This window comes from Colius striatus, chromosome 2, assembly GCF_028858725.1.
Source record: "Colius striatus isolate bColStr4 chromosome 2, bColStr4.1.hap1, whole genome shotgun sequence".
Lineage (NCBI taxonomy): Eukaryota > Metazoa > Chordata > Aves > Coliiformes > Coliidae > Colius > Colius striatus.
Genome location: NC_084760.1, coordinates 67,071,242 through 67,143,330, shown reverse-complemented (window position 1 = coordinate 67,143,330; position 72,089 = coordinate 67,071,242). Strand labels below are relative to the sequence as shown.

The window sequence follows — 72,089 nt, the reverse complement described above, 5'->3', positions numbered from 1 at the left end:
AATAATAATCTGGAAAGCCTGAAGAAAAATGAATAGTCTTACAGAAATTAATGTCTATTTTTCCAGCTGTCTTTGCTTTAAAAGGATTGTTTAGGGTAACGTGGCAATTTCCAGAACAATGAATTTTAAATTTCCATAACAGTGAAATTTTTTTAAAAGGGAAATTGTGATTATATTCATTAACAGACTTAAAAAGCATATGAAATGCAGAATTACATGGGAAAAAGAAGCCAACACTGAAAAATTCCAGGTAGTAAGGTCTGGAAACTGTTTTGTTCTGTCCCTTTATATAAACAGGTCAGAGTGGAAAGGGGCAGTTTCTTCCAAACACAAGCAAACACCACACTGTTATCCAGAAACGATGCAGAATTATAGCAGGTTTCCTCAGGGTTTGGAGAGTATCTGACTTGTCCCACTACTTCCCTAGAGGTCTCGCACAGAGATAATGAATGGCCCTTGTAGTCCTTTGGTGGTGTCCCCTGGGCAATACAGACAGAAAATCTACTTTGAAAAGGAGAAACTATTGTGCCTTGCTGGCATTTCTCTCTCTTTCCCTCTGGTGAGAACAGCAAAGACAACATGAAGCATATTGTCCTTCAGAATTGAGAAATACTGGCACTGCAGCATTGTAGCAGCCCACGTGGCTAGCTGGGGCTGGGAGTTTCTCCTCAGGCTTCAGCAGAGCTCCACTTAGGACAGGGGGACTGGGCTGCTCTGCCAGTGCTGAGCCCACGCAATCCACCCAAAAACAAATGTTGAGTACAGGCTAAAGCATTTAGCAAGCCATGATGTCTCTACTTCCCCTTCAGAATACCTGTCACCATGGCAGAGGAAGCCAATATATATACATACCCACACACCTATGCTGGATGAGTCTGATCTGGAAAACATGATAGCCTCCACGTCTAACTGATGGCATAGACAAAGTTTTTTGACATCTTGGAGTACTAGTTGCATACACACTGTTATGAATGGCAGTGAAACATCAGAGAAAATCTGCCTCTATCTCCTGCAGTGCCTTGGGCCAGAGGGCCAGACTCTGTCTGTGTCAGAACAAGAACCTGCTGTCGTTTACAGAAAGTCCACTACACAAGCAAAGACTCTAGAGAAATTATGAAGTCTCTTGGGCCTTCACAAATTGGAGTGCATTAAAAAAAAGCACCAGGGAAAGTCTAAAGTTCAAGGCTTTCTTTTCCTCAAGACAGCTCTGTTTCCACTTCACTTGTTATTGGAATCATTCTTTGACTACTTTTAAAATTACCTCTCACATAGCCACCTTTTCTCATATTCTGATTTCAGTCATCCTCTAAGGCAACTAAAAGCTAGTGGCTGCTGGTTCAGGAACTTACAACCCTAATTGCTGTCCCCAATAGACAGGAATTTGCCTTTTTTTTTGCACATGGAAGCACTCGGAAGTCACAGAACACTTACATAAAACAGTTATTATCTCCAAAAGAGTAGATCTCTCAAGAAGTCATGTCAAAGACTTAATCAGTGTAAGAAATCACATCGTCTGAAATTGCTCTCCAGAGTGGCAAAAGTCTCTTCAAGACCAACCCAGGAAAAAAAAAATCATCAAATCAGACAAGAATTCCATTAATTTTATTTGGCACACTGACAGCTCTGAGTTCACGTAAGGAATTTAATAGCTATTTACTTCACAGATCCAAAAGGTATGGGCCAAATGATCTCCAATGTTAGTCCACTGAAGTGAATGGAATTAAACCAGAGTGCGTCATCTGTGACAGTTTAACAGAATTCATTAATTTAAAATATTTTAATTGTGCATTTTGTTGCAATGATAAAGATACTGTGGCCAACCTTTTTGGATTTTAGAGGACGCGATGAAGTCTGGAGAAACTTTGGGCAGTGATTCCAGGTGATGGTGGAAAAATGAACACAAATGTTTCTGGCCTCTGCGTCAGGAGTCTTTTTAGGCTTATTTAGCTGAATAAAAAGATTGAAGGAGCACCAAAGCATGGTGAGAATTATAATCTGGGCAATGTAAGGCAGAGTTATAGAAGCAGTTTGGCCTGGGATTATAACTGCTAGCCAATAGGTCCCTGAGATTACAAACGCTAACTCAGGTTTCTCATCTGGTACAAATTCTGGAGAATGGGTACCAAGGGCTCCTGAGAATCTCTATATTTTGCACCAGCACAGCAATGCTGGCAGCCAGCTACCCAACAGCAATGCTGAAAGGGCAAGGTTTGGAACTCAAAGGAAGTGCTTCAGACTCTTTTTCTAGATGTCTGAGTGCTCAGAGACAGGATTCAAGCAGAGAGACAGCTACATAATGCAGGACTTTTCCTTCCTTGACCAATTAAGACAACTTAGTTCCCTTGTTGTCTTTCTAAAGACAACTATGCTGTCTTTAGTCCAAAACAGAACCGCTCCCAGAGATTTTATATGTCCTATCCTAAGGGAAAAGCATATTCTCCTTGCACTTTGTAACGAATTGTAAGAGTTTAAAGCCCTACATGTGACTACTTCACTATCTACCCCTTGTTTCCACTTCCAACTGTCAGAAATAGCCGTAAATAAGTTCAGAATACCAGAAGGAGACTCCTGCAAGAGCTGGGTCACATTATTAGCACTCAGAATATCTGCCTCTATTTCTTTGTATGACTTCTTTGCTCTGTCCCCACTCTTTCTTGTCCCTTTCAGGGTCATCCCATGCCCTTCCTCCTTAGCTGTTGGTAGAAATGCAGAGCAGGCAGACAGGAGCTGCATGAGGAGTGCATGAAGGGAGACAAGGCTTAGTCCCTTGGGCTTGTTATCTGTGCTGACAAGCTGAGTTATTTTTCAGATATAGAGACACACAGGCAAGAAGTGGTGGCTCAGGAGAGTGATTTTACTTGACAACTCTTTCTATTGCCCTAGATATTATTAGGGCTCAGGAAAAGGGCTCCCCTCCTTTCATGTAAGACATTGGTAAACAGTCTTGGCTTGTACAGGGTAGAGGAAGGGGACAGAGGGAAGGACACATGCGATGTTAGGTCTCTGCTTGCTCCCTCCCAGCCAGAGTAGCATACACTCCTCTATTGTACACTTTGGTCTACATGGCTGTAGGGCTTCCCTGCTCCCCAGAAAGCAGCCTGCCAAAACGCTCCCCTGCCTCAGCCAAGCACATGAGTGCCCTAGAGACCCCCAGCTCACCTGAATGTACCCTGTCCCTTCTGCTGTTTTGAAGAGGATATACTGAGAGCCAATCAGACAGTAATTAACACTTGGCTGAAACACCCTGGTCCTGAGCAGCCACCCTGCTCTCAATGAGCAAAATTATACCAGTCATGCAGTATATGACTGCAGGAGTGGGGATGTCTTTCATCACCCCACAGTTCATTTCTTCTTGGTCACAAGTCCCCTCACCTTGCCTTGCCTTGCCACTCGAGATGAAGCTGCAGCCAGCCATGTAGCCATATTTTGGCTACCATGGAATAAGAGCAGCAACTCAGCAACCTACTTGAGATTCATACCACAGATCCAGCGACTCCTATGCAGGTTCCAGCGCTCCATTTAGCCCATCTCAGGTACATGATGCTCACCAACATCATCCAGTTTTATGTAGCCCTTCTCTGTCTCAGCAGAGACCAGAGTCCTGCAACACCATGTGATATGCCACTGGGCACAATAAGGATTGCTCTCATCCTGGCAAGCATTACCATGAAAAGTGGGTTGAGTGGTGGTGCTCGTGTCCTGTGGAGCATGCTGCTCATGGCTCTGAGCTCCCCATGCACACTCCCTCCTCATTGCAGTTCCAAATGATGGTGCACAGTATGAGAGGCAAGTACAAGAGATAATTATGACCTTCTGAGAATATTCTGCCAATCCCTGTGGATCTGCTTCCCCAAGCACACCAGTGTCCTATATATGTATATACATATACAAAAAACTGCCTAATCCAAGTTCTCCATCAGTATTGTGGTGGAATTGGTGACACTCAGATCACCTTGGTCCCACAGATGCAGCGCATCCAGCCTTCTCAACAGAGCAAAGGTTTAGCTGCAAAATGCATATGGCGTGTCCATTTCTCTTCCTTTTTCACACATCTCTTAACAGCAGTTTGGTTGGAGACTTTCAAAACATGCAGGATGCACCATTGTTTCTCTGCAGAAGAAGGAGGGAAGACCTCTGCTCTACGTTTATTTTATTAGGAGTAAGAAGGTTCTCATAGATCGAAACATTCCAGATGCTGTCCTGGGAAGGCACCACTCCGGCTGGATCCACAGAGCCGCAAGAGCACCAGGCATACAACATACCATTACTTTCAGTATTCATTTGTTTGCATGGTGAAAACTAAACTCTCAATTGTCAACAGTGAGCAGAGTGTTATTTTAAAATGCCTACTGGAGACACAGCTAGTCGAAAAAATATCTATGCACTTATTTCCTTTAAAAGCATGATTTTCCTCCTAAAAATTTGACACCAGTTTCTTTCACATGTTCATAGAGAACAGTCACAAAGAGTTTGGTTTCACCTTGTCTTGGTAATTTCATTCAGGTTGCATTGTTTTCACTCACCTAATTTTGACTCATTGAAATATATACCAAGTGACATAGAATGTTGTGTTTATCAGTTCATGTACTAAATATATTTATATTTTATAATGTTTCAACACTTTATTGAAGCACCTCAGTAGAATCAGAATAAAATGTTAACATTTAAATTCATTTACGTCCTGGATTTCTTTTTAAAATTATTTTAATTAAACTTCCTTTTGATAAAAAATACGAGCTCTGTTCATAACTTTGTGTTACCTGCCAAAAGAAACTGAAGTTCTGGATAGTTTTTATCATGCATTCTTTCTGTGGATGTTGGGAACTTTCTGAAAAACTGCTTCCTCTGAATGTAGTTTTTACATTTAGGACCCTCATCTGCTGAGGCTCCTCTGCCTGTGGCAAGAGAGAACACTTTTAGAATGAAGTTACATATATAATGAAAGTTGTTAACATTTCTGTTTAATTTGTTGATTACTGATCTCTTTGCCTTGCACGCCTGACATTTTGGAGTCTGGGCTCAGACACATCAAATAATGAAATGAAGTATAATCCCATGCACCTACAGCTATCTCTCTCCCTCTCCAAAAGTTATCATACACTACACAAGAAAATACCAGATTTCCAGTCCCTGGACCCCCTAAACCTTTGAAGTCACTCCGCATGTCTGCTTCTGTTCAATTTCAGACATGACTACAACTAGAACTTTTCTTTCCTCTTCTTTTCTATGCCTATAACTGAAAATTGGAACTTCTCACTCCTTTGCCCAATTCAAAGCATGAATACTGAAGTCTGAAAGAATGGAAACTGAACTGCAAAGAAATTTCTGTATACAGCCACCTTATTTGACAGGGACTCAGCTTTGTAACAGTCCATCGTGTGATTAGAGAATTGAAGAACAAGGAAAATCTGAAAAAGGAAACAAAAATGATAGAGACCAATTACCAAAATGAAACAGACTAATGCACTCCAACACGAAAGACGCTTACTTAAAAATGATATTTTATTGAATCAGGCATAACTTGACCTATATAGGAAACAGAAGGAATTACAGTGATTATGCTGGGATAATGCCAGAAAGCAGCTTGGCTGTTATTAAGCTTGAATGAATCAGCTTCCACTATCAAATGCATCACTAAACAGACAAGGACAGTAACAAATTAGAGAAAGGAAATTGAGGGAGTCGAGAGGCCATTTTGTCACTGTGTTGTCAGCGTGCAGGGATCTATCATCCATCTTGCTGATAATAGTCCAGGGAGGTGGGAGAATACTTGTCCTCTCATGAAACCACATCAAGCCTTGGCATGAGGCAACTGATCATACTGACATCCAGGTAGCAGCTCACCAATCAACAAGTTTAACAGGATCCTGGGGCTTAGATCAAGTTCCTTCAGGAAGAGGTGGGTCTTTTTCACCCGCAGGGACAGTCTTGTGTTGGATCTGTTTGCCATCCTGCTGTTTCTAACAAGGCATTGTTAAAGATGATGAGAATACATATGTACACATAGAACACAAAATATAGCAGCATAGGGTGCCAGGGTGAGAAGGGTAATCACAAATGGAGGTTAATTCAGCCCTGGTTAAGCTTTCCTTACTTCTGTGATGCTAATAGACTTGCCTGTCATATATATGTGTGTGTGTGTGTGTGTGTGTGTTTTCATGCTGGTGTTCTCAGGACCAAGAGATGCTAAATCAATAAACAAGAATAGAAACACACACTCCAGGCCGCATTTTGATTCTAGAAGACAGATGCAAACTATAATAACTAGTTCTTGGAGGGTTTCATGTGCCAATGTGCATGAAGGGGTAGAAGTGACTTGATGCTACCTTGGAACAAAAGGTGGTTGAATGCCACAAATTCCTCTTCTAATAACCAAGATGAGGATGCATGTCAATATAAAAAACAATCTGTTAGTAACGGGTCATGTTCCAACCCTAGCATTCTATGATTCTATGATTCTATGTTTAGTTTATGAGAGGTCTTTCGGAAGTACTATATAGTACGACCATTAATATGTTAGTATTTAGTAGCAGAACTTTGAGGTTTTTTTTGAAGATTTCAGCCACACACATTTCCATGGAGCTAATTTTTCTTGGAGGGTTGAGAACAGACTAGGCTGGAATTTTTAGACCTTCATTGTGTTTTTATAAGCTACAAGATCCTTTCCCTTCTGTTAGAGAGTCTCTCATGGGCTTGATTCACCATCTGTAATTTCCGTATGGTGCTGAACTTTAAGACATTGGTTTCACAACTAAATCTGACTCTTCTAGGGGAAAAAAACCAAATTAATATATTAGTCAGTGCTTTGAAACTGTTGTTTCTGGCTAGATGTAGATGTATTCACTCACACTTTTTTTTAAGAAAAACCTAAGCAAATAAAAAATTTCACTTTTTTATAGACTAAGAGGTGATGGATGGTTTTTTTTATTCTAAGTAAATTAAGAAAGGAACTTCATATTTGTATCATTTTTTTGTTTCCAAAACTTTGAAATACTTTCACCCAATTTACACAGCTACCACACTCAAACCCTGGATTGTGTTTGAACATAGGAAGCCCTCTAAACACAATGGAAATATGTCAACATTTTTAACATTATTAATTATTAATTTTTATTTTTGTCAATCACTTTTGAAAATTTTTGATGGTAAAAAGATGTCAGAACTGACACTTTCCTCCAAAAATGAATCAGCATTATGCAATATGACAAATAGCTAGCTGAAAATTACCTTAATGGTCCAAAACTTCATTCAAAAGTCCAAATGCATCACAGGTGCCATCCACTGTAGGTCTGATGCAAAAGAGTTGTATCATCTTTGACCAAGAGTAAATTTGGCAAGAGAACTCTTTAGGAGAGTTTACTTCCACTAAGTCCCTTTCCTAAATGCATGAATTTTGACTGATTAAAAGCTCTCTAATAAACAACATCATTTATAGAAAAATGTGTTTCTCAAGTAAGCAAAATTTTGATCAACTAATTTTGTGGGCTTTGAAACCTGATTTCTCAGTCTCAGCCAAATCTGACTTTTTGTTTTTAAGTTTAAACAGACTATCTTTGGCCATCTGAATCCTTCAGCTACATGTAATCAAGAGAAATCAATTTTGAAATCAGATGTATGAAGTACTCAGCAGTGGATAGAAAAGAACTCGTTTTCTTGTTCTTGATTGACTTGAAATTATCTCTTTTAAGAGCTAAAGCACTACATCTACTTGGAGATTAGATGAGCTTTTCAAAAACACCGGTAGTTTTCAATGGGAACCTTCCTATTCATGGAAAGTTGCTTGTTTATGGTTTTAGGTTGATCTAAATTTGGACTGATCGTGCATACTGCTCCATAAAATGCTAGATGTGAAGGTGATTCCCTCTTATGATGCAAACTACCCCTGCATTCCCAGCAGTATGAAAGAAGAAAAATGGTTTATAACAAGGCCTCTGGAGGAGAGGGTGGCAGTCAGGACTCACAGCCAGAGCTGGTCCTTCCACTGACAAAGGCAAATTCAGGATACCATCCTTGTTTGTAAAACCAGAAAACCAGCATGAGGATTTTTGTTCCTTGGGTAAGTACTGAGGTCAGTTTATGAATGCTTCTTAGAGTTCCTCCTGTAGAGGGAATGTTATAGCTGGATGTTTTCTTAAAACTTCAGATTAAGGTTGCTGCAAGGTAAAATAATCTTCACCAAGGGCAGTATTTAAAGAAAACCAATTCATTAATATTTTTTATCTCCAAATCAACAAGAAAGTTACTTTCATTTAGCACTGCAAGGGATTTAATAAGTAGCATGTCAGATTATGTACCTCAAAGTGGAACATTTCAAATTCAGTAACCAGAACTTTTTGTATACTGACTGTTTTGTTGATCCTCCTGAGAGCTACATATGTTGCATACTATAAAGTATTAAGCCAAAGCCACAGTGGGAAGTGGAAATCTGTGATACTCTTTAGTGCATTGCTCAAGAACGTATAGGAAAGTGTTGGCCATATCCTGTAAGCAAATGGACCAAAGTCGTCCTTGGGTTACCATGAAACTAATTTCATCAGCTGCACATGTGGCCCTCTGTTTTGAATCACATGCTGGTAAAAGAGAGTGAACTCTGCCTTTCTGATTGCTCACCCTTAATATGTCCTCTCTTAACATTTGCTGTGGCGGGCCACTGACTATACCCAGAACACCTGTTGAAGCACCGGATTCATTCAGTGTAGAGCAAGCAATAAAAGATGCCTTTCAGTCATCTTAAGACAAGAAATCTCTCTCCCTTCAAGATGCAACACAGAGGCAAAGCTGGCTTCACCTTGTTTTGATGTTAGGCACATTTGACATCTTTGTCAAGAGCATCTGTCGTATTGCATTACTTTTGACTAAATTTTGCTCCTTCAGCTTCTCCCTTAACTCTGCCTAAGGAGAACATGGAGAAAAAGCTCAGTTTCCCAGGTGAGTTTTTTTTTGCTTCTAAGCTATTTTGAGGACTGTAAATTGGGGAAGGAAACTGGTCATGCTGAGCTGTAGGTCCATGTTTTTTAAATTTGGAGAACCAAGAAAAGATGATTGCATTAGAAGCTTCTTTGAAAAAACACCCCTGCAACCTTGTTTGACATCTGTCTGAAAAGATACTGATAGATGATGAATGGAAGAAAGACATTAGAGCACAAGGTGCAGATCAGGTGCGTTCATATTGCAAAACTTGGAGCTGTTTGTCAACAATTTCCTGCATGACAGAGATAATGCTGGAAAACGTTAGGAGCAGTGTCATGTTGGTCTCCTGCACACACAAGCAAATTAGACATTTCTCCTGCAAGCAAGAATTTGGAGATTACTGTTGCTCTCCATCAGCCTGCTGGCCTATAATGGGTTATGAATGGGATCAGCTCAAGCACCGTGAGAAACCAGCATCCTCTTGTCATGGCCATGCCTGGGCGATACAGCGCACAATCTAACCAAGAGCCCCTCTTGGGGGAGCAGCAGTTTGGGGAATGGCTGACAATATGTGTGTTTGCCAGTGGAGCTGTTAGTCCCGATGTCAGTGGTAACCCCAAAGTCTCCCCTGGCAGGTTTGCTATTGAAAATTGGGCAAGGTACTTTCAAAAGAAATGCTGGTGAGTTGTGTTCCCAGGTGCACAAATAAGGTTGGGTCCAGCAACGAGTTCTGTGTTAGTGGCAGAATGAGCTCCTAAAGAGTCAAAGGCCCTCCCAAAAGTACCCTCTGCCTGACTCGGTGATGGGCATAGACCTATTCAGGGTAGTTGTAGCCCTCAGCCTTTTCCTTCCTCTCTGGTCCACATGAACAAGTCCCAGAGTGTCTGGCAGAGCAGCAGTGTTTTCCTCCCTGGAGTCAGATGATGACAGTTTCTACCCCTCAGCGGCCTCTGTGGGAGTAGTAGCACATCTACATTTTAACAGGTACCAGAAAAATGTATAAGAAATGTTCCATGGGAAGACTTCAGATTTCACTTATTTGTATATAGAGACTGAAATTCTGAATGAGTTATAATTAACAAAATCCAGATGCTTTGTCACCTTTGTTAAGCAGATAACATATGCTTCCGATTCCTTGTACTCTTAGGAGGTGTCACCAAAATAATATTAATATCAAAGGTAAATATTATGTTAAAAATGTTGGACAATATCCCTGAGTGCAACAACTGAGGTGGGGACAAAGTTTCCTTGATGCTGAAGTGGCCATGGGCAAGTCCAGTCCCTCACACAATTCAGAGCAGCTCATGGGCTGCTTTACCTTTCCCCTTCTTTGGATCATCCCAGTTCTCCCATGGGCACCCTTTTTTGGCCAACTGACCCTGGAGAGCCACCCCTAGTTGAGGGCAACCCCTGGCCATCACAAGGGGAATGGTACGGCTTCCCCCGGCCTGACTTCCTCCGTGCAAGGCCTCAGTTGGGCCCTGTGGCCGCAGTGCAAGGCCTCAGCTAGGCTGTGGTGCCTGCAGCCCCTGGGATGCTATTACTGGCCTGTCTCTCATGTTGCTATTAGTGTGACTGAGAGGAATGACTGTAGCCAGGAAAAGGCATTAGCAGAGGTCATTAATGAAAGGTTCTGAGTATTCTTAGAAAATCGCAGCATTAGTGGGATGACTTGAAATATTTATTAACATGGGGAATTATGTCAGTTTGCAGATTTCTCTCATTACCCTACATTTTTTTTAGCTTGTTGCAAGGCTACCAAGTGGGCCTGTGAGGAATCCAGCATGGAAAGTGCTTTTAGAAAACATTATGGTAATGCTCAGCACTAAATGCCATTTCTCTCTGGAAAAAGGAAAAATCACTGTGAAGAAAACAAGAAAGCAGCACAGAGAGAAGAGAGTTCGCTGCAGGAAAAGTGCTTCTTCACTCCATCTGCAAATGTTTTTCAAGTACAAAATCAAGATGTCTTCAGGCAACAGAACTCAGATGGTGAACAGGTCCCAAGATTAAACATAGGTAAAGGTCTAGTCAAATGAGAAGGCAAAATCGTTGTTTTCATCAGATTTCCTTTCGCTTGCCGGCGATGTTTCTAAAGAAGCATGCAAGCGTGGTTAAAGAACAGATATTTGGGGCAAATTTTTACCTAGTTTTAAAAATGCATTCTAATATTCATTTGCAGGTCCTTTGTAGGTGCTGATGAGTGGATTATACAAAATTTGAATTCTCTCTTCAGAGCTAGTTTACTGACTTTCAAATCTCCTTTCTAACTACTTGCTTGTGCATGATTTGATGTCATAACATCCTCTGCAGACACTACTGATGCCTACCTACAACCGTAGGCTGGAATAGTAGAGAAAAGGTGCAGAATCAAGTTAGAGGAGGGTTTCTCATCTATATTATCAAGGCTTGTGTAGAATCTGACTCACACATGAGAACTTAGACCCACTCATATCCACCTGTGCACCAGTGCTCAGTCAAAGTGGATTTGAGCACTAATGGGCAAACATGTTTCTTTATATTGTTGCAGCAATATATAATATATAAATATAATAATATAAAGAGGTTGTTAGAGTTACCTGATGAAAGGGAAGATAATGACAGCCTTCAAATCAGTGAGAAGAATTTAAGTGATTGGCACAAAGAAGCAAAAGAACATTTGTCATTAGTGTATGATGCCAGGCAGAAATTGGTGGGTGGATGTGTAGCTTTTCCTATGTTTGTTCTAGTTGTCGTAGCTTTATACAATTTTTGCAGCCAAGTACCTGAAATGTTAAAGCGAAAGCAATGAAGGAAAAGGCAGGTATCTAAACTTCTCCAGGAATGAAAAAACCCCTTAATCCAGTGTAATATCTGCATGGTTGCAATCTAAAAAGAAACAGGCAGCTAGTTTTGAGCAAAATTTGACTTGCACTGAAAAAATATCAGAATCTAAGAATTTACTATACAATGAGAACAATCAAAGGATTTTGATGTCCTTGTTGTTTTTAGCAATCAATGTAATGATTAATCTTTTGTCTTCCCTGAATCTGAAAAAGCAAGGGTAATGGGGAGTGAAGAGATATCTAAATAATTGTATAATAACAGACTTCAAAAATATTCTGTTAAACCTGCTGCATCCATTCTTCTTATCAATAGGGCAACACCTTGAGGAAGGAAGCACAGTAAATAATAAGAACAGCAATAATCATAATCTTTTTTTTTAAATGGAAATGAACACAGAACCTATAACATAACCTTTAAGGGAACTCTGAGGGGCTCAGAGTCAGAGGAAAATATAGACTCGGCATTACACCATGCAAATCTGATGCTACATGGCAGATTCCCACTAATGCAAGAGAAAGCATTTCATTATTGATAAGCAGAATGCAGTCTATGTTCGCAGCTGGAGTCAACGCAAGGGCAAAATTAACAGACACGTTTAGCATGTGCACTCCAAAATTGAATCAAAATCAATGGAAAGTGACTTTAAAATCTTCATGTAAAATCTTCATTTCAGACATTGTTTACTAATCTGGATATATGACCTATAAATGTCTTGGTCAGCCATCCCCTTCAGTTAGAGAAGGAACAAAGACAGCATTGATAAGATTTCTTCCTAAAGTTATGTGTAATTATCTATGGATATGCAGAAGCTCCACACTATTCCTTCATTCATTTAAGTAGGATTCTTGATGTGACCAAGTGCTCATCATCACAAATAAAGATTAATAAAGCCTGTCTCTGAAAGACTTTCATGCTATTGTCAGAAAGATTTTATTATTGTAAAGTTTATTAAAAATATAAGATACCTGAAATTGGAGCATTGTTGCCAAGATTTAATTAGATATAGATGTAACATGAGAAGTGCATGTCCCTGAGCAGCAAGAATGTAATTTTTGGAACCAAATTTCTTGAGAAATTTTTCTTTTCTATAAACTCAATACATACATCTTCATTTTTGCCATCGTTATTGTTACTACTATTACTCTCATTACTGTTGTTGTTAACAAAAATGCTCTCCAGAAAGTTTATTGCTGAAGAATTCATGCACAAGGAAACTACTTTGATCTCCTTTTTTTTTTTTTTAGTGAAACTTTTGGCACTATTGTCTCACCAATCACCCATTGATGTTTTGTAGCGTATGAGGAACTAAGGAGTTTTTGATGCTAAATAAATTAGCCATATTGTACCTTGCTTTCAGATTAAAAGGTGGGCTGAGAAACAGCACTGTGGCACATGCAGAGTAGAAGCAAGGCTACTTCTTTCAGGGAGCTCTGGAAATGGACTGTTACATCACGTGCAGCTGGAAATGTGAGAGATTTCTCCTTTCTTTGGCTAAAACTTTATTTTTACTCCTATGCTAATGCATTATTTCAGAAGGGCTGCACCTGTTGTCCTTCTGCACAACATCCTGTGGCTTTAGGAAAACCTCTCTTCTGAGTGACCTCTAGGAACAACAGGATACTCAAGTGTCCAATGGAGATCAATTGAAATCCATCTTAAAATGCCCATAACTTTCAGTGAAAAATTATGCCTTCCCCTCAATTTTAAAGTGCTACCAAAACCGCATTGACTCCTCTGAAAAATAGTACATTTCCACCTTAAAGGACTAGACACCAAGAACTAACAATACCCCAAATGAAAAATTTCTGAAGCCCCAGAATGCAGTAGTACCATTTGAGAACCTTTCAGCAGTTATAAGGATGAAGCTGGATCCTGACCAGTTTGGTTTTTATGCTGAGAAACATGTGTGGGTGCAGCTTTCCAGGCATGTCCAGTAAGATGCTGGTGGCATGGCAGGTCATGGTTCCTAGAAATTCAGTAAGGCAAAAGAGACTTACAGCTGTGCTTATGAAATGAGATGAGAGGAAAAGTGCAGTGAGAAATGAGGACAGGTTGTGAGCTCTCAGAAACTAATTGGCAACACAGCCAACGTCATTCACTAGAGCATAGCCATAAAACTAAATTGCTTTCTCATCATGGAAATACTGAGTCTTTTTTAATACTGTTCTTTTAGGCTTTCATTTCCCTTTTGTTATTTTTCCCCTACAGTTTTATTCTTTCCTTCTGTCTGAATATTGATTTTCCTTTCCCCATCTTCTCTTTTAGTTCTGGCATTTTTGCTTTTCTCTGCACTATTTTTTTCCCAAACACTTAAACTCATGTTTATTTTTTTCCCCTTTAAATAATCTCTTGGTTACCTGATTTTTCAAACATCCTTTTTCCATTTGTTAGTTTGTCTCTCAACTTCCACCTACTCCAGTAAAGCACACTCACCCACCTCCCAAACATAAAACTATTATTTTCTTCTTTTTTGCCTGGAAAGTGTGAGTGAATGGGCAACGGGTGAGAGTGAAAGGGTATTCCTTTAGTGGGTGTGTTCAACTTCATCCATCAAGATCCCAGCAAAAAATGATCAGCCAATGTGTTGGGATAAAGACAGAGAAGGTGGCAAGGAGGTTTCTAAAGGTCTTCTAACCTACTAATCAGGAAATTTGGGGACAATGATGTGCTAGATAAAAGTTTTGCTTGGAAATACAGCACCTTCTGCTGAAAGTATGTCTTGTTACAGAAAATCTTTTCTCAGTGAAACTCAGTTTTCAACCAAACTGACCCCACATGGGAAGCAGCTCTATGGGACCAAGGGACAACTTGTTCCCTGAGGGTGATCTATCTGATCTCCAGCCAGTAAGAAAGGCAGTGCCCTGACACACAGTCACGTATCCACAGGCTGCTCCTCCTTTCCATGCCATAACGCTTTAGTTAGAGAGAAGTAATTTATCTTTGGAAGATGCCTGGTTTTGTCTACTCTGCAGTACTGCTGACTGTGGACTGGGGTACCCAGCAGCTGTCTGCATGAGCAACAAATTTGGGGTGATTGGGGTAGATCAGATGAAGCTCAACTGTCTACATAATACCCGAGTCAGAGGCTTTACTTTTAACTACCTTTGCTCAATGTACTCTTGGACTTGATGCTGTCCCAAGGACAAATATCTGTTCAGACCTTTATGTTTCCCAGTTAGGATGTCAAGGCACTTGGTTCACAGCTGGAGCAGAGCTTCCTATTTGGCTTCTTCTGAAGCAAATCCAGTTCCTAGGTATACATGCCACTTGGTGAACCAAACCAACTGGTGATAAGTGGAGTCAATCATGGAATTCTCTTAAAAACCTCACTGCTTGTGTGAATTGAAATGTTAATTTAGATACAGATAGTGAAGACAACTGTTGAGATTCATGGCTCTATGTGGGGTTTTTTTCAGGCTAGTAACCCTCTCCGAGTTGACAATAGTCTGAGAAGACACACATTCACACACACACTGTACTATCTCTGACATGGAAATTGTCCTTTTTCCTTTGTTACCTGAAATTTAAATTAAAGTCATCCAAACTGAAAAGAGATTTTGGCTGTGTGCATGACATGACAAAAATCACCACTAGCACAGCACAGTAATGTATTATAATGAACTCTGTCTTCTCATGCAGAAAAAAACATGCCTTTGGTGATGAACCAGGTGCATTTCTGTGATGAAAAATGAGAAGACTCTACAAAGAAACACCAGCTCTTTCCCCTGTAATTTTGTTAGTCACGTGAGAACAAATATAGAAGGAACTTTCTGATATATGGTAAAAATCCTGTCTCAGTCAACTGAAAGATACAGGTTTTTTTCAAACTCAAGCTTCGTGTCAGCCATTACTTTGCTTCAAATAGATGATGTGGTATTTTGGGTTTTCTGCCTTTTTGAAATATATATTAACACTGCAGAAAGAGTAGTTTGAGTGAATAGAAGTCTGGAGAATAACAATACATTTGATTAAACACCACAATTTTACTACTGAGAACTATGATTTGGCGGCAGCAGGCTCCATGTACCCTTACAAAGATGGGTTGGGCGTGCAGCACATCCAAAAAGCCATGGCTGAGGAATGAAGAGGCAAATCCAAATATTTTCCAAAAGTATTTTGCACTTCTATCTCAAAATGACATTACATGCATAAATCACATGGCATAAAGATAAAACAGAAGAAGTTGGGTGAAAGATCTCAGCAACCAAAAATTGTGGGTCAGTCATCAGTATAAACCCATCAGAAATGGACTTTCTGGTGAGCTGGGAATGAAGTTTTTCCTCCTACCTAGTCGGTGTTTGGCTTCTCTACTGGTACCCTTTATCACTAACAGACTGATAAGAAAACCATCTTTGGATTTTGACTCCTCAATATTCATTGTGGGACAAACTAAGATAATCACCTCCACTATCTCTCTTAAGACCTAATTCCCACTCTGATTTAGTTGCCACACAAAGAGGAACAGTTTCTAGTATATCATTTTCAGACAAAGTGCCACCCATACAAACTAACAGGCTTGGTCATGGGAACTGGCCCAGGGATGGAACAGACATCCAGAGGAGATTCTGTGATGATCTCATTTGGAGCATCTTTCTTATGAGGAAAGGCTGCGGGACCTGGGACTGTTCAGCCTGGAGGAGACGGAGGGGGAATCTCATTAATTTTTACAAATATCTAAATGATGAACGTCAGGAGGTTGGAACATCCCTTTTTTTCTGTTGTATCTGGTGACAGGAGAAGTGCTAATAGACAAAAGCTGGAACACAAAAAGTTCGGTTTAGGCTGCCCGGGGAGACTATAGAAGCTCCTTCTTGAGAGATTTTCATGAACTCTGGGCACATTCCTGTGCCCTCTGATCTAGGTGGACCTGCTTTAGTAGGGAGGTTGGACTAGATGATTTCTAAAGGTCTCTTCCAACCCCTACCCATTCTGCAATTCTGTGAGTGATTAGAGCTCACAAATAGAGATTAATACTGTACTCAGATGAGCTGCAAGATGCTAATCAGTCTTGAGTAACATAGCCCTGATCTGGATTTAAACTGACAGTAAAATAGGAATGAGACATACAGCCTCTCACTCACCTAACCTTTTTTCTGTGACATGATTTTAATACAATACTTTGCATTCGCATAGCATGGCTTAAGCTGAATTAGCTTTCTGAGCAAGACCTGATATGGGCTGATCATTTAGCCTCTCCAACCTATATTCTCTCAGACAGACCTAATTTTAGTCTCCTTAATATTTTCTCCAGCTGTTTTGTCGTGACCTTCAGCAACTTCAGCTTGCTCCAGCTGACCCAGATGCTTTGCTGCTGTAATCTGAATCCTCAGCTCTCAAAGGTCACTTCTGCTCCACAGCTCTCTTCTATGCTTTCAGTAAGCTCCCACAGAAAGCTCCTAAAGGAATATAGTTATCATGACATGGAAAAGAGGGAGCTTTTGTCATTAAAATCTGCTTAGGACACAGGGCAAAGAGGATAGGAACAAGCAGTCACTTTTCATAACAAAGAGAAATTACCACCAAGAATCCCAAAGGTTATGTGCTTTGACTTGTGAAACTGTTGCAGATAACAGGAAAAGGAAGAGCATGTGTACGTGACAAACTTCTCATGGTGACAAAAAAATTTAGGAAAGTTAGTTCTAAAGCTGACTGAAAAAAGTGGCTGAGGAATTTCACAATGCTAAACAGCTGCAAGGTAAAATGGCAGATGAAACGTTAGGTCAAGACCATTGTATCATATATGGGGGGGGAAAAACACTTCTAAGTAGACATAAAAGTGAATGGGTTCTGATTTATCTGTTGATGTTGTGGGGGAAAAAAAGGAGAAAAGAATGGGAATCACAAATAGAAGCCATCATTAATTAGATAAATACTCTGTGTGCCCACATTTTTTAGAGAAAAACAAATTCTTTTTTTTTTTTTTTCAGAGAAGATATAGGCAAAGGAAATAAGTTTGTTCAAAGCTATAGAAAAAGCTTAAAGCCTTTTAACTTGGGAAAGATATGACTGAGGGAAAATATGATTAATGTTTATGAGATGATAATGGTTTGGAAAAGGACAGCAGATCTTCACTGCTTGGCATAGAGAAAGAGTGAAAGAGCACCAAACCAAAATGGCCAGCAGCAAATATAAAAGTGCTTTTTTTGCACAGTAGGTAGTTAAACCATTTAATTTAAACACTTTGCCACAGGTGTTCGGGAGACTAAATCATAAATGGGTTAAAAAACCTGCTAGATGTATGCGTTAATGCAGAAGTCAACCAAGAGTTCTTTAACATACACTCCAATTAAGTCTTCAAAAACCTCCTGGTCCAAAAAACCTCCGACTGTTGATGCTTCAATAGCTGAGGCATCAAGAAATAGGAGAAAGATTGTTCTATATTTGCCCTTTTCCTTATTTTCTTCTTCTAAGTATCTCCTATTGGCCAATATTAGAGACACAGTGCTGAGTTAGAGGAGTCTTTGTTCTGACTCAGTATGGGCATCCTCCTGCAATTAAGGAGAACAGGCTATACAGAAACAGTTGACCAAAAGCACCTTTCTAAATTGAATAAAGTAAATAGAGTGTCCAGCTCAGGTACTTCCAATATGCAATCAATGCAGCCTCCACAGGGACTCATTACACAGATGGAAATGAGACTTTGAAGTGTAGAAAGTGTGTTTCTAGTGCACATCCAACCAAGGAAGATTCTAGCCAAGGAAGAGTCTTGTTTGGGTCTTGTGTTTCCCGGATACTTGGACACAGGGTTAACATAAGCACTGGTGTGAGCCATCCTCCTCAGGGGAATTTTGTGAATCAGATTCCACGAGCAAATACTCTGCTGCATAACACAGGAGTTGATGACGATTTCAAATGAGCTATAAATAAACTGAAGGCCATTAAATAAACAAGTCATATGATGGATGTGATTGAAATTAACTATTGTGAGGAACAGTAACAGCTTATTGTGGAGGCAAAATAGAGCTCACACAATGATTTTGCTAAGAGGTCAGGTTTTGTGTCAGGTGGAGGAAGCAGAAGGAAATATGAGCTACATGTATTTATTGCTGTGGGCATGCTCCGAATGCAACAAGCCAAAGCACCATAACAGACAGGCCAGAGGCTGTTTACATAACTATGGGGGGAAGAAAAAGAAAGCAAGAAATGATCCAAACAGGATGCTGCATTTCAGGACATGAGGTGGGAAGTGTTAACCACAGCACCAGGCATGCACGTCTTTAATCCAAAGAGAGGAACTGCCTGTGTGAAGGCATTGGATCTGCTTTCCAAAGCTAACTGCTACAGTATGTTTTGAAAGGGTAAAATGAAAGACGGTGGAATAAGACTGAATGGTGGGGCACGTCATGTCAGATGGAAAAGTCGATCTTCCCCTTTGCTACTGAATCACAATGAACAATCTCTCTAAAGTACTGCAAAGTCTGGAAAAATCATCAGCTCCTCTCTTATGAAAACAACATTCAGCTCACTGCCATTCACCCAAAGAGATAAGAAGCCACATTTTTTTCTCTGGAAGGAATGTTACCAGAAGTTTGGGAATTGATGAGATTTCTAAGCACCCAATAATTTTTAAAAAAAAAAATCTAGGAAAATGCAAAAGTAGGTCAACGTGGCTTCACCAAGGGGAAATCCTGTTTGACTAACCTGATATCCTTCTATGAGTGCATAACCGGCTGGCTAGATGAGGGGAGAGCAGAGGATGTCATCTACCTTGACTTCAGCAAGGCTTTTGACACTGTCTCCCATAACATCCTCATCAGAAAGCTCAAGCAGTGTGGCTTGAATGAGTAGACAGTGAGGTGGATCGAGAGCTGGCTGAATGACAGAGCCCAGAGGGTGGTGATCAATGGCACAGAATCGAGTTGGAGGCCTGTGGCCAATGGAGTTCCACAGGGACTGGTTCTGGGGCCAGTCTTGTTCAACATCTTCATCAATGACCTGGATGAGGGGACAGAGTGTATCCTCAGCAAGTTGGCTGATGACACCAAACTGGGAGGACTGGCTGATTCCCCAGAAGGCTGTGCTGCCATTCAGCAGGATCTCGACCGGCTTGAGAGTTGGGCAGAGAGGAATCTCATGAGGTTCAACAAGGACAAGTGCAGAGTCCTGCATCTGGGAAGGAACAACCCCATGCACCAGTACAGGCTGGGGGTCGAACTGCTGAAGAGCAGCTCTACAGAGAGAGACCTGGGAGTCCTGGTTGATAATAAGCTAAACATGAGCCAGCAATGTGCCCTCGTGGCCAAGAAGGCCAATGGCATCCTGGGATGCATCAAGAAGAGTGTGGCCAGCAGGTCAAGGGAGATTCTTCTCCCCCTCTACTCTGCCCTGGTGAAGCCTCATCTGGAGTCCTGTGTCCAGTTCTGGGCTCCTCAGCTCAAGAGGGACACGGAAGTGCTGGAGAGAGTCCAGCACAGGGACACCAAGATGATCAGGGGACTGGAACATCTTTCATATGAGGAAAGACTGCAGGAACTGGGGCTGTTTAGTCTGGAGCACAGGAGATTGAGAGGTGATCTTGTTAACATTTATAAATATCTAAAGGGTGGGTGTCAGGAGGTTGGGACAAGTCTTTTTTCTGTACTGTCCAATGACAGGACAAGGGGTAATGGACATAAGCTGGAAAACAAAAAGTTCCACTTAAATATAAGAAAAAACTATTTCACTGTTCAGGTGAGGGAGCCCTGGCACAGGCTGCCCAGAGTGGTTGTGGAGTCTCCTTCCTTGGAGGTCTTCAAGACCCACCTGGACACATTCCTATGCGACCTGATCTAGGGTAACCCTGCTTCTGAAGGGGGGTTGGACTAGATGATCTCTAAAGGTCCCTTCCAACCCCTACCATTCTATGATTCTATGTAAATTCAGATAATCAAAGCAACAGATTGATGGCTTTAAGCCATTTATTTCAAAGCTTTTATGTCCTGAAGTTCAGAATCAAATCCAGATTTGAAGGCAAAAGCTACAAAATTATAAAAAATCTGGCAATTCTTACCACTCCTATCAGTAAGAGAAATTTCAGCTCAGAGTGTATTTACAGACCAGCATACTGAATCCGGATATAGACTTTTGACTGCTTTTCTAGCTTTACATAACTGATTTGGTAGAACTGGCAATAGTATGCATACAAGCAAAGTTTCAACACTGTATGCCATATTAAAAATGTGACTTTGATCAGGATATCAGAACTCAAAAAGGAAACATTTTCTACATCCTACAAGGACAATTCTGATGGTTTTTTTGTCTTTCAGTTGTTGCAGGATTCTTTGAGAATGCAAAAAGAAAGCTCAGCATCTCTTAAGCTTCAGAAGTCATGCTTAGAAAAAGGAGTGCTTTAGCGAGTTCATTTGTGTCATGACTAATTTCCTCAGTTTTTAATAGAACTGAGATGTGAGCATCTCCTCCAAAGGCAGTGTGCTCTTTTATTTATGCTTATATAACCTATAAATACTTCAGAGAAGTGAGGACCAGTCCCTAAGGCCAGTGTGGCTTTATATCTGTGCTGACTGCCTCTGACTGATCCATTGCAACTCTTTGTTGCAGAGCTGAAGTTACCCTTCCAAGGCAGGTCACTAGGCAAGGATTTTTGTTGTTTCCGTTCCACAGAGGAAGCTGAAACTAAGGAGCATGGGCAGCATTTACAGGAGCAGGAATTGGAGCAGGAAGGATCCAGCCTCCACAGTGAAGTCAGAGTGGACATGGATAAACCAAAGGATGAATGTGAACTATGATGAATGTGAGTATACATGAGGGTGACAGCTGAGAAAGGAGCTGGAGAGGCTCAGGCTGGAGGGACAGTCTTTACACAATTCATCCTGCTACATAGGAAAGATGGGATCTGAGCCATCGATGGGTGAAGCCAGAAAGCACTTTTGGTCTTGAAACACAAAGGCCCAGTCACTTTGTAAAGCTGACATTGAAAGATTGTCTGCCTCCTAAACCAAAGATACTCTACTGCATCTGCAGCTCCTAACATTGACTACAGCAGTCTCTTGCAAGTGTGAAAATACATATAGAGGTTTAGTCTCTCCTCTTCATTAGTGGCAACGCTTCTAACCTTGATTTTCTCAGTTTCAGAAATATAGATCTGATATAATGCCCTGCCTTGAGAAACTGAGAAGTTGTCACATCCCATCACAGAAACAGTGGTCTCTTAAAACAGATAAGTCACTAAATGAAGCTGAGGTTTCCAAAGCCAGGGCATTGCCATTTAGGTTAAAGAAACAGGTAGCTTTCCTATTTGCTTATGCCAATAGCCACATATATCACAAACCATTAAGAAGGCCTTTCTGTACAGTTCTAGTTGTTAGGATGCTATTCTAGAATTTACTGTTCCAGATGGTGAATATCAGGAAGCTTCCCCAGGGTTTCTTTTCTGTCACTATTTAGTTGGCATTAAGAAAAAAACTCAAAAATCTATCTGCTGCAGATACCCAGCAAAGCAAGTTTCATCCTAAACAGCTAAAGAGTTATATAATTAGTCAACAGAAAGCAGTCTTATCAGGGAAGTGTCAGGCAGCCTTACTCACAGGCAGTGATAGGAATTCAGTCCCTGCCACAATATGCTGTTTCATGTTTCTTCTCATTTTTATTGTCCCCTCTGTGTAAGTCTGTGCCCTGATTTTACATTTGTTGTGTTAGTCTGGTATTAGGCTTCTGTAAAACCAGTGGAGACACTGAAAAGTAAAATATAGATTAAAAAGAAAAAGAAGGGTTTTGCCAACATAATATTAATGGCTTGTCAAGATTGCTAAGCTTGGCATGTGAAGGCAGCTTTCTTTGGCTATCCAAAATAATTTCTACAGTAATTGGCTTCTTTCTCACATTTTTGAAGGATGTATCCATGGTACTATATAACTGACAATTTATGTTCTTCACCAGAGTAAGAAAACCGCAGGAAAAAGAGTGCCTAAGCCACACCAGGATAGCTACTAGAACTTTCTTAAGCCACTTTATTAAAAATTAAGAGGTGAGGATACTGTAACCAATCACTCAAATCAGCAAAGCCCAGATTTCTCACAAACTGCAAAGTCATTGCAATAGTCAATGAATAAAGAAGTTACTTCCCTGGGCAGTTGTAAAATGACTTACACAAACCAATCTGTAGCTATTGTGCAGGAGTTTTTAGCAACGGTATTGTCCTCAAAGGACATCAAAGAGCTGCAGCTCTGGATTTTGGCATGCCACCCTTTAGATTTGGGTATGCATTGACCTTGAAGATAATGCCCTCTGGCTTTGAGAAGGAGAGGGAAAAGCTGACAACCAGAACCAGGGGTTCAGGTGTTTCTTAGGCTCTTTTTTTCTGGTGGTTTTGTGAGAGATTACTTGCCTAGGCAGGACACAGCATGGCTGGTGTATGTGCCTGTGCAAACAGGCTCTGTCCAGCCAGTTGCTGGTGTCATCTGCAGCCTGAGCACATCTTCACTGCTGAGTCCTGGGCATGGAACATCCATTCAAGGCAGAACTGCAAAAGTGTTGCTCCTGCTCACCTCCCATGCAAGGATAAGATCCTTGTAGGTACTAGGAAACAGAGGAACTTTAAGGAAAATAATCATTCACCTTTCCCTCTCTGTGAAAAATAAAGAAATCCAGGCTATTTTCTAGTCTGGTGGTCAAGGATATTGCCTGTAAGGACTGATAGCTAACGCACAAAATCCATATCATAAATAAGGAGACAAGGTTTTTTCCATCAGCAACACAGTTCATCATACAAAAGAGAACAAAAAAAAAAAATAGAAGCAGCAGTACTGGTTAATGACTTCTTGTAGTAACAAAATTATGCTAATGCAGTAAAAGATATAAGAGTAAGAGAATGTTGTACTAGCAATGAATGGATGAATAATGCCCACAGCTCTGCTTTCAAAAATTCCCTATACAGGTTTTTGTAGAAGCCTTTCTAAGAACATGGAAATTTGTGCTGGGTGAACCTATGGTAGTATGAGAGCTTACAACAGCCGCAAGACTGAAAACACCGAAACAACAGGGCAGTCACACTTCTAATGTCTGTGATGCTCTTCTTGTGCCAACTTTGCTGTTGGCCACCTCTGCTGAACATCTATCTGTGTTTTTGCTGTGCTACTCTGCTCAGAGCTGCAAGTCCTTAAAGTCTTAGCTTAAGGTAAAGAGAGAGTGAAAGGCCAGAGGTGGGCCGTGGCTTTTACCATCCACAGATGAACAGTGCTCTCCATGGAACTGCCTCATGTTGGGAATCCACGTGAAGTCTGTGTTTTTGAGGGACATTGTGAAAGAAGAGCTTGAGAAAGAGGAGAGCAACCCAATAAACCTTTCTAAAGCAAGCAGTGCTTGCTTCATGTTCCCTCACATACGGTGGGACCTCCATTCCCTCTCATTCCTGCAGAAATGGTTGTGACTTGCGTTGAATCTGTAGAGTGGTATCCTCCAATGCTCTGCTTCTGGCAGACTTCTTCAGTGACTTGAGTTCCTCCTAGCTTGTGACTGGCTTCCCCATTTTGCTCTATGCAACTTAATCACATTCTGTCAGGCACTAGTGAGGATGCTAATGACCAAATTAACAATTATTGGTAGCTGAGGTGCCTGGTATTGCAATGTGAGCTGCTCTTTGCAGGGGAGCCACTGCTCCCAGCTTAATTGGAGATTTCCACCAGTTGTTTCTTTCTCTTTGGCAAACTTTGATGGAACAGAAGAATTATGGGAACCAAAGTTGGGAAGAGGTGTATTGCACAGTCCTTCTCACATCATAGATACTGCAGCTATGCATCCACCACTGGGACAGTCAGTGGAAAGGAAGATAAAGCAAGGATCAGCCACCTGACTACAGCTATATGTATCCTATAAATCATCCTAAGAAGCTGGGCTTCATCCCTGTGGTAGCAAGTTTTAGAGGAATTGTGTGTTTTCTCTTGCCTGTTGGGCACAGCACGCATGAGGAATTGAATGCCTGATGCACAGGATATGATAGACTAAATCATTAAGTGTAAAAGAATATCTTCAAAAATAGATTCCAGGTTTTAGGCAAGACATAGCTCGTCCAAGAAAACAAAATATACAGTGGATATTTTCTTCAAGGAAATACTTATACTGTTGTAATAAGATCCATTATGAGAGAGTCTGGGTGTAAAATTAAAAGAGGCCTGGCTAATTCGGAAATGGGGAAACAGGCACATGGTCTACGGTATCACTGTGAAGTTGAAAAACAACATATTTTCCATGTGTGATCTGTGCTTTGGAAGATATACCAAGCTCCAGTTCTTGCTATTCTATTTTTGTCTAAAGCTGAAATGGAGATTTCCCTTGATTAAAACAAATTACTGAATGCTTACTGGCTCAAGATTCACAGGATCCATTGGTATATCTGGGATATTATTCTAGGAATGTTGAAGTGAAGAACTGGAATGGTAGAGAGAAAAGGGGGAGAAAAATGAAAAAGAGACAATTAGGGAATCTCAGAATACGTATGTAGGCAACAGATACACTACACAAGGCAGCATAATGAAAGTAGAGAACATTTCTATTCACCTTTCTGCTTTCTGTTAATGTGAGAGGGACAAGGCATTAGCCCTAGCAGAACTGTCTTATGGTTGTAGAACAGGAGTATGTTGGTGCACTTCAGGGAATACCAAAAAAATGGCTCTCTTTTACGGTTTGAACAACTGATGGTTTGATAAGAAATACTGCACATACCCAGCTATGTATTACTTTTCAGGGCAGGGGAGACATAAAAGTGATGAGTTTTGGTGCAGTTGCTGCATTTTTTCAGTGTCATGCAGTTCTGATCCTAAGACAGGACTGCAATTTGCTTAATATGTGCTCCTGTCTCCTATGTAGCAGTGTCCTATCAATCACCATGGCAGTGTTAGGATTCCTGCCTGCAGGTACAACAATGCCTTGTTACAGGGTTGCCATATGACTTTGAGGAAAGGGCAGTCCCAAAGCAGGGATGTTTTTAAGGAGATTACATGTAACACTCGGGAACTGCTAGCTTGAAATCAACCTTAGTTATGTGCAAAGAAGGGAGCTGAAGAAAATGAAAATCAGAAATAGCATTTTAAACAGTAGATTTCAATGTCACTAAATAAAAATTCATCTTTTCCTCTTTGACTGTTTTTTTTTCTATTATTTTTTTTACTTGGATAAAACAAGAAGGTAGGGAAGTGATAAAGCTGCATGATACTAGGGATGGCTCTACCTCTTTTTCTATGCACAGCCATACACAGATAACGTTACAATTTCTGTGCCTTGGTTTCCCTATGAGGTAAGGAATAGGTATGCCTATTAATAACATCATGATTACTTTACAAGTGTGAGATAAGTCTTAAATACCATGAGGATTTTTCAGATCCACTGATAGGAAACGCTAAAAAAAAATACAATTGGTATTGTTACAGTAACTGGATTTCCACAGAAGACAATAAACAAGCTGAGAGGAAATAGTAATTTTCAGCACTCTTGAATGATTGACCTGAGGTCCCCAGATACAGTTTCTTCCAAATAAGTTGGGATTGGATTTTTTGTTGTTTCCCTTGAGTTAATATTGCTTCTCATCTTTGCTGCTGCTGATGTTATATCCAGACTGTCAGCTGCATAGCCAAAAAGGTGAACGGAGTGTGAGCACCGCTTCATCCCATGTCACACAAGCCAACACATGCCAGTTGATGCTATCTGGGCAGCTGATATCCCGTCATCTGCAATAGTTAGTTTGTGTTTTCTCTCCTTATATTAAAGCTGTGGAGAGGCAGAAATAACTGGGGCAAAGTTCTTCAGGGCAAGATTGCATAGCTTTTATTCCCTCGTTGCATAACACATTATGTGAGTGCTTGAAACACCAAGTTAAGACTTATCTTGAATTTAATGATGCAATTGCCCCATTCCATAGGAAACTGCAGGAATCACTAATTACATCTCTTAGAGGTCAAGCTATTCAGCTTACATCAAAAGAGAGGCTAGAAAAAAAATAATTACTGCTAACAAGTGAACTGAAACTATTAGGTAGACTTTCACAGTGTGCAGAAGCTGCAAGCCATAATCTGAAAGAGGCAGAGGGTAACAAACAGCAACTGTTGTTAAAGCACGTGGAATTTCCTGTGCTCTCTCTTAAAAAAACAATTAAAAATTAAAATGAAAAAAAGATAAAATCTGAGATGTCAATCAAAAAATTACAAGCACAGATTTCTGTCCTAGGGTCATAAATACAAACTGAGATACTGAGGAGATGCTGCTTTCTGCAGAGCCTCTAAGCTGAAGGAACAATTATGAAGGAATTAAATTATGGCCATCAACCAGGCCAGTTGAAGACCAGTTCAAAGTTTCCCTTCCCTTTTCCACTGTCTGTTTCCAGCTGGTCCTGTCAGCTCAAATGTTGTGAAGAAAATTCTCCTCCTTCTCTGGAGAGGAGTGAATGTGTGCTGTAAAGACTGGCTTGAAATAAAACTGGGACACCTGCCAAACTTGGATTCAGGGCTCTGTGTTGTTCTAAAATAATCACATTTACCTTCCTCCCACACAGTGAGAGCCCACTCTGTGGCTGTCTTCATCCTTTCCACCTCTCTCTCCTCTCTGCTCACCTCAAGTGCCTCACCCCATACCATACCCTGCTCCCCAAGCCTCACCAGCACTTTTACAGGGCAGTGGTTGTTCTAACACTAGCTCAGTCTTTGCACAACGTGCTGTAGAAGAGATCTGGGAGCTACAAACCCACCATCTCCCATGAGGATACATCTATTGCTACAGAATCACAGTTATCTTATGCCACAGTGCACCTCGAGCTGTCCTCCCTTCAAAAGGAAAAAGGCCTTCAATTATCTTGAAATAAAGCCTCTACATCAGCAGTTGCTTCAGAGGGTGATTTGACCAGATGCAGGGCTGGGCAAGGTGGCAGACGGCAAGGTCCTTATAAGCACAAGATTATGGAAGTATTTATGGATCTAGCTGTAAGACTAAGTCTGGGTCTTTTGTTTTGCTAAAGAGGACATTGCAGTCACTGTTTGGGATAAGAATAGATATTTTTGAGACCTCAGGTTGTTAACTTGCTTTGAGGCATCTGAGTTCTTTTGAGTATTATCCAGGGAGATGTTTCACTAGAGCATCCTTCATGGATTCAGTAAATACCCTTGTTGGTATGAAACACCATCAAAACAGAATGTGAGGCCAGCTAAGCCATCAATCAGACTTTCTGTAGCAACTGCTATCGTCTTTAAAAGAAAATAACTTAGAAGCTGAATTGGAAACATTTTTCATTTACAGAGGGGACCAGAGAAAACATTTCATGAGAGGGACATTGCAGAATGGGAGAGAGCTGGAACAGTAAAGCAGAACTGAAACCTCACCTGCCATACTTTATGAGACAATGATAGAACATAGCAGTGAGTTATACTGGTAGCAAGGTGACCCAAAGTGCTTTCACAGTTGAACTCACAACTTGCACAAAATTTTCATAGTTTAGGTTCTGTGAGCCAGAAATAAATTTAAACCTTGTATTTTTCACATGGCCAGCAGTATTCCTTTCTTTCTTCTGCATTCTCCTGTCCTTGTCAAGTGTGACACTTAGAGCCTGGGATCTGCAGGACTGTTAAAAGTAGAGAAGCAGGTGTGACAATAGCTCTAGTCTATTTATATCTACTCAAAAATATATCTCAACCTTGAAAATTCTCCCAGGATCTTTTCTCTCTTTTTCAAACAATGTTATTGTTGTGGATGGCAACATACCCAGTTGGGAATCACCACAGCCGTGTGAAATACAGCTTAGGAAACTTCAGACAGATACAAAACCAATCAGGCAATGGAGACAGATCTAGAGGTACCTGGTCAAGTGGAATCAAATGGTGAACTGCACCAGATGACTCTGCAAGGTAACAACTTAGAGGTGGGCTTCAGAAGGGCTTACAGCCTCATTGTTTTCCCAACAAGCCACTGCCATGATTCAGACAGGAGCTATCCTTTCCCTTGAGTTCAATCCACTCTCTCCAACATACCCATATGTCCTATAACTCTTTCAGGTCCACTTCACACAGCACTCTTGGGCATCTTAGCAGCACTTGTACATAGGTTTACTGGGTAAATTCAGACCACTCTAGCCCCTTCACTTTATTTCTTTCCCTCTTTTTGCTACCTTGTTCTCCTTAGCTGAGATGCAAATATGCTAAAGTGCAAAGCAGTGCTCAGTATCATAGAATCATAGAACGGTAGGCTTGGAAGGGACCTTTAGAGATCATCTAGTCCAACCCCCACACAGTATGCTCCTCAGTGCCACAACTTTTCAAAGAGAAGTAACTTGGAGAGAACTCGAAAAACACCTATCAGCCCAACCCTGGCCTGTGCCACATATCTGGGAGATGCGAAGACCTGATCTCAGGTTGAGAAGTGTTCCTAACTTCTCTAATTGCACATCAACTGTGTGTACCTTGTCTCCTGTAAGTGGCCCCAAGGATACACCCAACTACTGAAAAACAGCTGTTGCCTGTTGTACCATTTGGCTGCGGTGAAGAAAAGTGAGATAGGAACTGAAGGAAGCAAATGATGTATTTTGAACTTATTTTGAGAAGTGAGCAGTCTGTTTGGGAACCCTGCAAGCAGCTCCCACACACAGTGCAGGAACTCAGGGGTAGCCAGCTCTGTTGTTTTAGCAGATAGGACCACTGGTAAAGTATGTGCACCCCAGCAACCCGCCCACTGCCTTTACATTTAACATGGACATGGGAAACCCCAACAGAGTCCACCATATATCTAATGCCACCAATGCAACGTTTACAGAAATCTGTCCTCAGTAATGGAAGAAGGTAGGAGGAGGTGGCCTCAAATTGCACCAGGGGAAGTTTAAGTGGGAGACTAGGAAGAACTTTTTCACCAAGACAGTTGTTAAGTACTGGAATGGACAGTCCAGAGCAGTGGTGGAGTCACCATCCCTCAAGATATTTAAAAGCCATGTAAATGAGGTGCTGAGGGACATGGTTTAGTGATGGGCTTGGCAGAGTTAGGTAAATAGTTGGACTTGATGATCTCAAAGATATTTTCCAAATGAAATTATTCTATAATTCTGTATTTGCCCAGGAAGTGGAGAATGGCCAGTAACTGACTGGTAAGGGAGGAATGGGAGAAATTCCTCATATAAATGTTACCTAGCCCTCCCGTTTCTACCCAGCCTCCAGTGCACATCTTTCCCATATCTCACAGGAGATATGGAAGGAACTAGAAGACAGCAGAAAAGATAAAACTACAGGTTTTGCTTTTCAGAAACTGGGTCAGTCTGGGTATTGTCTTCTTGGCACAATGATTTTTTTTTTTTTTAATAACAAATGCTGACTACTTCATCAGGGCAAGTCCTTTTAATCTGTATAAAGAAGTCATATCTTGCCTTCAGTCTTCTCCATGAGAAATTTAAGTATAATTGAGCTATTTGTGTTCTTTATTGCACAGCAATTATCCTGCTGTGAAGGGATGGACTTAATGACCAAACAGGTGATTTCTATCGCTAATTTCTTTCCTTATGTCTCAGGAGGTGCATGCTAAAAATTCTTTTCATAAGAAGAGCTTTCTTAACCTAGCACATATAATTACACTAGTAAAGAACAGATATGTTCTACTTTTTTAATAAATGACCCATGATCTCACCTGCTTTGCTCTTCAGGTGCTGAATGTCATCCATCTTGCAGGAATATGATTCTTAAGAAGCCTCAAAAAGGACTTTCAAATATGCAGTCCCTTCAAAGTGTTATAAACTATCTAAACCAAAAGCACTATCAATCTAGTTGATTGGAAATTTCATCTACAATTATGGTATCTTTCTATTGGAGATAAGATTATCTATCTACTGCAGATGAGTCAGGGGAGACTTTTTTAACAAAGGCACTTGGCTGCACAAGTGTCCTGACAAGAGCCACGCATGGAGTTTAGACAGCAGAGGACAAGCAGAAAACTGGGATCACAGAAAGTATGAGCTCATGTCCGACTATTTATTGCCATGTGTAAATTAAATGGTAGCTTAAGTAAGAATCTGACAAAGACAGTCTAAGGACAAAATGAGGATTCCAAATCATAGCCTTGGACATTTTTTTTTCCAGCCCTAACTGTACAGCATCAGATAATGACAGTGACTCACAGCCTTATGTGTAGTTCAGGGTACCATATGTCTCAAATATACTCTCTTTCCACTCAAAAATCTTGTCTGGGCAGAATGAGAGGATCTTTTCCATTTGCCTATGATTTCTGGGCAGCTAGAATTCTTTCCCACTAGCTCTGACCAGGCTATTGTATGTCTGCAAAGCTGTGGTATTTCCTCAGAGCATCCATGGACCAGATGTACAGTGCTTGACCCACAGGAATAACACGTGAATGTATGGATGGTTTGGTGCACATGCCCATAAACCCTACCCTTCTCAGGAGCATCAGCTGAGCAGCACATCTGTACACACTCAGTACAGTGCCACATATCGTAGAAGCTTTGAATACTCTATATGGCCCATTGCAATTAGCTGAGTCTCCCAACTTACAGAGCGTCACATGTTAATTTAACAAATCCAATACAGAGCCAATAAAATTTCCTGAACAGATTAAAAAGGTTGGTTCCTGGTGACTAATCATGCCAATGCTCACCTACCAGTGCATTGACTGGAAACTGTAGTGTGACAAATATGGAAAAGGCATGACACATACAGTATTTCTATGAGGAGTTCTTGAAACTGTCAGGATGTGCAATTTTTTTCACGAGTATTTGAATAAAGAGTAGAGAGTTCTTTCCCCTGGCAGTGAGTGAAACTCAAGTCCTTTATCTACAAGTGTATTTTTGGGGATTTCAGAGCAAAGATGATATTTCCTTATATAGCTTCATCGGAATGATGCTTTAAACAACTTTTGAAGACTGTTAATTTCTATCTTTTGAGAGTGCATATGAAACTGTGATCTGCACAGCATTTTAATTAACAGCTGCCTGAACCTGGCTGAGACCTCAAGGACATTACCAACAGAGAGTGCACCACATAAAATAATGGAAAAAAAACAGACCATTGTCTTTTAAAATCAACTCATCACGGTGCAGGAGAGCTTTCTATGAAGAGATGCCATGCCCAGTTAATAACAAGCATTTTTTCAGACACTTGTTGTCCTAAACAACATGATTAGACATGCGCTAATCACTGAGCACTCCAGGGGTAGAGGCAGGGAGGAGAAGGCTGATGGCTGGATAGAGAGGCAAAGAGCACCCATGGGGCAACCACTAGTCAGAGAAGGAGTCCTGCAGTGAGAGGACAGGTAGCGGTGGAATGCCTCTCTGGCCCTTTTCCCCATGAGCTCTGCCAGAGGCAGGTAGCTTTAATTCACCTCTCAACTGGCCTATATTCCTTCCCCCTTGATACTATTTACTTTTGGGTCTGGCTCCCAGCACCTAGCAGCCATCAGAGGTTTCCATGTTTTGTAATGCTGTTCCCACTCCGTCAGAAGGAGCAGGGAGGAGGAGAGAGGTGGGTGAGGAGCAGAGCTCAGCCTCTTTGGCATGAAGCAGTAAAACTGCGGACCTGGCAGCGATGGGAAGGATCTTGCCAGGAGGGGAGTAAGAAAGATTTTTCATTTCTCATTTCCACTTTGTTTTTGATCCCTTGCTCTGTTACAGACTGAAGTGCCAGTGTGTACTTCAGCACAGAAAATGGGAGGCTGAGACAGAGCCTGATCTCACTCGTTGCTAAGAGAGTAACCTAATTTGCAGCAGATGGTGTTTATTGTTACTTCCCATCTGCATGAGGATTAAGAATTCCTCTCAGAAGAAAACGATGTAGCCTGACAGCATCCTGGTAGGAAGGGGCAAAATTAATTCCAATCAAATATAACTTTTCTTATAAAAGACAGGTTTTTCTGAACCACTGAGTAAGCTCAGCTTAGAGTTTAAGATTTTTTTTTTTTTTTAGTATTACTCTAAGTTTCTAACTTTGCAGAGTCATTTTAAAAAAAAACTTATTGGAATGGAGTCAAGCAAAGGTTAAGGACACTGCCTCTGATCAAAATGTCAGAGCTCAGATTAAAGGTCTTAGACCAGGATGCAGTCCCATAAAGGAACTGATAGCACATCTTGTGTTTGTTCTTGGCCCAAGCACTGACAAAAGAGAGCTATAGGTGTGCTGTCTATGAATGATCAGTGCCTTAAAACCACAAATGTCTCTCTTACATTTGGCTCCCATTGACTGATATTGCCTCATGGCTCAGCATGTCTTTTTTTGCACATATTAAGAAACGAAATTCTTGTTCTGTTGGTATAATCCATCTAAAGTCATGAAAATCATACCAAGGTGATCAGCACACTGAGCTTCATTATAGTCTGCCTGGGATTTTTTGGTATCCCAACCATAGAATTCACACCACCCCCACCATCCCTTCCAGTTGTGGGATCCCAGTTGTGGCCATAATGAGCACACAAATGGTAATATGACTGCAACTTAGAAACAGGAATGAAACTTTAAAATGGAAACAAAAGGAACCGACAGTGGACAAAGACAAAAAATACTAGTATTCAAAGCAGAGATAGTAAGAGGACAAAGAATAAAATGATAACTTATTCAATATACGAGTTCATGTATATGGGCAACTTGCCTTAACAAGTGGGCCAGTCCCCAGACTGCAATGGTTATACAGTATTTATAGTGTGCCATTACTTCTCTCTATATGCTTTCTTATAGATTCTTTTTTTGACCAGCATGCCCTCTTTTCCCCCGTGCTGTTTATGTCCCAGAAGAATCCCAGAAGAAAAAGCAGAGACTGGTTGTTTTTCTGACATTTCTAGAAATCAGGCAGCCCTTGGCAGACAGCTGGTGGTGCACAAGCAGATTGACTGGGTATGTCAGGAAATTCACAGCATTCCAGGCAATGCAAATATGTCTGAGGCCAGTGGAACTGAGTAAAACACCTGCTTGGATTGCAGTACCCATTCCTTGTGTGGAGGGTACACAGTTGATCTGTATATTCATAGCAAATCTGAAGCAGCTGAGGCACGTCTGGTATCTGATATACGTGCTGCATAAATAGAAATCTTTCTCTAGGATTTCTTGAACAGAAATCTGGAAGTCCTACACATATCTGCAGCAGGTTCTCTAGTGGTTGTTAATCTAATGCAAAAATCATGGCAGCGTTAATTTATTTTGGTACGTTGACATTGTTGAGACTGCGCAAAAGGCACAGCTGTTGTGGCACCTCTATGGTGATGTTGGCCAGAAGATGCTTCGTCATCTTATAAAGTACTTTTACTAAAATCTTTGAGTGTGTATTTTTCCTCTTAATTGATTTACACAATAATGGCACATTGGAGATTTCTTCATTACTTCCTCTCCTGTGGTGTCTTAAGGTGGACTCTGCGTGTGGGTGTACATTTATGTCCAATATCCATTGTACGTACACCATAACTTAGACATTTTCCCATGCAAGGTTTAACTTCCAGCTTGGTTATGCTCATACATTTTAACAGAGCTGTTCAAGAAACTTTGCAGGCTTTGTTCTCCAGAGTCTTATGATGGAGAATGTTTACTTCCTTAAAAAGTCACCAAGTTCAACATAACTGGTCTATCTCAATCAGATCTATGCTTACTGCACAGTGATAAAATTTGCTTCCATTTCACAAAGAAAAGCTTCTCCTCCAAACCTTGTACTCAAATTTCAATTACGTTTTTACCGTTCGGGAAAAGTGCACAGGTTTCTATGTTTCTGTGAACCGCTAGTGACATCCAGTGGCTACCAAGGCAAATGCTAAAAATGTATAACCCCTATTGTCAAGGGGCACTTGAACGTCCATCTCTTTCTCTATAGATAGCTATTAGAAAAAGGAGAGAGGTGAAAAAAAATGTCCTTCGGGGCTATTCCACACATATTCATATTGTGTAACTTGCAACATATCAAGCTTCCTTAAGGAACCAAGTGGCTGAAACCATGCCATCTCCAAACGAAATACAGATAGAGATCACAATGCAAAGAAAACAAACAAACAAACACGTGAAACCACTGAGAAATACAAACCACATACACGTAGGAGTTTCACTAGGTAGTCTTCCAGAGAGGTACGTGCCTGATAGAATAAGACAAGCTGAAGATACAATAAAGGATGAAAGAAAAGCAACAGTAGTGATCTTCTGGGCAGTCATAGCATCATAGAACCACAGAACTGAACAATTATTTGGGTCAGAAGGGACCTTTAAAGATCATCCAGTTTCAACTTACCTGCCACAGGCAGGGACACTTTTCAGTAGACCAGGCTTTTTATCCATAGAATCATAGAATCATAGAATGGTAGGGGTTGGAAGGGACCTTTAGAGATCATCTAGTCCAAGCCCCCTGCAGAAGCAGATTCACCTAGATCAGGTCGCATAGGAACATGTCCAGGCGGGTCTTCAAGACCTCCAAAGAAGGAGACTTCACACCCCCCCTGGGCAGCCTGTGCCAGGGCTCCCTCATCTGAACAGTGAAATAGTTTTTTATTACGTTTAAGTGGAACTTTCTGTGTTCCAGCTTCATCCCATTACCCCTTGTCCTGTTGCTAGCTACCATGGAACAAAGGGATGCCCCAACCTCCTGACACCCACCATTTAGATATTTGTAAATGTTAATGAGATCCCAACTCAGTCTCCTCTTTTCTAGATTAAACAGCCCCAGTTCCCGCAGCCTTTCCTCGTAAGGAAGATGCTCCAGTCCCCTGATCATCTTGGTGGCCCTGTGCTGGACTCTCTCCAGCAGTTCTCTGTCCCTCTTGAGCTGAGGAGCCCAGAACTAGACACAGAACTCCAGATGAGGCCTCACCAGGGCAGAGTAGAGGGGGGACAGAACCTCCCTTGACCTGCTGGCAACACTCTTCTTGATGCATCCCAGGATGCCATTGGCCTTCTTGGCCACGAAGGCACACTGATGGCTCATGGTTAGTTTATTATCAACCAGGACTCCCAGGTCTCTCTCTGCAGAGCTGTTCTCCAGCAGGTCAATCCCCAGCCTGTACTGGTGCATGGGGTTGTTCCTCCACAGATGCAGAACTCTGCACTTGTCCTTGTTGAACCTCATGAGGTTCCTCTCTGTCTAACTCTCAAGCTATCCTTGAACACTTCTAGTGGAAGGGCACCCACAACTTCTCTGGGGAATCTGTTCCAGTGCCTCACCACTACCATATTTCAAAAATTTCTTCCTTATATCCAATCTAAATAAACCCTCTTCCAGTTTAAAAGCATATCGCCTTGTCCTGTCACTATAGGCCTTGGTAAGAAGTCTCTCTCCATCTTCCTTATAAATTCCTATGTATTGAAAGGCTGAAATAAAGTCTCCCTGAGCTTTCTCTTCTCCAGGCTGAAAAACTCTAACTCTCTCAGCCTTTCCTCATAAAAGAGGTGTTCCAGCCTTATTATCATTTTCATGGCTCTCCTTGTGAATCCCAATTAAGCTTAACAGGCTCTCTTGGGCAAAGCACTGGTAAAGAAGGTTTGGATCCACAAACCAACACATTGTGCTTCTTCCCTTATAAAAGGTAGGCTTTTGTACTTTGGTGTAAAAACTACATTATCAAAGAAATTAGAAAATTTACAATTTGGTTCCCCTTCTGATGGCAATAAGTTGACAATCCTTGAATTTTGGGTAAGTCTACTGAATCATATACAAGTGGTTATCCCAGTTCCAGTTCTGCTACTGTTGTGTTGCCTAGGATATCATTGAACTCCAATTAGCCACCTAAGAAGTCAATAACCCAGAAGAAATTTTCAGATACTCAAAATAATTAAATTCTGTTTTGAGAGCTTCCCTCACTGTCACCGCAAGCATGTCAGGAGGAGAAGGTGGAAACCCACAGCCTTTTTTTCAGTTATTATTTGAAGCACTGAGGCAGGATGTAGTAAGTTAAGCAGCCCCTTTATGCTATGATTTGTTTGGGTATGGCAACTCAAGCATGAGAGAGCTGAAGCTTCTCCCTTCCTTGCTTTCCCTGCTGGCTCTCTTCCTTTTCGTCTCTCTGTACTCAACATACTTTTGATGTCTCTTCCAACCCTACCATTCTATGATTCTATGTAAAGTATCAGATTTTACTTAACATATCAGTGAAAGCAGATAATTCTGCAACATTTTAGCGAGATATATGTTCAAAAGAGGTTTTAAGCTGGTCTATTTTCATACTGGAGTTCTACATTTTATATAAATTCACTACAGATCTTACAGTATGTACCACAGAATTATAGAACAGCCGAGGTGGCAAGAGACCTCCAAAGATCATCTGGTCTATCCTTTCATGGGAAGGGATGCCCAGATGAGACCTGTCCAATCTCCACTGATAGGGACTCCACCACATCCCTGGGATGGTTCCAGTGAATGATTGTTCAATTTTATTAATTTTTTTAATGTCAGAATAACAGAACCAAAGAATCCCAAGGGCTGGAAGGGACCTTGAAAGATCATCTAGTCCAATCCCACAGAGCAGAACCACCTAGAGTAGGTCACACAGGAATCTAAAGTCATGTCTTAATATAACTACAAAATATAACCACAACTGGATGGCTTTAAACTCTTCAGAAGGGACAGGTAAGGAAAGAGAGGCAGAGGGGCAACTGTGTTAAGGAGTGTCTTGACCATTCAATGATGATGATAATAGGTTTATGGGTAAGAATCAGGTGTAAAGACAAGGCCAAGATCATGGTAGGAGTCTGTTATAGACCACCTAAACAGGATGAAGAGGCAGATGAAATATTCTATAGGCAGCTGAGAAAAGTATCAAGACTGCTGGCCCACGTTCTCACGGGGGACTTCAACCTAACAGATATCTGCTGGAAATACAACACAGCAGAGAGGACTCTCCAGTCCAACAGGTTCCTGGAGCATGTGGAAGATAACTTCCTCACACAGTTGGTGAGGGAGCTCACTAGGTAAGGAGCCTTGCTGGACTTGGTGTTTGTAAATAGAGAAGGACTTGTGGGAGATGTGATGGTTTGAGGCCACCTTGGGCATAGCAATCACAAAATGATTGAGTTCCTGATTCTCAGAGAAGCAAGAAGCAGGGTCATCAGAACTGCTACCTTAGACTTCCAGAGGCCAGACTTTGATGTTTAGGAAGCTGGTTGATAAAGATCATTGGGAAGCAGTCCTGAAGGACAAAGAAGTCCAGGAAGGTTGGACATTCGTCAGGAAGGAAATCTTAAAGGCACAGGATCAAGATGTGCTCATGTGCAGAAGGTGAGTTGGCAGGACAGAAGACTGTGCTGGCTGAACAGAGAACTTATGTTAGAGCTCAGGAAAAAAAAAAAAAACAGAGCTGAGTTAATCCCAGAAATGAGCAGCATTCACTCACTGATTTCAGTGTTTGGGACTGGAAATGGGGACATAAACTCTTTTACCTTTATTCATGTATTCAATTCCATTCCCAAAAATTAAAAATATTTTTTCTGGTATTGAGATCTTAGTGCATTTATCCTTTTCTGCCTTGAATTTCTGTTTATTAATTGGTGTTCATTGTTTTTAACAATCACTGAAAGTAGCTGACACATGGATGATACATAGATGGAAATGTCATTTTAAGAAGACAAGGTACTTAACACATCAGCACTGCCACCTTAGTGTGGCTAATACTATCTACATTTTCTGAAGGTTCTTTGTACTTGGAGCATCTACAAATTATTTGTAGTATCTCTGTCCTTACATTGTAGTACATTGTTGTGCTTTTCTCCTCTATCATAAATTTTACTCAATGCCTTCAGCTTTTTAAAATAATAAAACCAGAGAGAAATCTTAAAAATGTAGTGCAAGAAAAAACTAGCTGCTTTCCTTCCAGTTTAACTGATATATATTGGAATGGAAGTATTTCCAAGATAGTGGATTAGTCATTGGCAGTCTTCAGGAAAATGATGACACAATTATACTAAACATCATTTGCCACATCATTACACATCCTGTGAAATGTTCTTTGAGAATAAGAAGGGATGTTTGAATCTTTAACATTCAGCACCCACAGAGCAGGTAAAAGTAGATCTTCTACTCTATGGCACCTACCCCATCCATTTTCAGGTAACAGCAGTAATATTGAGACAGACTTTTAGATGCTCTCTCTTAATTCATCTAATGGGTCCATTAATGACATGTTATCCAAAAACCTGCAGATTAAACAGTGATTACAGTTTTCACAGGGATTACTAAGTGTCATATCTTCATGGTTGGGAAAGGATGACGGGAATAAAAGTTTTAAACGGTGTTTTCTAAGCCTGGAAATCTTACAATGACAGTGATGAGAGTCAGGAAAGAAAAGGGGTGAAGGCACTAGTGAAAGTAAAGATCTTCATATGACTCTCTCAAATGGGTAATCCCTTCACTGCTCTGCTATTTTTTTCCACCTTGGAGAAACTTTACTTTGTGTACTACTGCCCCAGGTGAAGATGACTCAGGCACAGCATATGGAAATAACCCATGAGTCCTAATTCTAGTTTTACTGTTAACTTACTGAAACTGCTATATTGCAGTTTTATTGCAGGTAATCTACAAAGCCAGCACACCCCAACAGTGCCTCCTCTGCTGTATTTATACACAATATATTAGCATATTCTATATTCTAATATGTATGTACTGTTATTTTATCTAGTGATTGGTTAACAGTCCTTTGCCTGGCATGTAAACACATATGTGTGCTTAGCTCACTCCTTCCACCCTCTTCTTTGGGTCTGGGGTGTAAATTGGGTAGGTGGTCAGAGGTCACAATCTCCTCCTTCAGTAATTACCTTTCCCCCAGATACTGCAGGTGTTTGGTGACTTCATGCTAATTAGACAGCCATCAAGCCTTTGGTGACCTCAAAGTCAGGAGGTTCCCTCCTTATCAGTCTCTGGTCCTTCTTCAAGAATATAAACTAGTCAGGTTCACACATAAAGCTACTGATTTATGGACCTCCTAACCTAAACAGTGTTACTGTATCCCAGGCATTTAACCTCTTCTTCTAACCACCAGAGCCCGTTTCTCAAGATACTTGGTTCCTTGTCCTTGCTTTCAAGGAAAATTGCGTTCTATAAAGTACATCATACATGTGAGAAACAAGATCATTTGCTGTCTTCCCTCCTGAGGCAGCAAACAGAAATGCAAGTGACAGAGCGAGGCTTTTTAAAGCTAGATTTGTCTTCACTAAGGCTTAAGCAACCTTGAACACAAGATTTTGAAGGAAACAAGATCTTAACAGAAGAGTCTGCTGAAAAGCAGAAGGATGGAGGAGGTAAATTACACTCTGACTCAATTCCTGATACTCAGAACCTTGTGGGTAGAGACTGCAATAAAACCAAACATAAGGAAAATCTCTTTTTTCTCTTAAAACCAGTCAGATTCTGGCACAGCTTGCCCAGAGAGCCTGTGGGGCCTCTACCCATGGCGATAACCAAATCCTGAGATGACACGGCCCTGTGCCTCCATCTCTGGATGACCCCACTCAGGGCTGGAAAGGCTGCAAAACACCATTCCCTGAAGTCCCTTCTCATCTCCACAGCCTTGCGTCACTATGACTTGTGCTGGAGCCCTGATGGTTAGCCCCTGTAGTTTTACATGGTCAGGGCAGTTTTAAATGCTGGGAGATTTCCACGGGGCACCAGTCAACCCCTTCAGGTGCCCAAGTAGCCAAGACGGACAATGGCATCCTGGCTTGTATCAGAAATAGTGTGGCCAGCAGCACCAGTGCAGTGATTGTCCCCCTATACTCAGCGTTGGTGAGGCCGCACCTCAAATACTGTGTTCTGCTTCAGGCACTTCACTACAAGAAACGACACTGAGGTGCTGGAGCGTGTAACGAAGCTGATGAAGGGTCTGGAGAACAAGCCTGTAAAAGAGCAGCTGAGGGAATTGAGGGGTTTTAACCTGGAGGAGGCTCAGGGCAGACATGATAACTGTAATGGGTGATGGTCAAAATTGTTATTGTTGAGAAAATCGAGTGGGATTCAGTTGTGTTGTGCATGTTGTTGTGAGCAATGACTGTGTTTGTGTAAGTTTGATTATGTTTTGTGGAACTTTGTAATAGTAGTTAAGTGGTTAAGCCAACACCTGGTCAGCTGGGATGGTGCAACAAAATAGCGAAACTTCAAAGGCATGAACACCCAGCAACATTTTTCACCAATCTGGAGCTGGTAGATGAGCAAGGACAACGCGTGGACACTGTCAACTGACCAACCAGGGGCCGATTCCTCGAAGTGTCCCAGCCCATGAAGGGGGGGATAACATATATAAGGACATACGAAAAGTTACACGGGTGTGCCGTGGCGGAACTGTTGCACTTTCCCCGGTCACCCAGCACTGTTGCCCTTTTATCTCTTGCTACAATTGGTTTAATAAAATTCTGTTTGGTTAAGAAAGCTTTAGAGGCTGATTCCTCTTTAACAATAACTACCTGACAGCAGGTTGCGGTGAGAGGGAGGTCAGTCTGTTCTCTCCAGTAATGGATGATAGGACAAGAATGGCTTCAAGCTGTGCCAGTAGACGCTTAGACTAGAGATGAGGAGGAACTTCTTCACGGAGAGGGTTGTTAGACACTGTCCCAGGCTGCTCAGGGAGGTGGTGGAGTCCCCATCCATGGAGATAGTTAAAAGCCGTGTAGCTGAGGTGCTGAGGGACATGGGGTTTAGTGATGAACTTTGGCAGTAAGTGGTTGGACTTGATGATCTTAAAGGTCTTTCCCAACCTAAATGATTCTGTGATTCAGTAGCACAACACAGACCATGCCCTCGGACTTTATTTGGTGTAAGGAACCATGGAAGGCTCTCCGAAGAGGCTGGGCAGGCCAGTTTTAAAGGTCCATGGCAGCCACATCGACACCAACTCCTGCTGTACCGTGAAGTCCCGCCATTTTGCGATCCACACGGCTCTCCCCGCCTGCAGGGCCGCTCGGAGCCCTGAAGGGGCCGCTGCCGTGTCGGCGCCCCTCTCGGCGTACGCTCTGTCCTGCGGCTCCAGGAGCAGCCGGGGCTGTGTTGGTGGAGGGGCCATGCCTGGGCCTGACGGGCCGGGGCCGGACATGGAAGCGAAGAAAATGAACCTGCCACGGGGCCCCGAGAACCTCTGCTTTGACAAAGACGAGTTCATGAAGGTAGGTGGGGGCCGCCGAGGCAGGTAGGCTGCGGCTGGGCGCTGCGGGCCTCCTGAGGAGGGAGGATGACGGGTTCCCGGCGGGGTGAGAGGAGCTGGAAGCCTTGTCGGGACCTTTAGCTGCGCCACGGGCAGGGGTTGCGACTAAGTCAGGCGAGACTGAAACGGTGTCAGAGCGGCGGGGACAAGGGCGAGGATCTGCCTGAGGAGGAGACCGGCAGGTTTGGAAGCGGGTGATCCGAATGCCTGTGTTCCGGGCCGGGGCTGGTTGCCACAGCTCACCTCTCAGCGCGTACCCGAGTCCTGCTTCCTCCAAGTCATAGCCTGCGTGTTTTGAAGCCCTTTTGCATAGAGACTGATAACCAGCATTCCTGCCTCGTTGCTTGGAGAGCTTGAAGTAGCTCTTAATACGTTATTTCGAATTTTGTTTCTTTGAATTATTTTAAAAACATTTTTAAAGTGTATACAGGGAATGTATGTTTTATTTTGGAGAGCTAGTGTTCTAGGTACTCTGACCCACGACATTGTCTGCTTTTGATATTAAGACTTCAGAACACTAGGGACTACTGATGACACCTCTTTTCCATTGACTGCTCCATAAGTAGCCTCCTTGCCTTTAGTTTGGTCATCTTATAGGCATACAGAATACTTTATTTTGTGGGTGGGGAGGGGTGTGTTCCTGTTTGGAACTTTTTACTTACGTCCTTCTGTCTTTCCTGTTTCATTTTCAGCCGGATTTTGATGTTGATCAGTTTGTGTCAGACTGCAGGAAACGTGTGCAGTTGGAAGAGCTCAGAGAGGATCTGGAGCTCTATTACAAACTCCTTAAAACTGCTATGGTAGAACTCATAAATAAGGACTATGCAGATTTTGTTAATCTCTCAACAAATCTAGTAAGTGTGATTAGGTTGTACTGTGTAGTTCAAACTTAATGTAGATTAGTGGGATTTTTGGTTTTCATATGAAAATCATATGGCTTTTGTTTTGACATAGTAGATTTAAGATGTCTGAAACTAACCCCTTGCACTGAGAAAAACTGAAAGATCATTCCTGTAGAACTTTGCTATTGTACAGAGTTGCTCTTGGCCTGTAATAAATGTTTTAGATGTATATATTTTGTCTTGAAAAACTAATTCATTAGGAAGTTAGACTCAAGGCATACTTTTTTTTTTTTAAACTGTCAGTAGTTGTAAAATGTAAGGAAATAAATCATTAAAACAAAATAGCAATGATATAAATAAGGCCATTCAAAGAGATTGTTTTAGGAATCTTTAAACTTACTATGCAGTCAATATGTCTTTAAAAAAACTCCGACAATGCAACCTGCTTGATTGAAAATTGTAATAATTTTCATATTAAAATGCCTTGTCCATTGTGTTCTCTGCTCTTTTACTCTATGTTATATGGATTCCAATTGCACTGGTTCAAAGACTTGAGATTTAATACCTTTCTGAGAAGAAAATTTTCCATAGGTTGAGATTCTCTTTCATTTTTATGTGACAAGCAGTCTGATATCTTTATACTTGTATTTGAGGTAACATATTTTTGCATTGCAATTAAAACTAGAGGCTATAAAGGGAAGTGTCTTTTCTCAGTTCTCTTTTAGTACCTGTAAATTGACAGGCTTTGTCAGAAATTCACATATGGACTTACCAAAGAAGTCGTAAATGTTTTTATGGTCATTTCTTTAGGTTGGCATGGACAAGGCTCTTAATCAACTTTCAGTACCCTTGGGACAGTTAAGGGAAGAAGTTATGGTATGCTCAAAACAGTCGTTATACACTGCTTGGTAAACTACTTCTCACTTTCATATGATGTGCAGAATGTCTTTTACTCATGTTAATAATTACTGTAATAAACATCTCTTTGAAAATTGCTGACTTAGAGTGGTAGTAGGAGAGGGATCTTGGAGAATGATTGTGGAGACAGATCCAAGCAGTTGTAGTAGCTGTAAATTTATGTTTTCTATTGTGCCTTTCAACCAAGAGATAAAGGATTCCTTAAATGTGGTGAATGAATGTACTCTTGAAGGACAAGTCTAAGGTTAAGTATTGAAACTGTTTTAATATTTTAATAACTTAAGGACAGTACTAAGTACCTGGGATGCAACACAGTCTCATTAAGAACTCTTTTTTTATTTAGTCCTGTGATGAACCATAAAAGATCACCTTCTTGAAGGTGAGTCTTACTCTGGCTCTTCAACAGTGACTTTGTGCTTGACAAAGGACACTTTTTTATCATCTTGGCAGAGAGTTCAAAAAGATACTTTCTGCATAAATGTCCTTTTAAAATACCACAGCCTTGATGTCTGAAACAGAAAGGTTCAGTTAGCATAGCTAAACACGTATGTGAAAAATGCTCCTTAACTCTGGTTTATCACTTGAGTTTCAAGACACAGAGTCATACTGGTTTTATTGCCTTTTTATGAGTGAGAAATGTTTTTTTTCTCTGTAATGTACTGAAAAAACACTTCTGGTTGAAATAATGGTACAGTGGCCAGGAGAAGGTTATGCTTTCAGTTTTATTTCTGACTTTTGCATTTAGAGGGTAGTTGATGTACTGTAGCTATTATTACTCCTCTATTCTTATCAATCTGTCTCCTGTTTTAGGTTTAGATTTTTGAGTTAAGGTTTTCTTAAACCTTAAGTGGGAAACCAGCATTACATACTGACTTTCTGTCTCACAGAGTCTTAAGTCATGTGTCAGTGAAGGCATTCAAGCAGTAGATGACCGGATGGCTAAACAAGAAGATATTAGAAGAAAAAAGGTACAATAAATAAACTACTACCTTTGAAAAGGTCTTCCTTAGGATTCTAGGTTGTTTAGATGCACAAAGTGCAGGATTTGTATTTATAAAAGTAATTATTGACATTTTGGTTGACAGACATCTTTTTTTATGGTGTCTAGTTGATCATAAATCTTTTAGCTTATTTCCCAAAAAACATATATGTTTGGTTAGTTTTTTTTTAAATTATGGTTCTCTTCTGCTTGTAGTAGTATATAAAATTGCTTGTTATGAATATAATTGAAATACAACACTTTATATGAAAGGGTAACACACATTTGTCTCTGTGCTTAACTTGAAACAAGATCAGGGATGAGAACAGCTGTTCTATGTCCACAACAAACATTTGCTTGTGGGATTTTGTGGACTTAATGTGAGCAATTCTTGAACTGAGACATAACTGAAGGAGGGAGAAAACTTACACCAGCAAAAAGAAACCCCAAACCAACTAGAAAACCCATACAAAAATATCTTCAGGGTCCTTAGGTAGCGTAAATTGGGATTGGGGTCAGACACGAAAAGTATTTCTTTAATTACAGGTATGTGTCCTGAGACTTATTCATGTTATTCAGTCTGTTGAGAAAATCGAGAAGATTCTACATTCCCAAGGCACTAAAGAATTGTCTTCGTTAGAGGGAAACAGGTAATGTTCAGTTTTGTTACTAATTAATGTCATAGGTTAATTTACAAGCATGAGGATACATCTTTAGAAATATAACTGATTAAATAAGTGACCGTTACTTTAGTATTTTCTCAGTTATAGTGTTCTGCAAACTGATAATCCACAGAACATGTAACAGCCTCCAAAGTTCTGAATTACTTGTAGTGCTTTCAGTAAACATGTTTTTTGAAGTTTGCATACAATAACTTTTACTGTTTTTCTTGAAAATCACTGCTACTGTCATGTCCAAAATACTTTCCGCAGTACAGTTTATTCCAGTATCACTTGGAAGTACAACAGGAAATAGCTTTTCTTGTTTTCGCTGCACACATATAACTGAAAGGACTGCTGCAAGAATAGTCTAAGGCAGGCAGGCAACACCTGTGATACTTCTGCTTCAAGGAAAGTTTGTGACATTCCAGTCAGACTACCAAGTTTGGGTTTTTAACAACTTAATCAAAAGTGTATTTTCCCTCTGCCTTTGCTGGGGAATGGAAGATGTCTCTCAGTTTTGAAACTGGTGTAGCAGCCACATACTTGAAATAGTTGACTGGAACTTCAGCTGGAGAAAAATGATAATTTTGTGAACCTGTTTGAACATGAGACTCTCTTCAGTTTAGTGTTCTGGATGACATGGTAGTGAGTGGGAGAGAGAGACAGAAGGTTAAGTTGATCCTTACCAACAAAGCATATGGGAATGCTTTCAGTGAAGGTGAGGCACTTTGCAGAGTTATATTTGGAAGCAAGGTTGTACTTGAGTGGCTGAAAATTCGACTAATTATTGGGACTATGTAGACTTGAGAAGGGTAGAACTGCTGTTTTTCTACAGGTTGCTGTCATTAGTTTTACCACATGGCAGATAGGTGATTTCACCATTCAGATAGGTTTTTTTATTTCCCCTAACTGTAGTTTCTGAGCTCCGTAACAGTGACTTTTCCAAAGAAAATGAACAGCACTGCCATATAAAAAATAATGCTTCATGCTGTTGAGGCAAAATCTTATGTACTTCTCAGCTTCTGTTTCATATCACTTAATAATAAGTCAGTAGTTTCAAAACAACTCTAATCGTGTAGTCTGTTCCAGACTATTATGGCGTGGTTGCAATAATTGAAGTAGTATCTGTCAGAATTCCAAATATTCAGATTAAATCACAAAACTTGGAGGAGAGCATTATCTATCTGCTGCAGATGAAAGTGACTTGTTTAGAAAGGATCTAACTGTGTATTGTCATTTTGTATCATCTCTCTTCTAGCTCACTTTCAACTGGACAGGTTTTGGAGAGAATTGCCACAGAATTTAATCAACTACAGTTTCATGCAGTGCAAAGCAAAGGAATGCCCCTTTTGGACCAAGTGAGACCAGTAAGTATGGCATGGTAACCAGCTTAACACTTGTAGAATCAAGCAAGACCAATATAATTAGAAGACAAATGCCTGTTTCCACAGAATTTTATTGAATTAATTTATGGGGGAGAAAGAGGTCATTTTTATCAGTTGACTGAAAGTATTTCTACTTCTGAGGGTTTATGCTTTGTTTGCTGACTTCTTTAGGATAAATTATTTAGAGTAGCAAATACAACAGACGTTTTTCTCAGCCTAACGTGTCTTGTGGTTTGTCTGCTCACCGCTGTTGAAGCCTAGTTTTAGAGATTAGTGTGGTTTTCGTTAGCTGCAGTATACAGAGGAGACTATAAATGGAGAGTGCCTACTAAGTGGCTGGCTTGATTGTATTCAAGTTTGCCTTTTGGTGAAAATTGTTGCTTAACGCTGTCTATTCAGGCTCGTATACTAATCTTCCTGATATCCTCTTTGTAATAACTATAAAAGGTGATATGTTTTAGTGAGTTTTTTTTTCTTTTATCCATTCATTGGAGAGAGGGGACAAAGGAAAACTGATGCTTAAAGGTAGATACAAAGAATATGGAGAGAGGGTAATGCTTTAAAGCTGATTAGCATGGAGCTGTCATTTTTGATGTTTTTTGAGCTAGTGAGGTAGTTCATAGTTCCAATTTGTCACTGTGTTCATATGCCTATTAGTAATATAAACATGTTTCAGCTCAACACTTCTGTGGTATCATGTTAATTCATGGACAGTTTACAAGACTTTTCTGGCCACCGAGTTATCAAGCATAGGTAGTTACAGGAATAAGCTTGAGCAACAGAGTACCAGGAGAACCTTTGTTACTTTGTTGTGTAGCTTCCTTAGTGATGTATGCCACGATTTCTGTCCTGTACCTCTTGTTGCTGAAGGTCATCAGATCCAAAGTTTCATGACTAGTGAATAATTTGGTTACTGATTTTGCCTGTTCAGAACAGATGCTGTGTAAAAATTTTAGGATTGAAGAACACAATACAGCATGCAGAAAGGCAGAGGAAAAAAAAATGGACCAATTTAAATTGATAGTTCAACTGTGATTCCATTATTTTGTGTTACTGAACTTGCTTCAAATACAGAGTTATAAGGGATCATTTAGGGCCAGGAGTGTATCTGCAGGTGGTGTAGCAAAACAGGAAATCTATGATGACGGACAGCTGTTTGTCAGGAGCCAAAAGTAACATAAAAGCATGTCAGGTTTTTTTGCCAGTGTCACTCAGTGTCTGGTTTGCAGTAATTTGGCAAGTAGTCTATGGAACACATTAGTTTTAGGTTTTTACAGTGAGGGATAGATAATTGCCACAGTTATTATCCCTGGTGATTAGGGTGAAGCTTTTGTGTATTGTCACACATAGTGTTTTAGTTGAACAAGGAACAATTATTGACCTGTTTACTCAGGATGAAGGGGACCTTAGCTAAGTTACCACATAACTTACAACATATGGAAAAAGAATTACCTTTTAACCTTATAATAATAAATGCTATGTTAAATATCATCAGTAACTTGTGTTCATTTAATGCTGACAGTTGTCGAAACTTGTGCACCTTTCAAATGGAAAGGGAAAGCTCAGTTAGATATTGCTGTAAGAATTTGCTTCAGCAATGATGAGAAGACTTTGGTTTTGGGTTTTTACTACTGTATTTTCTTTCTCTTCATAGCGTATAGCTGGAATAACAGCAATGTTGCAGCAGTCTCTGGAAGGGCTGCTCTTAGAAGGCCTTCAGACTTCAAATGTTGAAATAATACGTCACTGTCTTCGCACTTATGCAACAATAGACAAAACACGAGATGCAGAAGCATTAGTTGGTCAGGTGCTTGTAAAACCTTATATAGATGAGGTAAGACAAAATCAAGAATCTTAAGAAAATGAAGTGGTTTGCAAACATGCTTATTTTTCCTGTTAACCTCCAGCTTTCCTTAACAGCTTCAAAATACCTTTGTGGAGAGAGCAGGAGCGTAATGTCCATTTGTTTGTTGTTGCTATTTAATTTAAAAAAAAAGAATGGATGAATTCTCCAGCTGCCTGTCCCCAATTTCAGGTTATATCCAGTTGGCATTCTTTTTCTCACCTGTATTGTTCTTGGGGCAAAGAATCCAAACTACCAACTTTAAACCAGGCACCTGGCCGGAGTAAAATCCACTTTATTCTGGACCAGAGTATCTGTGGGAACTGTATCACATCTGAGTTTTGCATTTTTCTATGATTGTCTCAGTAGCAGACAAACCCCATCAAAATAATTTACAATAACAAATTGGACTAGTCACAAAGTATTGATTGAATTTTGTGAAGTTAAGGGACTTTCTGCTTATTCTCTTGGCTGTACAACTTGTTCTTCACCTTCTTCAGCATTCTGTATTCTGATAATTTCTTGTGGCCTGAACAGTTGGTTAGCCTACACTGCTTTTCTTTTTTTTTTCTTTTCATTGTGATTGATGACAATGTGATTGCTCCAAAAAAGAAAGCTCAGACAGAAACCAACTACAATAGTGTAACAGTCAGCAAGTCAGTCAGTTGGGTTCAGTTTTTCTGGTATGTCAACACACCTGCAGCTGCCATTAAAAACATTTTTAAGGGCCTACAGTTACATTATGGTAACTCTAGTTTGAAACCATGTTCCTTTGTTAAAATTGTTTGATGATCTACTGTGTTTGAAATTACTTGATAAAATAATTCATGAAGTGATGTTGCTATAATACCAAGGCTTCTCTTCAGCCTTTTCATCAGTGTGTTGGGAATTATGTCCAGGTTGGGTAACAATCCCATATAAATTCAGATAGTGTTTGTTCCCTACTAAGATCTGAGTCAGTGTCCTTTTACAATCTAATTACTAGTACTGACTGCCCTGTTGCAGAAAGTTTCTCGGTCTTTTACTAGATTGTCAGAGTATTTCATAAATGCATTAAATTCACTGTCCTCAAGGAAGAAATTGAACTGGATATGACCTACTCTAGGAGGTCCTGCTCTGGCAGGGGGTTTGGACCAGATGATCTTTCGAGGTATCTTCCAACCCTTAAGATTCTGTGATTCTATGATTAGTGCTTTAAAATTGTTGTCCTACAACTAGCATTATGAATCTTCCAGAAGTATTCATTTTCTTGCTCCTGTAGGGGAGAAAAACTGTGAAGTACAAGAGCTGCCTTGGTGATTGCCAATATGCATTTGCTTGAACTTGTACATGTTAATAGAAAGCAGACTAGATCTTCTCTTCATTGCTTCTGATACAGAAGCCGTCTATATTAGAATCTTTACTGTCAAGATATTCTTTTACTCTCATTATTCTTTAAATTGAGATATTTAAGAATTCACTGTGTTCTGAAAAATATGATATTTGCTTCCTTTGTTTAGTGAATGTCTGCCACAGCGTTCCCAGCTGAGGCAAGTGAAGAGGTAATCTGTATAACTTTTGCTGAAGGAGTTATAAATCAAGGAAAAGAAATTAGCTTTTCTTCACTTAGTAATGTCTTTAGTAGCCAAGAGATCGAATATTTACCTTTCCTTTTCTGTCGTGGTTTAGGTCCATCAGGGAACAAAAGACCGCGATTAGTCTCAGGTATCAAAGATCTGAGGATTGCCAAAGGGCAGGGAGAGCTTATTTGCTGCTTAAGGTCCAGGACAAAACAGACCAGGCTACTCAGCTTGGGGAAGAAAACAGAAAATAATTTAATGCAGCACCAACTAAAGCAAAACCATAAAACCCCAAAACATAACCAAAATAAACCTAAGACCACCAGGCCCTCTTCCCAGGCTCAGAGTCCCGATCCTGGTGTTTTTACCTCCTCCGCCCCCGAACGGCCCAGGGGGGCAGAGAGTGGGTTTTTCAGTCAGTCTATTCCTGATAGCTTCTGCTGTTTATTTCTCCTCAGGGCAGGTGGGCTCTGCACCAGTCCTCCCTGTGAGTCTGTGAGGTACCTCATACACATGGCAGCCCTGCACGGGCTGCTCCGACGTGCATTTGTCCCAAAGGCTGCAGCTCCTCTCTACTTCTTGTGTGGGGCTGCTCTGCAGTGTGCAGGCTCTCCAGCATGGCCTGCGCCATGGCCACCTCCCCACACAGTCTCTCGCCTGTCCAGGTGCACTCACACAGAGCTGCTGGTGGCTCTCAGTCCTGCCATTGCCCTCCATGAGTTGCAGAGGGATCTCTGGTCTGGTACTCCTCCTTCTTTTCTCTTTCTCTGGCTGTGAGGTCCACGTGGTTGCTTCCATCTTGTATCACTCTTACACCTCCTGCCAGCACTTCTGTCCCTAAATAGTGATGGCACAGGTGCCAGATTGGCCCAGCCAGGCCGGAGGTGGGTCTGAACCCAGGAGCTGGGGGAGAGTCCGAGAACTTTTGACCAGGTCTTCACTGCAACCCGCTCCCCCTGTTACCAAGCAAAAGCTGCTCCTTGCTAAAACATGACATTCCCCTATGAAAGCATAGTTTGTCTGATAACAACTGAGCTGAATGTTGTTGTTAGTAGATTGTTCCTTTTCTGCTGCTGGGAAGGAGACATTTAAAATTGTTCTGTTTTTACTTTTGTATGCACACAGATTTAGAAAGCAAGGACAGCTCCTGGCCTTTGGGTGGGAAAGGGAGTCAAATGGTGGTGACCTCTCCCTTAAAGGACTAACTTCCTTTCGGTACCTGCTAATGCTATAGCAATGCTACAGTGGGGCAGAGGTTGTCTTCCACTCTGTTTTCTCCGTATCTATTCTTTCCCCATTTCTGGGGAAGAATGTCAAGAAATATAAGCTATTGTTCTTTTCCCGATTGTCCAACTGCTGTCTGCTTTTTTTATGGCACATTATCCCTTTTCCCTGAATATGAAGATACTGTCCAGACAAGCTGCTTTGCTAGCTGCAAAGGTATGCATAGCATTGTCCCAGAAAATCCTTGGCATACCTACATTTGGGATTAGACCAACAACCTCTAAATTTAGAAGGTATTTCATACTTTATTCTGTGACTATCCCAATATTTGGGGTTACAGGGTTAGGAATTTTGAGCCTTGCATTACAGTATTTTATATTCACTTTTCTGACAGTTACCATTGAACTCTTCCTGGCAGGTGATTGTGGAACAGTACGTTCAGTCTCATCCTCATGGCCTTCAGGCTATGTACAACAAACTGTTGGAGTTTGTTCCTCATCATTGCCGCCTTTTGCGTGAAGTAACAGGGGGAGCTATTTCCAGGTAAATGTCGTGGATTTCTTTCAGTTCCACTAAAGTTACAGTAGGTATCATGTACTTTTGAAATGCTTTGCATAATTAGCTTCCATGCATAAATGTCTTCTCTGTCTTTTCCTGAAGATTCGTAGTCAAGTTTGCTTGCTTTCTCATGTCTGCATTTCTCAAAACAGTGAACAAACTTCCTTGGAGCTGCAGCTCAGACCTTCCAAGGAGGAGAAGAGAATCCTATATTTCAGTTGTAGAGTTGAGTACTGTTTGTAATACAGTGTGTCAGATACATTGGTGTTTTGAGTCTGTGAAATATGTTTCATCCAAGGAGAAGGGCATAATAAAGCTATTAAAAAAGTATAAATTCAAAACTTACGGAGTTGTTAGTGTACCTCAGAGAAGTGGTGATGATCTCCAGAGGTTTGAGTGATTTATTGCGTGTATTGGAACTACAGGTTTAATTGATTTGTGTTTCCACTGTCTTCTCCAAAAGTGCTTAATTCCTTATGCAATTAAATTGCTTGTTTTGAAGCTTAAATAATTCAGGTCTACTGAATTGTATCCATTTATTCATCTGTTTCCTGTCTGGTTAATATAGTAGACTGCTGTAATTAGCAGAACTGTGGATGCAGCCCCAAAGGACTGCAGAATTACTTTTCTAATTAGTCATCCATTGCAGAGCCTTTCATGACTCCTAAGTTTTACTAGCATTTAGATTCTTTTAATCCCTCAGCAAGTTTTAATCTTTCTTCTTAATAATGGAACGTCTACTTTGTTCGGTGAACTAAAGTGGAATGAAATGCTTGTATCTCTTCTGCTCTCAATTTATAAGTTTTCATAATCGAGGTAGCTTTTAATCTTTGCTTCGAAGCATAATATCATGTATAAATACAACTTGGAACAATTATTAAAAAGTTCTGCTTCTTTCCGTTGCATTAGTCAACATTAGTTCTACCTGGTATCTCTGAAGTTTGGAGCTGTTAAAACTTTAAATATGCAAGTAAGACTAGGAGTTCTCAGCTGAAATGGACTTATTTCACAGCACACACTTGCAAAATATGTAACTGATGAAATTAGTTATCCTTGTCTCCAAATAGAAGCCTTGTGTTAAAATATAACCATGGAATAATTGCAATTTTATTTCAGTGAAAAAGCAGATATTGTTCCTGGATATGATTTCCTAGTGAATTCAGTGTGGCCAGAAATAGTACACGGTTTAGAAGAGAAATTACCATCACTGTTTAACCCTGGAAACCCAGATGTGTTTCATGAGGTAACTTTTTTTTTTTCCCATTTATGATTCCTTTGACACTCACAAGAATTGAATGACTCATGTTGTGTAGCTGTTTTTTCTTTTGCCTGCAGCTTTTGTGTAAATACATGACGTTGCATGGCTTGGAAAAGGAGATTGTCTCAAATCACTTGGTTTAATTTTCATAGGAATTAATTCTTCCCTCCAGTGTTTCAGGAAAGCTCCTAGAGAAGTTATTGGAAGCTGTTTGAACAAATGAACTTGGCCTTAGTAATTATTTTAGGAGTAGACATTCTTTCTCACTTGTAAAATGCCAACATGAGTGAAGAAAGGAGTGGATGACTCCGTGGTTGGCCCAAGTCCACAGCTTTTATAAAGTACTGTCATCTTGGTTAAACACCTGGTTTCCAACTTGCTCTGTACTGTAGGAATGTTAAAAAAATGCTTTGTTTCACTTGTTTGTTTTAGACTTTGCTTTCTTTTAGTACTGCAGATTATGTTGTGATCAAAACCACAAAGCAACTAAAGGAAACAAAAACACTTGGAGTGTTTACAACATTAAATATTTTCTCTGGTATGATAACCAATTACGAAGCAAGATTATACAAAAAATTAATTTAGAGTACTTGTCACTCACATGTTTTCATCACCGGCAGTGCTTGCCTGCCTCTAAAAGATGACCTTTAACTAATCATAGAATCACAGAATGGTAAGGGTTGGAAGGGACCTTTAGAGACCATCTAGACCAAGCCCCCTGCAGAAGCAGGTCCACCTACATCAGGTCACACAGGAACACATCCAGGCGGGTCTTGAAGACCTCCAAGGAAGGAGTTGCCACACCCTCCCTGGGCAGCCTGTGCCAGGGCTCCCTCACCTAAACAGTGAAATAGTTTTTTCTATGTTTAAGTGGAACTTTTTGTGTTCCAGCTTCATCCCATTACCCCTTGTCCTGTTGCTAGCATAGAAAAAAGGGGTGTCCCAACCTCCTGACATCCACTATTTAGGTATTTGTAAATATTAATGAGATCCTCCCTCAGTATTCTCTTCTGTAAACAGCCCCAGTTCCCGCAGTGTTTCCTTGTATGAAAGATCTTCCAGTCCCCTGATCATCTTGCTGAGGGTACACTCTATCCTCTCATCCAGGTCACTGATGAAGTTGTTGAACAGATGTTCAATGTTATAACAGATTTCTTGAGGTAGTATGAAGATTAGCTCTGCCTAGTAGTAAGTAGGAGCTTTCTGCATTTCTTCACATGTTGACTGTATTTAACCATGATTGCTGGAATATTTGAATTTGTTTTTTCCCTGCAGCTTAAATTGTATTAATGTGAAACCTTTCATTTTCAAGATGGAGATGGCAGGCAGTGATAAATTGTCTGAAGGCAGAGTAGGCAAATCAGGACAGGTGACTTGGGGAAATGCTAGATTGTCGGTGGAGGTTTATAAGGGAAATTATTCTTCCTGTGTTCGTGCAAAACTGCTGTTACTAAATACCTGTATTTTTCTTAGGAGTTTAAGATCTTTTTCATACAGAAATTGAATCATTGAAGCTAGGCAGGCATGACAGCAAACGTTTGCAGGGCTGGCTCTGAATAAGAAGCCAATGAAATGGATGTTGAAGACAACTGGGGTAATGCTATACAAATGACACTATGGAGTGTTCTCCCTCCCTTTTTAGAATTCTTATTATCCTGTGAAGTTTCAGCCACTCTTCCAGCTTTTACTTAATGCCCTACATACTGCAAATTTCGAGCCTTGCTGGGCTTCTGTAGCCTGTGCTGCTTAGTTTGCATGAGAATGTATTTTATCTTCAGAAGACCTGTGCTTCCATTTTAAATGAATACTTTTTAAATGGCTGATATATTAAGCTGATGTTGACCAACAGGGACATTGTATTTATGTAGCAAAACTCAGCAACAAAATGTAAAAACTCAACACCTCCTCATGACTTTAAAGTGAATCATATAGTAAGTCTGAAGTATTTTCAGACTGCTTTTCACTACTTAAGTGATTCAGAGTCTGAATCATTAATGTATTTTATCTAAAAATCAATAAGAAGTTGAAATGCCAAATGTAAAAAAAGATATTATGTTTATCTAAAGTCTCATAATTCACACTTTATTGAGAGGAGGGGAAAAAACATTTAAAATTGCTTGTACGTTATGTTACTTGGATTATCAGCAACACAGATTTTAGACAATAATTTCTATCTCTGTTTTATACATTGATAGAAATATAGAAAAGTGTTTTTCTGCAGGTTCGTTTGCATATATGTTTAGGTTTAATGCTGAAGAGTTTGAATATGCATTATTCTGTTTTTGCATGTAGAGGAGAGGAATGGAAAAATACTGTTTTAAAGTCCTGTAAAAATTAGACTGGCAGTGGTAAACATGTAAAATAACTGTTTACTTGTGCAGAGATGAGGTCTGTCTATAAAATTGTTTCACATTGTTGTGCCCTTATTTCTGAATCAGACTGGTAGAGTACAAGTATTTAAAAAGGATTATACTTAACATTTATTTCAGATTGTTTAGATTCCTACATTTGAAAACAGCTCCATTTTGTTACACACTTAAACTTTCAAAAAACTTTGTGCAGTCAACAATCCAATCCTAAAAGCTGAAATGGTACCCAATCTTAGAGATAGTTGTCTTGTTGATAACTAAATAAATGTCTGTTGAGTTGTCTTCCAATTTGAAAGTGATTTGTCTTTTTAGAATGTTTGGTTTGTATTCCTGACTGATGTTTAAGGTATCAGAACATTAAAGGTTTGTTTCACAGAGTCACAGAATGGTAGGGGTTGGAAGGGACCTTTAGAGATCATCTAGTCCAACCCCCCTGCAGAAGCAGGTTCACCTAGATCAGGTCACACAGGAACGTGTCCAGGTGGGTCTTGAAAATCCCTTGAGAAGGAGACTCCTCACCCTTCCTGGGCAGCCTGTGCCAGGGCTCCCTCATCCGCACAGTGAAATAATTTTTCCTTATGTTTAAATGGAACTTTTTGTGTTCCAGCTTCTTTCCATTACCCCTTGTCCTGTCACTAGATAAAACAGAAAAAAAGTGCTGTCCCAACAGAAGAAAGTTTGTATTGTTAAAACACTGGGCCTATTATCAAAGGCAGGAGAGTTGAAAGAGCACTAATGTATCATTCATTCTGGTTCTAACTCCCATACTTTTAGTGGTTCCATTGTGTGATAAATACAGACACATGGGGAGAAAAGTAGTTACCTAAAAGCTTTTGTGTGCAATATCCACAATATCATCTTGGCACACTGAAACTGCCATGTCACAAGAAAAATGTGCTGTAATTATACCTTTAACAGCAAGTGATGAATTTACTGAGATAAACAACACAAAAACATGGTCATGGCAATCGGTGTCCTGTGGTCACAGGAGAGTTTCTGAAAGCAGAGACTGTAAGCAGCAGCTCAGGGGCTTCTCCTGAGAATGTTTCATTGCTTCTTAATGACTGCTTCTTAAGAGGCAAAATCACATCACTCAGGTAGTGCTCTGGATTGTGGTAAAAGCCTTGTCTGCTACAGGCCTGCTGCTGCTCTTGCTGCAGTGAGGTCAGAAACACTGAGAGGTTCATTCAAGCCAATTTCATTAATTCAGCTGTGGCTTAATGAGCATGTGTGATAGATATTATGGTGGGTTTTTTTTATTATGGAAAAAACATGCACATAAGCCAAACTGTTTTTCATTGCACAGAGGTAACTGTATTTTGATTTTCTATTGATGTCCATAATACTTGTGTTCTGTTAGCAAGGTCTGTTCTACATGAAATAACATTTTTGTACACTATTTTGCTTTTGTTTTGCACTCAAGTGTTTGGTTCTCTGTTCTGTGTATGATTTATTATTTCATTACTTTCAGGGTATTAATAAGTTCCTGTTGAGAGTAAGCCCACAGCACATTTGAGGATTAATGTAATTTCTCTTTGCTCATGACTTAAAACTATTCATAAACATCCTATTAGAAGTATACACTGGATAAAATTAACTTACCTGAAATTACTTAAACTTCTTCTGTAAATATTTGGTATTTGCAAAACATATTCTTAGGGAAACAGTTGTGGAAATTCCTATAGTCCAGGTCCTGTATAACAGAAAAAATGCCATGCTTTCATTCTCGTGTGGTTACATGTACTTGTGGGCTTTGTTTCTTTTTATTTCTGTATGTTGTATATATCTCCTGTGGCTGACTGTTCCTAGTACTCTGTTCCGTCTCAGTGATTCAGTTCAGAAATCACTTCTGCTTGTACAGGGTACCTGGACAATTTTATGCTTTTTAGAAGTGCCCTAAACCAACTTTTCTTATCAAAGTATAACACCTGCTGGTCAATTGGATTCAGTTTCACTGTGATCCAGGATCTTAACCTTATGTGATTAAGTGATGGGGGCAGTGTCAGCTCATTCTGAACTTTGGGCTTAGCTGTAGCCTGATACAAAGAATTCAGCTGAATGGGTAATGGCCTTCCTTGTTTGCCAGACCCCTGTGGTGATCAGAATGCTCCTTATCTTTCTGCAGAAGTACACTACCAGCATGGATTTCGTACGGAAATTTGAACGCCAGTGTGGGTCCCAGGCCAGCGTGAAACGGTTAAGATCTCATCCCTCCTACCACAGCTTTAACAACAAATGGAATTTGCCTGTATATTTTCAAATAAGGTTAGTATGCATTCTGGGCTTTTTGTTCACTTTTTCAAAAATAGAGTTCAGCCACAGCAAAATGGTCAGATCTCATTGTTCAAAGTTTCACTTGTTGGCAAATCATAGAAGTCAAACTAGGAATTTAATTACCAAGTCAAGTAACTCTTTTTTGTCTTTCAACATTTTAGCAAAATCCCAGCCAGCTACTCTTCAATATGCACTGTGGTGCTGTTGCACTGAATTTGATATGCTGCTCATAAGACTTTCAGCAGGACATCTAGACAAGGCTGGAAATCTTTTTTAAAATTCTTTTTCTCCAGTGTCCCTGGAAATAAGCTGTACATTAAAGGATGCTACTTGTGCAAATCCAGAGGCATGCTTACTATAAGGGAAGAAGTCTTTCTTCTTAAAAATACAGAATTAAAGTACTTGACAACTTTTTGCTTGTCCATTTCTAGCCATGTTTCTCGCATCCTTTTTATCACCTTTTTGTAACATGCTGAGTCTTGCAGTGTTGCGTTCCCAAAGATTCCCCCACTGTTCCCTTTTCCTGAGGAGCTAAGTAATAAGTTTCAGCTTAGTTTTCTAGCAGGTCTGCAGTACCTGTAGTGTTACCTTTTACACATCTCTTGCAGTTAGAGGAGAGCAGAGAGACCAAAGAAGCCCTGTTTTAACTCAAGTAATGCTATAATTTTCATGAATAAAATAGAATGTAAAACCATATTTTTTAGAAAATGTAGTCTACACATCTGATTTTAAGGCTGGATAGCAAGCCCCCAGACAAGAAAGAGAGGAGTTGATGAAGCCTGCTATGACCTTTGTATGTTGTGTGGGATCTCTTGTCCAAAGTCTTCTGAGAGTCTCTTTGAAAAAGAAAAAAAAAAAAAGGTTTTAACCTGAGTCACTTTACTGGCCTTTTTTATTGCATAATTCTGTAATTGCCAATAACAGTACAACTGTTATTGTGTAGCCACATTTGTACATTTTCTTTAATCCAGGATAAATCTACATTGTTGCTGAAAAATTCCATCCAGGATTCTTCTGAGTGTTGGAGTATGGGACTGAGAGCAGGATCTTATTGTTTTGGTGGTTCGTTGTGTTTTGTAAAATGGTAGCCCCAGTCTCTGACATCCTGGTTTGGTTTATTGCTTGCACATCTGTTCCTGCAGTTGTGTAGTGAACTAATAGGAAGATCTGTTACCCTGGGCAAAAAAAGGCTGATGTTCAACTCCAATCAATTTCTTCAAACCACTTAACTGTACAAATATTCATGTTGTCCCAAGGGAAAGGGCAAGAGATCTCACTACAGTAGCAGTGCTGAGTGCACAGACTAAAAGTATCTGTGGAACTGTAGCCATTATGAACCTTTTAACAGATGTATATTGTTAATAGGTCTGTGAGTCTGTCCCTTTGTTTTGAAAGAACAAGTTTTTAAATAAGTGACCTCTTGATCAAACTTTGTACTCATGCTCATAAAATTGAAGTGGAGCTTCAGTGTATTTTTTCTGTTAAAAAATGTTCGTTCTCATTAGGTATTTGGAGCTCTGACTGATCAAAAAACTTTTATAAAGAAAAACAGATATTCTTCCTGTAATCCAAAATTACTGTACATCTAAATAGTGCACCATTTCAATAAATAGTTGGATAACAGCAGCTTTTTATCTTCAGCATAGTCATTATGTATATTAGAGAAACCTTTTCTTTGATGTCTGTTAATATCCTTAAGTGACACAAGATTTTTATTGAAGTATTATCTCATGCTATGGCATTCGTAGTTAAGATTGTTGGATTCTTTTCTTTTTTTCAATTATTGAAATTACTCAGAACAATTGGCTCTCACTAAAGCCTTTACAAATGATCCTTTGAGGAACAGATGGATGTTCCTCAGACTTTTTTTTTTGTAGCAGTGCTGGCACAAACAGCCCCAGTAACTCTTTCCCTCGGCATTTTATGTCAGTACAACTGATTTTGGAATTGTGATGATTTTTTTTCCTATGTAAGAAACACTCAGGAAAAAAAAATGTATAATTGTTAAAAGTCTGATTCCATTCTCTAATCCTTTTCACTGTGAGACTTAGACACTGCTCTGTCTGGAAACGGTGCATAGGCAGAAATGAGGTTTTGAAGCAATTTCGCAGAATCACAGAATGGTAGGGGTTGGGAGGGACCTTTAGAGATCATCTAGTCCAACCCCCCTGCAGAAGCAGGTCCACCTAGACCAGGTTACATAAAAATGTGTCCAGGTGGGTCTTGAAGACCTCCAAGGAAGGAGACTCCACAGCCTCCCTGGGCAGCCTGTGCCAGGGCTTCCTCACCTCAACAGTGAAATAGTTTTTTATTATGTATAAGTGTAACTTTTTGTGTTCCAGCTTCATCCCATTACCCCTTGTCCTGTTGCTAAGTACAATAGAAAAAAGGGATGTCCCAACCTCCTGACACCCACCATTTAGATATATCTCTAGTTGCTTAAAATGCATATCTAGTCCATTAGGAGCTTGAATGAGAAAAGCTAGGTGGGCAGGCCTCTGTTCTAACCTGGAAATTATAGTTAAAAGGCTTTAAGAGGAGCCCTACAGGTTCATAGTAAGTGGTAGAACAGCTTGTGGAGTTACCATGATGCACATAAAAGCAAGAAAGAGGAAACCAAGGACAATAGAACTTTCTGTAGAGGAGCTTAAAATAATAGCTTTGTTTCAGCATTTAAAGGGAAAACCTGGTTAAAGAAGAATTTTCTGCAGTTCTTTCTGGACAGTTTTTAGGTGAAGGAAATGCTGTGCTTATCTGGCATGCTTTCAATGCAGAAAAATCTCAGAGGTTTTGGTATTCACTTTTCTGTTATACCGAAAAAAACTGAGAAGGTAGGATTCTGTTTTTACTTTTATGAAGGTGATTTTTTTTTTCTTTTTTAAAAAGGAGGTCAAAGTTTCCTGTGAGGAACTATTGATTTTTATCAGGTACAGAACTGTTTGCAGAACCTTATGCCACTGTTCATTAACAAACATGTAGAAGCTGAAGCCTCTAGTGTCATGTGATGTATCTGAAGGTCATCTGAAGAAAATAGGAGACAATGTGTTCACCTTCAGGTTGGATAGAGTAACAAAACAAAAAAACTGCCCTTCTGAAAAAGACTGAAGACTTGACACTTGACAACTGCAACTTTAATCATTTCCCAAAATACACACCAGTAAAATGTTCTTTTTCAAGTGTTTGAATGTTGATCTGGTTTATATCCAAGTTTATGTTGGGCAAAAACATGTGACATCTGTGTGTGTGCACTGAGAGCAGGTTGAAATAATATTGTAATAAACATTTTTAGACATCAGTTTAAGCAATTGTTGAATTACAACATTCAAAACTTTTCTATCTTGCAGATTCAGAGAAATAGCAGGGGCCTTAGAAGAAGCACTTTCAGATACACTAGAGGAAGCACCAGGTAAATTTTTATTACAAAAAGCAATTTCAGAGGAATCAGTGGTAAAAGTGCCAGTGTTTATTATGTGTCTGTTGAGTATTTAGTAACATGCATCCCACTGGTTCACATGAGCTTCCTGGTTTTTTAATTAACTGATTAAACAGCATGATATATTTTTATGGAGCAGGAAATACGAGAATGCTGTTCAGTGATCACTTCATTTATTAAAACCACTCATTTTGGCAGCACCCATTAATGTACTAGTGGAACTGTCCTCTCAGTGCAAGAAGGCATTTGGTATCCTCCAAGTGGCAACCAAAAGGCTTTGCTGTGTTACTGGGGCATATGTTTCTTAATTGTTGTAGGGCTGTGTAGAGGTGAAAATTGCTGTCTGTTGGCAGCATCGAAGCTTGCTATGGTTTATAGTGTTCTTCAAAAATGAGGAGGTATGCAAAGGAAGGATCAGAGTGGAAGGAAAAACTAGTATATTCATTAGAATTACATTGTAATCAGAAATACTTAGTTCAGTTAATAGAGTAAATACTTATGAAGAAGGGACTGAAGAGCCACATAAATGTGTGTATTTGATTGTGTGTATATAGATAGATAGATATGCACACACACACACTCGCTCCCTGAAGAGAGAAGAAGAAAAAAAATCCTAGTGGTGACAGAATACATAAGTCCTACCACTTCAGGGTATTTGCCTGGAACTTACTCTCTAATTATATGCTGTAAAATATTAGTGCCTGTACTGCTTAAAAATATTTGGTTTAAGTATGGATGTTTAAATAAATATTTCTAGCATAAATGTCAGATGTAATTGTGACAGGAGCAGTAGTTTACGGCTAAAAGGAGTATCACTCATTATGGCTGACAAGCACGTCTAATATAACTTCTTCATAAGACAAGTATGTCTAATATCACTTCTTCATAAGACAGCCAAAGATTATCCTGGCAACATTATCTTCTGAAGTGGATTGGTTGGCCAAGCTGTATCCTGCCTTTGTTGCAGGAAAATTCTCATTTGTTGCTTTTGCCCACAAAGCTACAACAAGGCTTAGCTGAATTTGAAATTTAAAGCAACAAGGAGCTTATATTTTAAGAGTTTGTTTCAGACAGTGCTTAATAAATTCTGTTTCTTATCTTTGTGATTGTGTCTCTTTGGAAGACCTTTTTTTTGAGTACTTTAAAAATCTTAGGTAGTGCAATTAGCTGATGATATTTCATCTTTTAAAATGTGCTCAGGATCTTTACCCTTGATTATTTCTAGCTGGCAGCTCATACTCTCTTTTGGCCACTCACATGGTCTGGATGAGTCTTCTGAAGTGCTGGTCGGATCAATTGTTTTTACCATTATTAGCACACCGTTTGTGGAAACTTAGTCTGCAGATTTTGGCACGCTACTCTGTGTTCATTGGTGAGGTAAGAGAACAGCATGCGTACAGTTTTGGTGATTGAGGATGCCCATTAATGAGAGACTAATTGAAACAACATATGTGACCTCTTTTTAAGCACTTTTTTTCCCTGAACGTAACGTTCTTTAACAAGAACACTTTCAACCAGTTCATGAGTTTGTTTTATAAAAAGGATCACTGAAAAATATGTTATTAACCACAAATATCAGTGCTGCTGCAGTATTTCTGGCCAGTGGTTGCCAAGGCTGTACTTCCATTTATGCTTAAGGCTGCCTCTGCCACTGAAAGAAGTAGCTACAATCTTTTGGATTTGTTCTGTTTGTGTGTTTACTTTTTGATACAGCAAATGAGGTTGTGAAATTGAGCCAGGTAAAAACTTACCCTGCTAAGGAAAAGGGATAAGTTAAGCTGGATCAACTACTCAGTGCTGAGACTGTAAAATTGAAGGTTTCATGAGCAAGTGGCTCAACATCTGTGGTTCCCTGCCTCTGAGCTGGAGAGGTTGTGCATTGCTCTTCTGCTCAGTAATTTTTACCTGTGTGATGTTCAAATGTGAGACTGGACTGCCCTCTCTCTACTATAGCAACAAATTTGTTCCAAGTTATCCAAGTCCTTAGTGCACCAAACCCTCTTTTTAAAATGGCTTTTTAAATGTAATTTGAGAATGCTAATATCCCGTGTAAGTGTGTCATTCCAGTGCTGAGAACTTACAAATCCTTTGGTTACTGTTGCTGTTTGTCCAAATTTAACAGCCATCACTGTTGCTAGGGTTCACAACTCAGTTTATGTTTCAGGTACCTGTAAGGCCCATTTCCAGTGAGAATACAAAGGAAAGCAAAAAATCTGTGCCAGTTGGTAGAAAGGAATCTTCTGTGAGCCTCAACCCTAGTGAGGACCAAGGGAATGGATCTTCCCCAGAAAGTCAGCCATTGCCATCGGTATCTAGTACTCAGTTGGTGTATGTTGCTGCAGATCTGGACAAGCTCCAGGACCAGGTTTGTGCTTGTGACTTTTTACTTACAAAAGTAAAAAGTGCCAATATTGTTTGATGTCTTGTTAAGGTCATGAAATTGCTTAAAATAATGTACCACAAAGCTATTTTTGTATCTTGTATGCTAAAACTGGGGTAGTTTGATATAGAAGATATCAGCTGAAATAGATCTTCTACTCTGTGCATATTTGGAATGGCAGATTACAGAGAAACCACTTCAGGTGTTTAAACTCCTACCAGTAGCTGCTGAACTTAGCCCCTAAAATAGTAAGTTTCTTCTCATTTTTGGTGCAAAGCACCACTATACCCAGAGTCTTGTCTTAGCTAGCAAAATCTCTTGCAGCTTGGAGTGTGGCGCAATATGCAGCTTTAATATTACGTTCCCTTTTAAATGCTTATTGGTTTTAGTCTTTGAGGTTTAAAAAGGTTTTGTCATCATGATTATACTTAACCTAATGATCCAGAATCTTGAAAAGAGATGTGTGGTGTTAATTTTCTTCCAGTACAGATGACCTCTTTGTATTTTTGGTCAATAAGGCTGACATTTCTGTAATTCTAGAAATTGTAAGTTTCATCTGGTTTTATAATACATTGTTAACTCTAAATTATTTCCTCTAAGGACAACGGTAAGTTAGGGAATTTAGTGCATAGGCCTTAGTTCCCCTAAATATTGTATTCTTCTAGTACCAGTTTCCTATAAATGCAGTTAAAATATAGAAAAGAGGTTGTGAGGGTGTCTTTTGGTGCACTGGAAATGTACAGAATATAGGAAAAGTAATTAAAATGTGTTTATAACATGGCTATCTCTTATGTGTTTTTTTCTTCAGATTCCTGACATCTTAGAAATGATTAAACCAAAACTTGAAATGATTGGTTTCAAGAATCTGTCTTGCATTGCAGGTAAAGCTGAGAGGCTGAATTCGGTCCTTCCCTAAATCTGCACTGCCAATGAATCAAAATCAACTTTTACACACTGTTACATCATTTACAATACAAAATCTGAAAATATTACTGCTTTTATTACTTAAGGAAACTTGCTTTAGGTTTAAATTTTTAAGTGGAAACTGTCTTGATCAGACATATTGAGTCTGGAAAACATTTGGTTAAACTTGAATGAGTCTGAAGCGCATTAGGTGTTTGTGGGGCTTTTTTTTTAAAGTAACATGTCATTTGTCCAGTAATTAGGATACTTCTTCAAGAAACATAGGATCTTAGACTAGAAGATTCATATCATATCGTTAAACCCCTACTTGTAAAGGAAATGGGGAAGAAGTAAAGGAGGCTTTCCATTATCCACTTGGAATGAAAGTATTTCTCTCGGAAGATTTTTTTTTTCCTCTCTGTCTTGATGAATCGTGAAAGAAGGAGATTTAGCAAAAGTTTCATAAATACCTTAACTTCAGAGGACTGAAACAATTAAGTCTTTCAGCCTCATTTTTCTCTGCATGGGGTTGTTTTAATCTGATAATTTTTTATGTGCAACATGGAGTTTGATTTTTAATACAGTAATTAAAGCCAGGCATGTAGCTGTGTGAGTGAACTGCACTGTGAATTCCACTTAAGTCTCTAAATTGAGACTTGGTTGATGTCCAAGTCCATACGAGGGGAAAAAGCTTGTGTGCATCCCACACTGAATAGATGGACTGTTGGCAGTCACAGCTTTGAGTTGAGCTTGTTCCGGGGAATTTAGGTACTGTGAGAGAGAATTGCACAGCCATGGTTTCCTTGGTAGGTTGCAGCTTTTTGATTCAAGCCCCATGCTATGTTGCTAATACTGAAAAAACTGTGAACCTAGAGAATGTTACTTTACCCCTTTTTTTCTTTCTTTCATCTGTTTTTCTGGCTGAGGAACGGTTGATACAACCGATGATGTTGTATTAATGTCTGGTCTATGTTTGTTTAGTAAGCATCCTGTATTTGACACCAGCAGCCATCTAGAAAAGTGAATGAGATTGGGATGATGCGAGCGTTCACATAATTTATGTTATGATTGGGCAGGGTAGCTCAGTTTAAACTTCAGCATTTTTACCTTGACAGGAGCCTTGGAAGATTCAAAGACTTCTTTAGCAGCCTGTGTGCCTACCTTGAATAACAGGATTATCCAGGATCTGAGTGAGTCCTCCTTCACTTACCTGAAGAGTGCACTGGAAGTTCCAAGGCTATATAGGAGAACCAATAAGGTCAGTGCTGACTGCAGATCTCAGAGAGGCCTATGCTAAGAATATTAACCAGGCAGTGCATTTATGAGTTCTTCAGACACTTCCATATCTTTTGATAGTCTAGAGCCCTGTTAAATACATTGAGATAATTTAGGGATTTACTGTTTACCTCACTGCAAAGGGGGGAAAAATGATATTTTCAAAATTTTAGGTCGGGTAACAATGATGAGAACACAGGCCATAGACACAGGGAAGGGCAAGGAGTAGAACTATTGATGTGCAAAAGAAAAAGGGTTAATGAGAAAGGATAAATGTGTTTCCCTCATGTTGCAGCATATACTATAAGATGCAGTGCTGCTGAGGGCCAGGGTTCTTTGGGGAGGACTGCTATGCATCATTCAGGCAACAGAGAAAAATTTGTGTAACAGAAACCACAGACAAAGATACAGGACAACAAGCTCCAAAATGAAGACACAGGACATTGCTACCTTCGTGTCAGTCAAGTTGCTTAGTTTGAGCGGTGTACTCCATGAGCATGACTGCTTTGCTCTCTTGGCCATTAGCCTAGCTGGCTTTATGTGGTGTGAAGCCTGAACTGGTAAACAAGAGAGAGATGACTTGGATAGAGAAGGTACAATATTACAGACACGCTAAGTTCTGTCAATTTTTTTTTTTTCTGTTGTAATATTTTCATTTTTGGCAGAATTCAGAATTTGGCCTGAGAATAGTCTGTGCAGGAATCAGAAGTGCAAAAACTCTTTTGATGGCCGAGTTCTAAGATTGGAACTTGTAAGAGGTTAATGAGGTATTTGAGATGTCAGAGACTTTATGTACCTTGGATATGTTCAGTTGCCTGTGAGATTCACCCAAGCTATGTGTGGATCATCCCTGGAAAGATGAAGCATTCTGTAACCAAAACTAGCTGAGAAGAAGGTAGTGACAGAGTATTAGTTATCCGAAAAGTATTCTTCGGGAAAATATAGTGAGGGAACAGGATGGTATAAGAACAGAAGGAACAGTGTCTTTAATGAAGTGTAGAATGAAGTAGTAGCTATTTTTACAAAGATATAATAATCTTTTGTGAAATCAGCATGAGCAGAAAGTGCACTGATAGTAGGAATGTCTGGCTGGCACATGAATCTCTCAAAGCTTTGGTCATTTTTAACCTTGTTTTATATTATATCACATTGTATTACACTAGTGAATGATGTTGTTTCCCTGTCATCTACCAGGAGGTGCCAACTAAAGCTTCACCTTATATTGACAGTGCTCTTAAACCCTTCTATCGACTGCAGAATGAATACAGGAATACATTGAAGCAGCCCATGATCCATCAATGGTTGGAAGGTGCCCTCTCTGAAAGCACACAGAAGTAAGAGAACCATATAAGACTTTTTTTTTTGCATTAATTAAAAACTCCAGTGTCTATTGAATGGGCAAAAGGAAAAAACAAAACACTATAAATTAACACAGCTGTGTAGAAAACAATAAAATAGCCCTCTTTTGGCAGGGTATATTTCTTCAAATTTATTAGTTTTATCCATTTTTATTATTATTATCATGAATTAATTAATAAACTTTGTTTATTTATTTATTAGTGAATTAAGAATTTGCATTTGGTTTCAGAGTTGTCCTAAGATCTGAACTTCATGTTATTTTTCAGTGAAAAATGGTCACATTTTCAAGTAACTTGTGTTCTACTTTCCTTTGACTTTTTTAATGCACATAATGACTGTCCAATAATTATAGTCATCATTATTGGATTTTTTAAACTGCTGAAGAACTAACTGTTCACAGTTTAATAAGGCAGTCATAAACCAGTACTTTCTTTAGTATATCTTCTGTTTAAACTGTAGTCAGATCATGAGTTCTTTTCTGCCCCTTCTCCTTGTCTCTTCCTTCTCCACTTCTGGCACCTCTCAGGCAGTTGTTAATGCCCAATGTGTCTGCAGTGCTTTGCACTATTCTCTTTTTTTAATTATTATTAAGAATAAACTTCAAATCAAAGACAGTTTTGACACTCAAATATTCACCACTCTCCCTAAATTTTTTCTTAAGTATTTTGGACAGGATTAAGCACAGATTTTTCTGCATTCCACTGGTCACTTCCATTTTGCTCAAAACCTGCTTTTCCAAGCTTGGTGTCTCTTCTCTTAACAGTTGTTATCCATAAAAAGAAGCTTACTCTTAATCCACAGCAGTAATATTTGTTTAAGTAATATTGCTAAAGGACTCTAAACATTTCTGGAATGTCAAATCACATGTTTGTAGAGCTAAAAGAACTTAGAGTGAATTCTTATCTGTCTATTTGTGTATCTACCTCTCCATGTCTAGTAAGCCTTACCTTTAAAGCTTCAGTAAATCTGGTGACATCACACAAAGTAAGTTGCTGTCCTATGTTTCCTTGGACCCAGCCAGAGTTGTTTCTTGCTTTCTGTGTTAGCATTACCAAAACTGACTTAAGTGCTAGGTTAAACACAGTGGTAGTGGTTAAACATGAGTAAGATTGGTAGATTCATTTGTTAATTCCTTAGAATTTTCTGTTTAATTATCTTGTCATGATTTGTTTTTCTCAGTTTGTTTTAAAATGTCTTGTCCTCACTGAAAGAGACAAAGGAACTGAATTTCTTAAATAGAGAAGTATTGTATTTTCTTCATTGAGAATGCAGATTTCCTTCTGTGACAATATCTTCATGCATTCAATTGAGACAAACAGAAAAGAGTATAAAATGATTTAAAATTACTGGAGGCTAAACTTGCTTGAATGGCAGAAGAACTTCAAAAAGTAGGAAGTCTTCAGAAGTGAGTGTATCTAGGAAATACCAAGATACAAAAAAGAGAGCACAGTTGGCTTGTATTGTTTTACTTTTCGTAGAGTGATATCTTGAAACAGTTTCCATGGCACTGGCAAGCACTTTCTTCTTTAGCCACTAATTATCCTTCAAAAAGCTTGCCTGCTTTCTGTTGCCTACCACCATAAAAATAATCATTGAAAATATTCTTTCAACTTCCTTAATTCTTAAAGTAGTAGTTTGATCTTCGTTATAGAGAGGCTCTTTGACAGTCACAAACTTGTGTAAATTGTAGATCATAGCTCAATCTGGTCACTCGTTTTATGGATTCTCTAGTTTCCCACTGTTGCTCTCAGCTGGTCTTAACAACTCTCTCTCCTAGGCATGTGTTAGTTAATTTACATGCTAATTATGCCTTTCCCATGTAGGCATGGGATTTCCTTCCATAAAGCTGTTTGAATTTTTGGTGATTAGTTGATTTGATTACCTTTACTTGCTTTATTGTGGATCCCAGTATATTGGAAGTAGTGTTTTATTCCAACTATATGATTTCTATTTTGGCATTTGTGTCCTGACTTTCCCTTCCAGCTTCCCAAGAATCCTGTTTAAATTAGTTTCTTCATTTTAGAAATAGGCATTTCTGACTGGTCTGCACTTGCATGCTCTCATATACATGTACACTTCCAGAACTTGTCTAAAACTGTATTTTTTCTGTCTGTCAGGCTGTTATTCTTGTCCTGTTTGTGAAAAGAATTCTACTTAGTGCTCTATTGATTATAAGTAGAGACTGACTCAAACTGTTTGAAATGCAGCAATCACATTCTTTCATCTCTATTCAGTTCAAAAATCTTGAGCAGGTCCAAAATATTGTCATGAGAAGGAAGCTTCAACACTAAATAGTAAACTTCAGATTGACGTCTAGAACTAACATTGGAAATACTGATTGATAATGATGGAAACATAGGTAGATTCCTCACAAGGAAAACCAGTCCTTGTAGTGTTGTTCAGCATTTTCCTCAGGGCCATTGATGTACTAATGTGTATGAGATAGGCCTTTCTCTCAAAATGTCTTATTTTTTCCTTTCTCATTAACTATTAACTATTTCTGTGATTTAGGTATTATGAAACTGTATCTGATGTGCTAAGTTCTGTTAAGAAAATGGAAGAGAGCCTAAAAAGGTTGAAGCAAGCCAGAAGAACTGCAAATTCAAACCCTGTTGGTACAAACGGCGGGGGCATGAGTGATGACAACAAAATCCGACTGCAGCTGGCCCTAGATGTTGAGTATTTTGGAGAACAGGTGAGTTCTGAGAAACAAGATTCTTAGCTATTGTTACTGGTTTTGAAAGGGAGTGAGATAGAGGAGGAAGGGGAAGCTAGCCTTAGTGTTTCGGTCTTGAAAGTTTTGTGGATGTGGTTTTGATTTGGGAGGTTTTTGCCTTGTTTTTTCACACCTGCATAACGGAGATGCCAGGAGACCTGGGTGACCATAGATACCACTTGAGCAATACATGCTTTTCTGTCCTTTCAAACACAAATGCAAAGCTTGTACTGCTTGCTAGTCAGAATTCAAGTACTGCTTAGTAGCACAAAGAGCAAACACTCTGGACAGATCAGAGAGCAGGGACATTCCTTAACTCTGATGGAAACATCTTTTATATCCCTGCTTTTGTTTGCCATCTCTCTGGATATTTCCAACCTTGACTTACAGTATAGTCAAGGATCTGTTCCCAAGAGCTTTTAAGAGCCTTATTCATTGTGCTGCATAACTGCAAATTCCTTTCAGTGTTAAATATGAAACTTTAAGTAACAAAACAAATAAAAGAAGAAAATATTCCAGGAAACAGATGCAGTAGCTACATCAAGTTGTGTATACATAATGTTTTGTACTCATATATTTCTGAAAATTATAAATAGAAATGAACAAACTTCCAAGTGCAAAGCCATATCATTGGTTGCAAAGCAGTTGTCACCATTCTTGTTTGTGAGCAGATGCTGTTGTTGCATTATAACAGGTAGATAAAGTCTCATAATCTGAGACTTATCACAAAGGACAAGGATTTGGGTGGAAATATGAAAATGTTACAATAACAAGAACTATTATTTGGGAGTTTTTGGCTAGGGTTGAGCTTGCTTTCTTACTATGTGCACTAACACACTGCAATGTGAATTTAAGCTGAGCTTTGAACAGCTATTAATAATCATTAGGAGCTGTTTCAGTACATGTGAACATGACAGAGTTCCAGCAGCGAACACCTTTTCAGAATCATTTTGTTACGGTTTTATTTGGATCCAGACTTTTCTTTTTCAGTGCACTCCTAGTTTTCTCATGGCCATATTTTTCTAATTGTCCCAGCAAATAGATTTCCTGGGTAAGAAATGACTCGTAGCAACCTTTCTATTTGTAGAGTTGTTTTCATCCCCCAAGAAGCTCGAGGTTAGCACCGTGGGCTCTTGCAGCCTATTGAAATGCTTTCATCTTCGTGCTTTTGGCTGTTCTTGGATGTATTCGTGTTTATCTTTAAAGCTTTGCCCAGAAACCTCATTTGGGGTTTGAAAAAAAATTCATTTGAAATCGATGCATTAAAAACAAACTTACAGCCAAGTTTCTCTTTTTGACTGTTTCATGGGAAATCTTCCAGCTGGCTTTAGTTACAAGTTGCCTAGAAGATGGTTAAATATTTCCCTGCAAAACATTAACTGGGAAGACTTAACCAAGCAAAGTTGGATACAACTTTTTCTTACAGAGTTCAGTATATGCAGTTGTTTTTTGCTGCACGTTGAAGCAGGACAAAACATACATTTTGCTAAATATTTTAAGTAGGGAGTTTTTGATGTTTTCAAGAAGATGAATGTTTCCTCTTTGTCTTTTTAGATACGAAAGATGGGACTGGACACAAGCAGCATAAAAAGCTTTTCAGCACTTACAGAGCTGGTTCAAACTGCCAAGAATCAGGCGACAGCAGAACAATCCTAGATATTTTTGTAAGCCTGTAATTGAAGATAAACAATGTCTCTAAAAGAAAGAAAGAGACTTTAACTCTTCCTAATTTTACCAAATAAGTAGCAATGAAGTGCTTCCTCATGTATCTCAAGCAACAAATCTGCGCATCTTTTGTCAGGATAGACTTGTTTCACCAAAAAGACTGAGAATTTACCATAGTTTTCCATTATATGGAAAGCAATCAAAAGGTCTAAACTTTCTACTGGAGACTAAAAGTGAAAGAAAATGGTTTTTTAATTTTTGTTGTACATGGTAAAATGTAGAAATACAATGAAAATAATATGTAATAAATTGTCTTCCTAACTTTTGATGTCCTGTATGTTTTTCAATCAAATGTATTCATTGACGTCTGTCAAAAACTTTCAAAGGGATCTGATTCCAGCTCTTCTGGAATAAGAAAGTGCTCACAGGAAGAGGAATCTCTTATTTCTTGTTACTGCTACTGCACTTACCTGCTTTGCCTCACCATGGGATATGGTTAGCTCTTTTTTGGGTATTGAGTATTTTCATTTTATGGATTTGTTTTTTTTCACGGACCTTGTTGGTGAGAAGTGCTGCATAAAAAATCTCTTAAAAGTACTTGACATTTAAAAAATAGCTTCTAATATCAGTATCTCATATATTGGCTGTTACATTCAGGCTATCTATTTTTCTTTGAACCAAAATCTAATTCACTAAGCTAGAATTTATTCCAAA

The 72,089-nt window shown here is 39.8% G+C and overlaps 1 protein-coding gene across 3 annotated transcripts; it reads left to right on the top strand.

Moving 5' to 3' along the window:
* The first annotated feature begins 41,606 nt into the window (after window positions 1–41,606).
* COG2 (component of oligomeric golgi complex 2) lies at window positions 41,607–71,696 on the top strand. Of its 3 annotated transcripts, XM_010197911.2 has the most exons (18): window positions 41,607–41,735; window positions 42,466–42,627; window positions 43,426–43,491; window positions 44,421–44,501; window positions 45,059–45,162; window positions 46,433–46,541; window positions 48,214–48,393; window positions 51,604–51,728; window positions 52,860–52,986; window positions 57,496–57,635; window positions 60,989–61,050; window positions 62,303–62,454; window positions 63,242–63,442; window positions 64,266–64,338; window positions 65,476–65,618; window positions 66,830–66,969; window positions 69,506–69,689; window positions 71,265–71,696. In XM_010197911.2, exons 1-18 carry the CDS (start codon window positions 41,634–41,636, stop codon window positions 71,364–71,366), a joined length of 2,253 nt encoding a protein of 750 aa, XP_010196213.2. In that variant the 5' UTR covers window positions 41,607–41,633; the 3' UTR covers window positions 71,367–71,696. The 3 variants fall into 3 exon arrangements, with proteins under 3 accessions (XP_010196213.2, XP_061846932.1, XP_061846933.1); XM_061990948.1 differs by lacking the exons at window positions 42,466–42,627; window positions 43,426–43,491; XM_061990949.1 differs by lacking the exons at window positions 69,506–69,689; window positions 71,265–71,696 and having other exon boundaries at window positions 66,865–66,951.
* The last annotated feature ends 393 nt before the right edge of the window (window positions 71,697–72,089 follow it).

What these genes read in the sequence shown, in the direction of transcription:
- COG2 (XM_010197911.2), top strand. Translation starts at nt 41,634, where the DNA reads ATGCCTGGGCCTGACGGGCCGGGGCCGGACATGGAAGCGAAGAAAATG. An exon ending in TCTTCGTTAGAGGGAAACAG is followed by an intron (nt 45,163 to 46,432) that starts GTAATGTTCAGT and finishes TCTCTCTTCTAG; the next exon opens with CTCACTTTCAACTGGACAGG. An exon ending in ACTCTGTGTTCATTGGTGAG is followed by an intron (nt 62,455 to 63,241) that starts GTAAGAGAACAG and finishes TTTATGTTTCAG; the next exon opens with GTACCTGTAAGGCCCATTTC.